The sequence below is a fragment of the Perna viridis genome, chromosome 2 (assembly GCF_037379345.1).
Source record: "Perna viridis isolate PV_CMFRI_1.1 ecotype Kerala chromosome 2, ASM3737934v1, whole genome shotgun sequence".
NCBI lineage: Eukaryota > Metazoa > Mollusca > Bivalvia > Mytilida > Mytilidae > Perna > Perna viridis.
This window is the reverse complement of record NC_142446.1, coordinates 64,794,508-64,866,596: the sequence shown is the minus strand read 5'-3', so window position 1 is coordinate 64,866,596 and position 72,089 is coordinate 64,794,508. Positions and strand designations below refer to the sequence as shown.

At 32.3% G+C, this 72,089-nt stretch overlaps 3 protein-coding genes and 1 long non-coding RNA gene across 5 annotated transcripts; 3 read left to right on the top strand and 1 right to left on the bottom strand.

The window, feature by feature from the left end:
- The first annotated feature begins 7,954 nt into the window (after positions 1-7,954).
- Positions 7,955-9,418, top strand: LOC148626486 (uncharacterized). The gene is made up of 3 exons (XM_088571116.1): positions 7,955-8,320; positions 8,810-8,865; positions 9,299-9,418. The coding sequence occupies exons 1-3, from the start codon at positions 8,014-8,016 to the stop codon at positions 9,416-9,418; spliced, it is 483 nt and encodes a 160-aa protein (XP_088427242.1). The 5' UTR covers positions 7,955-8,013.
- An 11,120-nt stretch (positions 9,419-20,538) lies between these two features.
- LOC148626485 (uncharacterized) lies at positions 20,539-22,646 on the top strand. Its single transcript, XM_088570519.1, has one exon. It carries the CDS (start codon positions 20,719-20,721, stop codon positions 21,922-21,924), a length of 1,206 nt encoding a protein of 401 aa, XP_088426645.1. The 5' UTR covers positions 20,539-20,718; the 3' UTR covers positions 21,925-22,646.
- Positions 22,647-24,810: 2,164 nt separating this feature from the next.
- LOC148626484 (uncharacterized) lies at positions 24,811-45,851 on the top strand. 2 transcript variants are annotated; one of them, XR_015920079.1, is made up of 4 exons: positions 24,811-26,269; positions 28,504-28,578; positions 44,491-44,584; positions 44,974-45,851. It is a non-coding gene; the product is annotated as an uncharacterized LOC148626484 (long non-coding RNA). The 2 variants fall into 2 exon arrangements; XR_015920078.1 differs by lacking the exons at positions 24,811-26,269; positions 28,504-28,578 and adding an exon at positions 38,849-40,642.
- A 15,239-nt stretch (positions 45,852-61,090) lies between these two features.
- LOC148626483 (lectin BRA-3-like) lies at positions 61,091-64,873 on the bottom strand. The gene is made up of 4 exons (XM_088571236.1): positions 64,488-64,873; positions 62,811-62,866; positions 62,309-62,399; positions 61,091-61,873 (listed from the first exon to the last, which is right to left on the bottom strand). Exons 1-4 carry the CDS (start codon positions 64,774-64,776, stop codon positions 61,638-61,640), a joined length of 672 nt encoding a protein of 223 aa, XP_088427362.1. The 5' UTR covers positions 64,777-64,873; the 3' UTR covers positions 61,091-61,637.
- Between the last annotated feature and the right edge of the window lie 7,216 nt (positions 64,874-72,089).

Below are 72,089 nucleotides of genomic sequence, written 5' to 3'. Positions count from 1 at the left end.
AAAGTAACTATCATTCTTTTGTCTTATAAAATGTACTGAACTACTAATCGGTTGATACAATACTTTGCATATGTTAAATTTTTATATCAATGAACTTAAGTGTACTTGCAAAAGAAAATAAGTGTACCATTTCTTTTATGAAAGATAAATGTTGTGGTATAAAATATGAGTGTCTTTTGAAACATGAACGCCTACATACTACCTTCATATAAATATTGCTGATATAGTGATAAGAAAAACGACTACGGTTTCAATTTATTTATAGACTTCCATTCTTCAGACGAAATTAATAGTTTCTTATCTTATCACGTTGTCTACAAAGAGTTCACAAATATATGATCATTTAATACTCGTAACATTTTGCTATTTGACCAACTTTAACGACTTTTATAAGAGATCTGACATTCCAGCTGCTAATACCAGTATTCAAAATCAATCTGCATTTCAAACTGTACTTTACATAACTAATACGTTATGCAAGAGTTTGTCGAAAATATTTATGACTTGTATACTTGTTTAAATAGTTTATGCTATTACAATAAAATCATAATACGTTTGATAAGCACCATAATAAATATTAAATGTTTTAATATAATAGAAAACTGCTGACCAAACTTTACGACAAACGTGATGACTTTTCATTCAGAATTGTCAACTTTTTTTTCATCTGTGGCAACATCCCTACAGCACCTGCGTATGGAGTGTTCATATCACAACAACTCATACGCTAAACTACACAGACTTTTTGTATCGAGCTAGAACAAATAGGCTTCTGGAGCAGGGTTGTGTTGCTACAAGATTGAAGTCATCACTACAAAAGTTTTATGGTCTTCATAATGAATTCGTGGATCGTTATGGTGTATCCATCCGCATCATGAAAACTGATTTCTCCAACGGGTCATAGCTTTCAACTCCTCGTTTGTCTACCCCGGACTTAACTTTTTATGAGCAACTCGGCGGGTGTTTCTAGAAAAGCAGAGGACGTTTACCCTACCGGTGCACCTGGTCCATGCTCCCAGCTATTAGTGGAGTCCGAGAAGCTCATTTGCTTTTGTTACTTTGTATGTATTGATTTTAGTTACTTTATGTTCTTTGTTGTGTATGTCTGTTTTCCATGTCTGGTCTTTGTCCCTGGATTGCATTCTTTTGATTACCGCTATAACTTTGGTTCCCTTGATTACTCTTTCACAGAAATAAAATGTTGCCTCTATAGACATCAATTTTGCATTTCGTTTCATTATTCAATTCACACCATTACTTCGCTTTTTTTGAGAAATATTGCTTTGTTGTAAACACTATTTTTAGAACAAATTAGTGAGTACCTTTTTAAATTGCTTATATACATGGTAATTTTGGTTGATTTGGTTTATAGTGCAATAAAAAAGAATGTTTTGCAGAAACAGCATTGCTCAATTTCTAAAAAGTTTGAATTGGTCCTGGGCTTGTGATGTTTGCTTCTTTTTGTGTACTCTTGATGCTTTATGTTGCATGATTTGTTCTTTTCTTCATTTATACAAAAGAAAGTTACAAGGTGTAACACTCAAATAAGACACATTTGTCTCTCCTTGAGCCAACCAATCAGTCGTCAACGCTATCATCTATATACCGGTGTTTTTCAATAATCGATCTGTGTATGTATATGTCAAAAGTGTAAGATACAAACATGTAGAGATACTATACCCTCTATAATACTTCAATAAATTAAGAATCAATTTTGTAAAAAGTGTGTTGAATTTATTTAGATACCTGATCAACTACTCAAATGTTTTGAATAAATTGATTATAAAATCGATAGAAATACTGTTCGATAATGACAAATACATATAGGAAATATGTTGACATCTAAAAATATAATGATAACAATCGCGAAATTCTAAAATATTTTACAATATGTGTACGCTTGAGTGATTTATTAATTTTATACTTACATGGTCTCCTTGCGTTATTTATTTATTAATTTTTTTATACGTAACGTGACTATTGTCTAAAGGTGTAATAATGTTCGCTAAACGTCGTCCAACCGATTTAGAGTATGCCTGTAAATATCACAATTTGGATATTGAATGTTAATACAAAGCCATCCAACCATATATTTCTTCTTATGTATTATTTATGTATTGTATAAATGTCAATTCATATTCTAGATCATGATATGAAAGAACGTTAAACGTATTCATCAGCACAAGGAGAACCGATTAGTTCACCGTGTCATAGTTTTTTTTGCTTTCTGTCATGGACATGATATTTAATTAGCAACTTGTTTCATGGAAAAAATGAGATCGCTTTCCCTGCCGATGCATTTGGTATATGCTTCCAGTTCTATGTGGAATACATGTTTTTATTTTTTGTCCTTACTATGTACGTGCTATTTTTGTATTGCATGCTCTTTTGTGCGTGGTTTTATTTTTTAGGCTAATCTTAATCGTTTTGCACTATCTTTATAATCGTGATTTCCCTACTGCATACCGACCCAATGACACATTATCATCAGCTGGTAATATGTACTATGTTCACCCAAAGACACATTAGACGTAACACTTCTTATATATGTTGTTCTTTGTTTTTTTTATTTCACACTTGAACAAAGTAAATGAAACCAAAACGTCTGTCTATAACATACATTTAGCATAGCATTTTGTAATACAAATACAATGTCAATAAATGATGATTAAGACAATAAAGGATCAATGATCTCAATCGATCAAACACCAGTCTTTATGTGCCTAATATTTGAAATATAATTTTGCATTTTCATAAGCGTTTAACGTAGAACAGTTCTCGAATGATATTTTGATTTATGCTACTATTTTGGCAAACTGCGTTTTTGTATGAAGAGGAAAAGGACCGAATTTGTATATGGTCAAAAGAAGCCCTAAAAAGCGCAGTTATAATATCACAATTGTTTTATTTGAATGAGAAAGAATGGTTTCTTGACTCAGTTCTGAAAATGTAACTAAGAAAAAAGACAGTAATATGGTCGGGAAATTGTAGGACTTCTTGTGTATATGCTTTCCACAGATAAAATAAGATACTGACATACTTCCTTTCTGCAATATATAGGAATTTATAAGTGTGGGAGTCTTTTAAATGTTTTCAAAAGCTATATAACGTATATACCTAAAAGCTTATTTTTGATGTTAAAATACAGTAGTAACCACTTGACTTATTAGCTCAAACAGAAATACTCAGCTTTATATGTACCTCATACAAATACTCAAAATTTGATTGTAATGTTAGAAAAGCAATTGGTTTTAGTGTCTGTAGATTTCATCTCGTAAATGTAGGTACAATGATCATTTCTGAACATATCCATAGCTATGAGGATCAAAAGTATGATACAAAAAGATTAAACAGTGTCTGTCCTTTGTCACCTAATATTAAAGGTAATTCAAAATGCATCGTTTTTCATTTCGTTTCATGTATTGAGAATAACGGGAAAAACTGGATCCACACAAATTCAGAGTTATGGCGCTTTGACCGCTAGTAGAAGTGATTACATACAAAATTATTTACATAAAAATAAAATTTAAATTTGTAGTGCATTCATAAATTCCTCTGAAACTTAAAAGAAAGGCAATTCTGAATTTACTATTATTTTCTTTTTTCTCTACATAAAAAACGTGACATATCAGTCTATTAATGCACCAGACAATCATTCCGAATCAGTTCAATAGAAACATATTAACATCAATACAGTTTAAGAAACGGCATTAATAGAACAATGCTTTGATCTTTACATATATTTCAAAACCAATGCGTCCTTATAAAGCCAGTTTTCTCTTTTGTTTTTAGTTTAGTTGTACAATGTATAAACATATAGATTAAAAGTAAAATGTAACAATCACAGTTAATATGCGCTCATACGTTTTAATGTAACGAGAATGGATATGGTAAACATGTCATAGAGACACAACAACCCCACTTTGATGTAAAATGTGAGCTCAACGCCACCTATTGGTTTCAATGAATGGCGAAGAAATATTCACACCAAAGGGCAGGCTGCAGCTGGCGTAAGCATTCATGGCACTGGTATCAACCTTAAAATATCTGAAAGAAACACAAATATACCAAAGTGCCTGTGAAAAAAAAAGCGACACAAAAGTCAATACAAAAAACTTTTAGATACACTTAAACTGCAAGGACAAGATCATATCCTGTATTGAAAGTTCTGTTCGATCACCGTATACAAGCTACTGGCTGAACATAGAATAACAAACAGTTTACGGCTTTCTTGGTTAATATGCTTTACATATACTAACTTCAACCAATGTAATATACTTGAACAGGTAATTTACTAGTTCACAATATAACAACATTTAAAACATCTTATCAATAATAACGGACCTGAAACAATGCATAGCTTCTCCTTTTATTGTACCCTCAATTGTACCTTTAAAAATTCACATTACTGTAGAAAAAATAGATATTGTGAAGAGTATATATTGAAACATAAAAACCTCTTATTGGATATTTCGTGTAGTGTCACCTTTAAGTAAATGCAAAAGAAATAAATGTAAAAATGAAATTGCGTTTGTTGTTAAATGTTTTTTGTTTAATAATCATTACTGTCTTTTTGATATTGAATGCATTGACTTCTTCATCTTACCACAAAATCAATGAATACACAGGTCCCAATTCTTTGGGCGTTTAACCTGTATTGTATTAAAACAGAGCAGAGGGGTTCTATGTAATTGCGACTGTCACCCAGTGTTGATGTAATGAAATTTACATAAAATGGTCCGTCACCATTATCGATTTTTAAATTCTGATATTAATTCTGAAATATTTGTTTAGAAAGATATATGATTTAGGCACGAGTCGGAAAGAATGGTTTGACGGACCAATTCATACAACGTTGCTCGGGTTGCAGCGTACTTGTTAAATGGTTTGATCTATCAAAAATACCATGAAAAATAATAATAGCAGTCAATGAATGCAATACAGTTTTTTTAATCCGTCAAATGATCTTCCCCAAAAGGACACTAATTAAATGTCAGCATGGTCTAAGACAGTTACTGTGAACCGAGTATTTTCTCGAGTATATTTATGTTTATAGACTTTTCTTACACAAATGTTATGAATAATAATTCACTGTAAGGCATAAGTCAGTCGAGTGGAATCCACACTTAAAAAAGAAATCATTATTTTAATAACATTGAACAAACTTATAAAAAAGATAAGAATAAAAGTAATATATTTGTACTTCCATTTTACATTTGAGTTAAGTAGCAGTCTTTGTAAGAATCATGCAAATTCTGCAAAATGTGATACACCTAAAAACAGGCTACATATTTTAATTTTGTCATTAAGTTGCTTTATAGATCTATATGATGAAATGTATAATTATTCATTCCAATCTGTGTGCTCTTAGGCGATACGCCGCATTGACAATACAACAGTTTCTATTGTATTTTACTGTTATTTCAAGAGTTATCTCCCTTAGTTATGAATTCCACAGTACATTTTATATAATTTTACGGGTTATATTAAAAACCACATGTCAATTTCTGTTTACTATGAAAGTTAAAACAAAACATCAAAATTAAAAATATGTAGGCTTTCCAACCACGATTCACTTTTTGCATGATTCGTAGGGGAGTACTACTTAAAAGTTTTACTCGATTGCATATAAGGTAGGTATACTAATCATTTAGAAATGTGAATACACTTGATACAATTTTATTTCTAATGGATGACATTCCACATTTTCATAATTGATTCGGTAATCAGAAAGTTATTTTGTTTTGGGATTATTTGTATCCCGAATTGCGTACCAATCGACGTAAAAGACATCAAAGTACCAAACAACTTTACACAAAATAACCTTGTTGACTCAAAAGAACAAACCAATCAGAAGGTTTATCAAAAATCATTGATAAGTAAAAATATCTTGTTTTAAATATTTATTCATGAAATTATTTTCTTGATTTTTTTTTTTATAATTATTGACAAAATATTTTGCATACATTATAAAAATGTTCCTTCTACAAAACTTCTTTAAATAAAAATAAGTGAAAACTACATTATCATCTAGATAACATTTAAGCTACCGATATAGAGAAAAGTTTGTAAAGAACCATAACCATTTTGATCGGACAATTTCTGATTACCTATTTTGATTCGTGCTTCTGTGACGTGAATTGATCTGAGGACTCATTATCAAGATAGTTTTTTTTAAATGGTTGAAAATAGAGGCTTTCGATTTGCATTAAAAATTGAACCAATTCTTATCGACCTGTCTTTTGTGATTATTTCATACTACCAAAATGCTAAAATGATTGGAAACAGTTAGTAGTTTGTCATAAACCACTTTGCATAAACATTGTTTTTGTTGTTTTTGTTTACCTCCGGAAGTTTTTCAGGTTTTTTTAACTTTGTCAATTAATGGTTTGTTCAAAACAATTTCTTTTCAATGTTCTGTAAATGCTACATCATTTAACTTTCACAAGTTCATCAATACATGACCTAGGTTTAAGACAGAACGTGTTAAGGGCAAAAAAGTCCTATTTCTCGTCTTACCGTAAACATGAAGGTATGATGATATGTAAAGGTCATGTATGTATTTCAAATCTAAAGTACTTTTGTAAGGACAACTATCATTTGAGCTTTTTTACTATTTAAATGAAAAAAAATAAAGAAATCAATGTATCGTCATTTTGAGTTCAGTTATTAATCGTCGTTAAAAAGAAAGCATTTAACAAGTTTGGACAATTAACACAGAACCAATAAACATATCAAAAATAATTAAAATATGTTCAAAGTATTAAATAAGATTGAAGATTTACATTACCCACACCTTTCTCATCCAGAAAGGGTTTTAGTGTTGACGTATACATGTATATGCACTACTCATATAATTATCGTCTGTGCAATTTAAAAATGATAGTTTGATACACCAATGTTAGCAGCATATTAAAATTGATACATGTAAACAAATCGTATATCAGGTGTGATCTGAAGGGACAGACGGAACAGAACATTTCCCCTGAAAAATTGTATTATGGAATACATGTCGACTATTGCATGTTTTTATTATATGATGAAAAAGTATACTTCATGATAAACAAAGCGGCCATTTGGGATTGAAACAGCTTCATAAATTAATTGCAATTTTCTCTTCCAAATTAATTTACGTCAGTGCATTTTCGCATATGATTTACCGATAGTGCAAAATCCACATTACTGTTTAACAAAGGATCAAGAATTCAAATTGCATAGATAAGTATAAAGGCGTAACATATTATTTACGTGAAACACACACTCGAGATTACCCAAAACTTTGGCTAGTCGAAATTTAAAAATCATGTATCGAAAATTGTTTTTGTCATGCAAAAGGAGGTAGACCTTGAGTAAAGAACACAACTCTTACAAATCAACGGAACGTTTGTATTCAGCATTTTACGTAAATCTCATATAAGCATCAAAGTGACTGAATTCATTCTCTTTCAAATGAAAGTCTGATAGGCTTTGCAATTGAATATGATACAAACATATCACTGATTTCAAGAGTTATGTCCCTTACCCTAAGTCTACCTCCTTAAGGTGATATTCCTCAAAACCTTGTAATTTTTGTATATATCTTATTCGTGACTTTTTCTAAAATATTTGAACTTTTAGTGGTAATACAAAATATTTTTATGACGGTTTTATGGACTTGCACCGACAAAAATGCTTTTGAGAGTGGAATTGTGAAATGCACACCGCAAAGAAACCATACCATGAAAGCAACTAATGTATTGAATAGTTTTGTATATGACATTATACTCTTCCCCTTTTTTCTGTATTTGATCCACTTCAAAAGGATGTATAAAGGTATTATCGACATGATAAAACAAGTATGTTATTTAAAGAATACTATTGGATTCGTTTTCAATAACAAGTATTTGGTTAATGGATGTTATATTGTTCAAGACTTGTGAACATTTTAGTAGGTAATTTCTAGGTAAATGTTATCAACACTGAAATAATTCACACAATATAGCAGAGAACGCAAATTTTCTTGGACTTGATATCATGGGTATAAGATTTCTGAATTTTGTACTGACTGTTACTGCATTTTTATGTATATTACACGGAAAACTTGCGCAAATGTACATTGTTCAGTCAATCTACGCCAATGAGGGGAACACAAAATTTGCTGTTTTGCCAACAATGAAAGTTGTCACTCGATCTTTTATCGACTGTGCTAGAAAATGCACAAACGTGGATAACTGTGTCGCCGCTAATTACTTAGAATCAAAAAAGGAGTGTTACCTAAGTAACAGAATTTGTGATTCTACAGAACTTTCTCCAGAATGGCAATTTTTAAGATTACGATCACGTAAGTTTAACCATTTTTAGGAATACAAGCTTTTGGAGACAATATCGAAAAGGCAAAAACAGAAAAGAAAGAAATAATAATAATAAAATGAAATCAATAGTAAATCTTAAAAGCAAAGTATGATAATACCTCTTTAATCTATTCAAATATATTAATATTGTAGTGTTGCATTTATTTTCATACTATGATTATTCATTTTCAAGGTTGTCTTTACTTTGTCATTTGACATTATTAACACCATTTAAGGAGGTAGACTTAGGGTAAGGGACACAACTCTTACAAATTATTGGAACGTATGTATTCGGCATTTGACGTCAATCTCATGTAAATATCAAAGTAACTTGGGTTGATTTCATTCTTTTTTCAAATGAAAGCTTGATAATCTTTGGTGAAATTTAATACGATACAAACATTTCACTGATTTCAAGAATTATGTATCTTACCCTAGGTCTACCTCCTTACTGAGCTTTCTATCACTCCTTATTGCAGCAAGGAAACAATTCTATTACGTGTCTAATGAGACTAAGACTTGGAATGAAGCACAGGTGAGAAAGGATCTTATATTCATAGCAATTACTACTTTCATGAAATGTTATGTAGACGTGAACATGAATTTCAAACATCAAATACGAAGTAATGAGATACAGTTTTAAGGTTCTGCATGTAAATATTTTTTTTTTGGAAATACATAAATCGTTTCATAAATGAACCATTTACATTTACAGTTACAAGTTTCCATGATATTATGATAGAAAACAAAACATCATTTTGAACAAATCGTGAATATTTCAATCCATGTTTTGTTTCTAATTTATTAAAACTAAAAAGTTACATGAATTAGAATTTTATAGTTTACATATTTTTCTAATTAGCTTCATAGTACATCGTTAGTCAAATAGAATTTTTGGATCATCTGAATGAGTTCCTCTTTTGAAATAATGCTATAAGTTTCATATTACATGCGCATTTTAATTTTAGCAACATTGTAATTCTATCGGAGGAACACTAGCCAGTAAACTTACACAGTGTGAAAACGAGGAGGCTATAACTGCTATTTCAACATGTAAGTTTCATCTTTACTTGGATTTAAATGAATAAACTTGTATTTGAATTTGTTATGTCTAATTTTAAGTTGTACGGCTTTTTACTTGATAAACTTTTTACACTGGTAAAGATATCACATATGTGCACATGCGTGATACATGTGTTTCACGTTTCATGCCACGTATGTGATGCATTTGTGAAAAACACATGTGATACATGTAGGCACGAATCACATATGTTATAAAGCGTTTCACTTGATTTTTGCATGAGTGAAAGAATAGATATGTGACACATGCGTGATTATTTCATGTGTAAAACATAGTGCATATCCTCTTTATCCAACTAACATGATGGTTGATTATGTATCATTGTTTTCAAGTGAAGCAACACTGTATGGTATCTTTTAATTAAGTTCCATTTTTTATCGTTATTAGCTGTTGTAAGTGCTTTGTGAGGAACATTTTTTTCAACAGGAATATGCTTTGCCGTTTTATAAATTTCTTCTTTTACAATTCCAGGTTTTATAATTAGCACTCTTTAATTTGCTCTATATTTGCTTCCCCGCAGTTCATCATGCCATATCATTGTAAAAGTAAATACATATTATTAAAAATTAACCCAAAGAATTTATCTTCATTAAGTTATGTTGTACAATACTTGTATATATCGTATTTTTTTTAAAAATTTCTCTAAAATCGTGAACACGTAAGTAGCATTCCAGCTAAGAATCATGCAAAATGTGATACATGGTTGGAAAGCCTACATATTTTTATTTTTGATATTTTGTTTAAAATGCTTTATTAAACAGAAATTAACATTTTGTTTTTCATATAACCCGTGCACATAGGAGATAAAAATTGTATAGAATACACTGTAGAATTCAAAATTATTTCATAGCATAGACCCATAAATCAACTTAATTATAAAAATAAAATTATGTAGCCTTTTTTGGAGTGTATCACTGTTTTCAAATTTTGCATGATTCTTACAGAGACAGTTACTTAATGGATTAAATCAAATAACAACAAAGTTACAACCCTGATATGAGTGTTACATATAGTTGCAGGGACCTGAAAATGGAAAGAAATGGAGTTAACGTGTACACCACAATGATCACTGACGGATCTTAAACCAATGACCCATCTGATCTTGGTTTTGTCATGTAAAATGTCAGAAATTTGATCGGAACTAATCATTTTAAATTTACTTTGAGCTTAAAAAAAAAAAAAAAACATTTTGTATTTCTTCAAAAAATACCGTAGTAAATTTAATAGATAAGTAAATCAATAAATGCCTGAATTAATAATATAATTTAGATAATGTGTAAAAATGGATTACCAAACGATCTAAACCATACAATATATAATATTATCTGTCACATCATGTAATAAGGAAGCGATCACTGGTTAAATGGATGATCGATCGCAATTATAGTTGCACGGATCGGCTCAGGTACTGCAACTGAAACACATTGGAAAATATTGTTCTTCTCAATAGTTCTTTTTTTTCAAATTGTCATCAATTAAAAATATTTTAATGATTGAACAGAACGAATGTTTTTATTTTTGAAAGTTAAAGAAAACATCTCTTTAGGTTACATACTATTCATTTAACCAGTAAGTTTTTAGAATGTATGCAAAGATAGTCCTACACAGGTATTAGAGTACTTCTATTGTGTCGCGGTTAAAAAAGTGAACATCAAATCTGCGCAAGTAAGCATGTTTCTGGAGGAGAATAATATTTTTCTCATTTCTACATATAAAGTGGTCTCTGGAATTACTTAATTGAATATTTTAATAAGATTTTCATTAAAACCACCTTTTTGTGAAATGTGAGGAATTCCCATTATATTGTGTTCATGACTATTTCATATGTCAATGGAAAGATAAATCAAAATAAAACTGAAAAGTGGTAAAGTTTTCTTCTGTTTTGTATTAATTAGAGGAGGGGTCAAAGATCAATCGGCCCCAATACACTTTGATAAGTGATTTACGTGAAATCGTTCATCGTAGGCACTGGGAAACAAATAACATGTAAAGAGTACATGTTTAGAATTTCAGTACTTTTCCCCACAAAAGTTGACTATTTAATCACAGAACAAAAATACCCCTAAAACTGAGTGCATTGTAGTGCATTTTCAATGACTAAGAGATAATAAGACACCGTGAAATATTACAATGTATATCAAAGTATTCTTTACTGAATAACAAATAAAATAAACACAACGCTCTCGATTCGATCTGTAACATGGCCTTTGCAAAATGATTTTGAAGTTGCAAATATTCACATATTTAAACTGTTAGTTGTACTAAAATTGTGTAACACGGTATTGTTGCCGGATAATTTGTCTAGACTCCGGACTGCTTTATAAACAGAGACACATGTAAAGTATCGTGTCTACCATACTTTTTGATGAAAAGACTTAAGGTTTTGAGATTTAGTTTTGTACATACAAAAATCATATATATTTTTGTTGCATTTACCTTAATATGCTTTGACTTCAAATAAAATGTTAAAGATTTAATCATAAATCAGGGATTCTCAAACAAAACAATGCGTGTGTTTATGATCAGGCTGGGTTTCGTAATAAAGTTAACTATACATAAACTGTGAACATTGAACTTGGAAGTATGTGCAAACATGTACATGCTTGTTGTCACAATATTTATGTCTTTTGATGTTTAAATGTGCGCCAGGCTGATGCTTGTAATGCAATATTCTCTGCAGTGGCGGATGCAAACTGTGAAAAGGAGGGTGCCAGCCGGGGTTCCTCAGAAAAGGTAGAGTGTGCTATTATTTACCATTTTTTGTCAATTTAACAAATGAAAATGACAAATTTTTCAATGAAAAGGAGGTGTTAATCCCATGCATCCCTTCTGGATTCGACGCTGCTCCAAACGGATTATAATAAACGAGTTGATAAAACAAACCAGATTGCTTGTAAAAATTCGCAAAAAAAACGCAAAAAGAAAAAAATTCAGACGCAACAAAAACTTCTAAGACTTTTTTACCTCTCAAAAAGACTCCTGTTTCAGTAGCCGTATAAACAGGACACAATGGTAAACATACTTGATATAGATTATTTAAAGGAATCATCATTGTCCAAGCCATTAGGGGATCAAGAATATAAAAAAGAGGTGTTCTGATCAAGACGTTTAACAACAGGAGATACAATCTATCGTTTGCCATATAAGTTGTTATAAACTTACATTTTTGCTGCGTAAACATACATGTACATAGCAGTTGTAAAAAGTGGTTTGTGCATTGAATTGTTCGTTACTTCTGTTGTCATATTATGACAAGGTCGAAAAGTTATTTTGAACATTTACAATGACATAGTTGTAAATGTTTGGCAGCTATTCATGTCTGTGTACCGGTAGGATAAGCGTCTTCTTCTTTTTTAGAAACACCTAACAAATCTTTGTAATGTTCACCTTTTCACCGTCACATAATAGATGACTTTTAAGCATGCCAGTGTTTCCCTCCTTCGTTTAAAGCGGAATGACATCATTTATATTAGAAACGGATCGAACCTGAACCTGGTCCAAAACCCCAGTTTTTTTTTTAAATCAAGCCCGGCCTGCTAATTAATTCTTTAAATTTATATATGTTATTCTTATGACTATTTGTGTATTTTTGGTGCTTTGTATCCTATTTTTTGTTCATTCCAATATCCTCAAAACGAACATTGTTGAGCGCTCGATTATTAAATAAGAAAAAAATATGTCAAATTTTATCTATTTGTTTAAAAATCATATGAAAAAAAAAGTTATTTTGGATAATATTCATGCTTTTCTATTGTATCAGCAGTTCGGAAACAGAAGAGGTTGTCCGGAAAATGATTTTGTATTTTACAATTTTAATTAATAAGTAGTTAGAATATGTGAAAATTTTACTTCAAACACATTTTGTAAAGCTCATGTTGCAGATCGAATCGAGAACGTTGTGTTTATTTTCTTTGTTATGCAGTAGAGAATATTAAGATACACATTGTAATATTCTACGGTGTCTTGTTTTTGCTTAATCACTGAAAATGCATTAAAAATCAACCATCTTTAGGAGCAATTTTCTTTTATGATTAAATAGTCAACTTTTGTTGTAAAAAAGTTCTTTTGTTTACATTGTTGATATTCTATGTGACCTTTTTATGTTACTTGTTTCCTAATACCTACAATGAATGACTTCACTTAAATTACTTATCAAAGTGTATAGTGGTCGATTGATCTTTGACCCCTCCTCTAATTAATGCAAAATAGCAGAAAACTTTATCGTTTTTCACTTTGGTAAGTGTTCAAAAACTACATTGATTTACTTTTCCATTGACATATTATATAGCCGTGTACCCTCTGAGCCAATTAAACTCAATAACTAAAGCACTTTTTGATACCTGTCCGCTGAACTATAAACTAAACCCCACAAGGCACATGACTTTTAGGTTATAAATACAGTCAAACCTCGGTAGCTCGAACTCCAAGGGACCATTGAAATGTGTTCGCGTTATCGGGAGTTCGAGAAATTGAACTTCGTATATTTCCAGAATTTTTTCGTTGCCGGTCCGAGTTTATCGTAATCAAGGGAACCAAGGTTAAAGCGGTAATCAAAAGAATGTAATCCAGGATAAGACCAGACATGGAAAACATACATACACAACAAAGAACATAAAGTAACTAAAATCATACATACAAAGTAACAAAGTAAATGAACAACTAAGTTGCGTTAGTTCGTGAATCTTTTTCATTCACTTTTGGAAGATTATGTTTTTTTTAAAAAGTTCTGAGTTCGAGTTCCTTGGTCAATAATTTGTTTTCATCCGATTTTCATTCGTGCTTGCATCATACCGACTTCGGAACATTCTCGAGCTACCTACTTAGTGATGACTTAAATATTACCTGTAATTTACTAAAATGACACTGATAAATGATAGGGTTTCAGTTTTTCACATCTTAAAATGATGAAAGTGAAACCATTTAACGCTCCCGAAATAAAATTGATTACAAAACAAAAAACAAAAAAACTTTGATAATTTCGTCAGCTCTAATTTGATATATCATACTTATAACCTTCAAATATGGTCAGTATTGTAATGATATATGCCTTAAAGCATTATCCTCATTGTCATAGTCTGATATGTCAATTGGCCGAAATGTCTGTCATTCATAAGGAATTAATGGTTACCATGGTCCGAAATGTCTTTGGGACGAATTGTCCGGCACCGGTAAAAATGATGGTCTTATAATTTGCGAAACGTCTTAAAAGATTTCTTTTATTCAATTTAGTTTCGCTTCACTTTGTTACGATTTTTATTGTTTAATTATGTTCTTATTACGATTTAATTCATTGATTATATAGGAGAAAATTTTGGTACTTTGGTACTTGTGTTGAGAGATCCCGGGTGTTCGAGCCATCCGAGTTCGAGCGAGTGAAGTTCGACTTTAGCCCCATTGTAACTAAGAACGATGTATAGCTTGATGTAAATCCTACATCATGTCATATCCAAAAAGGGGGTGATATGTAAAATATTGACCCTCCCACTTTGTTTGAATAATGTCTTACAACTCACACACTCAACATCAAATTATATAAAGAATACAAGATGTTGCATGCTGTCATGCAAGGAATACTTCCACTAAATTATTTCTGTCCAACCTAGGAAAAGGAGACGCCGCCATGGTACAAATCATCATCTAGTATGAATGGGATAAGTTTTCGTGATAGGTAAACCAAAGTTAAACAGAGCTTGCCTGTTTGGTCTCCTATTTTTCTGTTCAACATCTCATTAGGGTAATTAGTACAATAACCTTTACTCCAGATAAGTTAGGTTCGGCGAAACTAGCCTATTTGAATAGTTGGGTATTTTTATTATTTCTACCCTTGAAAACATGGAATACACTATTCATAGACAGTTTACTATTCAATCCTTTCTCTTGCATGTATCAACTTAGAATGTGCATGTGTACTTACTGAAAAAAAATATTGTCAAAACAAAATAATTACAACAGATTCTGCAACTGTATCAAATATGGAAATATCACTTGCAATCACTCATAAATACTAATCTAACAAAGGAACTGGTACAAATGCAATTCGAAGTTGACTGTCTGGATCACGTTTCCTTCTTTACCTTTACGATAAATATCACAACGCTTTCTTGACGAGATGGTCAAATCGTCCCGATTTTGGTTGTCCTTTCAATGATTGAACAACGCATTTATTGTAACTTGTTCATGCCTTTCTTTCTTTATTTATTTTGTGGATATCAGATTTCTTAAATTGTTATTCTATTAAAAGAATTCGAAATCATCTTGCCAAAATGTTCAACAAAGCCGAGGGTTATTTATGTATATTTTTAGTACAAATTTCGTACGTAGGACATTTTCAATCAGGCACAAAATATGTTCTCTGAAAGAAATATATTGTGTCAACGAGTCAAGAATATTTGTTTAGACAGGCAACGTTCTTTGTCATTCATTGCAAAACCCAACAATGAAGTTATATTTAGTTTTGTTGTCTAACCTTGCTGAATATGTCATACTGGGTATATTAAACTGTAAAACTTAATTTGCAACTTATTAAAGTAGATATTTTATGAATTCACAGTTGTCATTTTGCTCGGAATTACCACAGAACTAGCCGCTTATTCGAAAGCACCAAAGGTTTAAAATTCATAGTGCATATGTACAAGTACATGTATGTTTTATCTGTATTAAGACATGCCAATAACATTGATAATTCACCAAATTTGTGGTCCAAAATGATCAAAATGCATATAGGCATTTATCATGTGACTGAAACAGATTATAGAATTAGTTTAAACGATATTAAAGCATCCGGCTAAAAAAAAATTAATTAAAACAATAACTATCACTCATATTTGCATTAAAACACCTATATAACACATATTTATTTTGCCTGTGTCACATGCGCTTCTAAACACGTGTGTCACATGCGTTTTCAAACACATGCGTAACACATGTACATATCTCATGTGTCACATGCGTTTTCCAAACATATGCGTGATACATGTGTTTTCTGGCACCTGCGTTTCACATAAGTAACACACGCATCTAAATGCATGTTTGCCACGCATGTTTCCCGTGTTTGGCAAGGTAAAAAATCATGACTTTTTAGGCACATGCGTGACAAATGTGGCATTTTTACCCTAGTTCATTAAATCTTTCATTGCAAATTATTACCAACTGTTTCCTATCTAAGAATAAGTGATGTCGGTCGACTAACCCATAAAATTCCATTAGTTCATCGGTATAATGTCACTTATATGCATCTTTGAAGATTATATTTCAATAACTCAAGTTATATTAAGCTTTAATTATGAATAACATCACATATGAAAGATCAATTTTGCTCATTACCTCATAGTTTATCAAATGTAGTCACGTTGGACGATGGATAACATAACATACGCTGGCTAATTAAATGAAAATGAAGATTATCGGCAGATATATCTTCAAAACATGCCTTATTTCTAAACAATATATCTTAACTTGAATAAGTTTCTCATTCAACACATATATTTTTTATACATACATATTCACATAGACAAATGAATCTATATTTTAAGTGACAGACTCAGTGTGGATCGATGGTTCAGATATCATTAATGAAGGGAGTTGGTACTGGTCAGACGGTACGGCCTTCAACAATCTGGAAGAAATTAGTTTTTGGGGACCTAATCAGCCGAACAATTATAACGGTAACCAGAATTGCATGGCGTATTACAGATTTAGTGATGGATTTGCTTGGGATGATGATGATTGTTCATTGCATTATAATTTCATGTGTGAAATGCTGATTTGATAATTGACCAAAGATATATTGAATCGTAGAAGTGTTAAATCGGTTTGATAACGTTATACTTCTAAATATAAATGAATGAGTTTTTCTGTGCATTGTTAACCTTCAACATGTGTATATTGCATAACCCCATCGGTTTTACAAAATAAACGCATGTAGATTTCACCTCTTTAGTCTTGACACAAAAAAATGACCAATTTTTCAAATAAATACACACTGATTGTCGTAGAAACGTTTTTGGATCCAATGCATTTTTTGGCAAATACGACTACTAAGCAAAACACGTGTAAATTAGAAAATTTAAGCAAATAATTGCTAATCTTTATGTAAATAACAGTATTTGTTGAAATTCATCTCACAATTTCATTGTATGCAAGACTTTTGTAAAGTTATTTTATATTCAGACCAACAAAAAAATGAAGGATACAGATTTTATTAAGGCGTAATCGTTTGCATATATTAGAAAAAAATGATTAAATGGTATATACTGTAATTGATGAAATGAATGAAACAAAGCAACAACATTAATGAAACGGAAGTACCGAAGCAAACACAAATGTTCAATCAACAGTACTACACTTAACACATCCGATTAATGCAATGGTCAAAGCGTGATGATTTATATCTGTGCTTTTGATATTCAAACCTTTTAAATTTCCTTTGTCATATTTTATCGGTTATCGGTTAACAGAAGAAAACAAAAAACCACAAAACAAAAACAAACACCAATGACAACCTACATTGATTATTTATGATTCAATTTTTACAGCAGGAAATTGTAATTAAAAATATGTAATCGTGATTTTTAAGGCACATTTTGTGAAACCAACTTGGCATTGTTATTAACGACAGCGATTTCAGACTGGAAAATTAGGTTAGGCAACCGCCTTCCGATTCAGAAATACGACTCCTGTAATTTTCCCATCAAAGAACATGGCGTTATTAATGTAAAACGTAAACAAAGTAGGGCAATGAACAAGAAGAACTCCACTTTATTTAGAGTTTCAGGAAAAGTTTGATTTTTTTTAAATATTGAACAAATATCATGACTAGTTGTAATTTTGAGCTGAATATTATCAATTAAAGCCCCTTAAACAAAGTGGAAAACACTCTTGTCATTTTTGTCATAAACGTTACATTGTACTACATTCGAGCCAAGCTAGCAGGTTTCTGTCCGATTTGCAAAAGAGGACATTTTTACATATTTAACACTTTTGATACATGTATCAATTTGCCTTCTTCAATTACACATATTAATAATTTTACTAAGAATCTTTTACCATTAATATGAAATATTCAACTTTAACTCTTTTTAAACCTACAGTTCTCATAAAAAAAACTCATTAAAAAATACCCATCGACCATAAGAATTTCTATTGCATATTTCTTGATCAAATATTTACAATATCAAATTGAAAAAATATATTTTAATATACATGTATGTTTTTTATATAAAGCAATACTTTAAAACAAATTTCCAGACATCCAATTTGAAAAAAAAAAATCTCCTCTTTCATTTTCTCCTTTTCCCATTTCCCCATAGAATTGGAATATTACCCCATACAGGTACTGTATAAGACAATGCACTTGAATTTAAAAAAAAAAGCAGAAAGTATTTCATTGATCGGAGGAGAATGTTTCAAAAATGATTAAAAACATATGGTTGAATTTACAAGAAACGCAATCACTTCATTTCGTCATTTTAAAAGTTATGGAGAAGTGATTACTTCCATTGAAACAAACATTGAACAAAAAAGGTTTTTTTATCTCAACATTTCTTCCGCCTGGGTAGTTTGGTTTCTATATCCAGTTGCTATTCCAAATCCAGTCCACTAAATTGCAGTGACCAATAGAATTACAGGGAATAGGAACCCTTTTCAGTATGTAGGGTATGTTTATAGTCTTTACATAATGCAAGAATGATCTGCAGTTCATTTTCCTATACTGTACTTAATTGATCAATTAGAGAGGATGATTGCTCGAATTCTATGGTAATAGTGGACAGCCATCTTTGCTAAGTGGTTGTGATGTTTATTTTAAATGTAAGTTTACATTTCTGTTAAATGGAATTTACACAAGATAACAGTGGAACTTAAAGAGCATATGTTTATTATTTTAAATTCAAGCCATTGACACTCTTGATATGTTATATTTTTTCTATACATTAATCAATCATACAATATATATAAATATATATTATGACGTTTTCGATTGATACAAAATAAAAAGGAAATTGAAGAATATTGATTTGTTGTGACTTGTGACTCGGATCATTAATTTGATCCTCTATCCTACATAATAACACCTAGATGAACTGTCCCGTACTACATACATCGAATACTAATCTACAGCCCAAGATTAATCCTACGAGGAGGAATGACCTGGCCATCGAAAGCTATACTTTTCATATAGCCTAGCTGGCCGAATGGTCTAGGCCGCTGAACTTTCTGCAGGCGGTGTTGCGGTAGATGTCACAGCGGCACGAGAAATATAGCTTTCGATGGCCGATTCATGTCATTCCTCCTCGTAGGATTAATCTAATCCATGTATTATTATTCGCGCTAGAACTTTAACAAATAGGCTTCTGGAACAGGGTTATGTTGTCACAAGATTGAAGTCATCACTACAGAAGTTTTATGGTCGTCATCATGGACTCGTGGATTGTTATGGTGTATTGATCTGCACCATGAAAACTGATTTATTCAACGGGTCATAGTTTTCCTTTCCTCGTTTGTCTACCCCGGACTTGACTTTTTATGGGCAACTCGGCGGGTGTTTCTAGAAAAGCAGAGGACGCTTATCCTAACGGTGCACTTGGTCCATGCTCCCAGTTTTTAATGGAGTCCGAGTTGCTCATTTACTTTGGTAACTTTGTATGTATTATTTTAGTTACTTTATGTTCTTTGTTGTGTATGTCTGTTTTTCCATGTCTGGTCTTTGTCCCTGGATTACATTCTTTTGTTTACCGCTACAACCATGGTTCCCTTGATTACTCTTTTAAAATTACTCACATGTTTGCGGAATTAAAGATAATGCCTCTATCGTAACTTCAGAGGTATGTTTGAACGCTATAATATCATTACTCAAAACAGGGTAAGTTATAATGTATACATCAAAATTGTGACAATGTCATGGCCTTGCTTGAGCATTTAAATCTGTTGTCGAACTAATGTGCATACCGTGGTAAAATGCACTTGAATAAGGTACAATTGTAAAGGTTGTCATACAAAAGCAATATTTAAGGAGAGTCTGTTTAAATAATATTTACGACAATATAACTTTATTTTTAACATTCTTTATACTAAATAGGTGAAGCGAAACACAGAAAATATTGTTTGCCATCTTACTTGTAGTTGATTTTAAAAAAGACAATTTTTTATAGATACACCCTTGTAAAAGGAAGTGTTTTTTAATATCTTCTATTGCGTTCAACTTTAAACCGAGCTATGGGCTAGTATAAATATAATGAGTTCTTCTGCATTGCAAAATCGATTACTTAAAGTTTTAAATATTTGCGATACACATGGTGCTACAACTTCAATATGGGAAATAATTCATATTATGAAATGATATTAAATGAAAAATTTAAAGACATTTATACGATTAGTACAATTCTAATTTTGATTGGTGCCGTTGTTGGGTCTCTGGGAAATTCTGCCATCATATATATATACTGGTTTCGAATAAAAGAAAGTGGAGAAAGATATTTTCTTCCATTGGTAGCGTTTGTAGATTTGACAGCATGTTTGACAAGCACTAGTTTTTATGTTATGGATAATACCTATTTCTTTTCATATCCAAACGACACCATATGTCGAATTTTGTCGTTTCTACAAATTTGTATTTCGGGAATATCCGCACATTCTTTGTTAGTTATTTCAGTTCAACGTTATCGGCTTGTTTGTAAACCACACAATCCGCGATTGAGTCTTAAGTGTAAAAGGATTGCATTCTTCGCTGTATGCATAATTACATTAGTTTATTCTTGTCCGATTTTAGGAACTTCTGGAATAGAAGACACAGAACAACTATTCATGAATCACACGGTGCGAACCCGGATTTGTAGATTCTCCATTATCAATTCGTCAATGATTAACATATACTTCGGAATACTTGCATTGATAACAATATGTAATTTAGTTGCAACGATGTCATTATTTATTCCAATTTTGAAAAGAATAAGTATTGTCTTGTCTGGATTTAAAGTGAAGATGACGCAAAAAGCAAATGAACATCATGAAACAAGTTTTGTAACGTCGACGACAGACATTGACACCGAAGACATCAATGTAGAAGAGAAAAAAACTCATAATAATTCAATATTCAACCACACAAATGACAATATCACAAGAGAAACACGGGGTTCGAACAAAGTAGAAATAGAAACCACTGATGTAAAAGCTGATATTGAAGACATAACAAATCAAGCTGAAAAGTGTAAACATACCAAGCAAAAATCGAGACATGGAATTGCAAAGAGAAGGATCACAATAATGTTTTTTGTCATAATATTGGTATACGTTTTATCCTATATTCCATCTATTGTAATTCTAATTCTGACATACACAATAACAGACTTTTCATACATTAAACTGTCGAGATCTGAGGCGGCAGCATGGACATATCTTTCTCGCTTTGTTTTTCTTAATCACCTTGCTAACCCGTTTATATGTGGATATTTTGACGTAAAGTTCAAGAATGAATTAGCAATGTTATTTTATAAGATACTCAAAAAGTGCAAACTTTAAGATGCACATAGATAGTAGTATTTCTAAACACAGAAAGTTACATTTTAATGATTTCTCGGAAAACAGTCGAGTAGTTCCGATTGTTATATCTTGACAAACGTCAACCGTTGGCTAAAAGGAGAAGATATATACATAGTTGAACTATTTTAACATTTTCTCTAATGTAAAAAGCTGTTAGATAAGAGATTGAATTGAGTTAAACAGAACAGAATGTAGACTATAAAGCAAGAACTAATGTAATGTCAACACTTACATACAATTTATTTTAGGCAATTACCTATTCTATTTATTGTCTGGTCCGGACACAGTGAATGAAAGAAATATGTAAATATATTAAGTCAAACAATAAATCTTTTGAATAAAAGGTTACGTATTTACGTAATATTGAAAGGTTAATCCCAACATAGACATTTTTACAAGAATATTTCTGATCAAGAAAATAATTGAAACGTAATAAAAGAAAAATGTATTTATAATGCGCCATTATTATATCATTATTTTGATACAATAATTAGTTTCAACATTGTATTCAGAAATAGTTTGATTACAATAAATTACAAAACATAATAATAATAAGACCAGGATTCAGAAACAAGCATAGCTTATACTAAGTCCGTCTCCTTATAAGAATGACAATCAATGACAATTTTGTTAGCACATATGTTCTACTGTACGCTCATATGTTGAAGAATATAATATGTGGCGAGGAGAAAATAAAGTATTTAGGAAAAAAAGAGGATGAAATGCATTAATAGGTAATTGATTGTAGTTAGGTGTTCACAAACCGTTTACTGTCTACTATATACTTTTGCACATTTGTATATATAACTATAGTTAGAGCATCTGATCCATGAAGCAACATTTTGGGAGTTAACGGGATTGGTAAATCTAACGACAACGACAAGCGAATGGCTGCATACTTGTCACAGTGAAGAAGATAATGTGCTGACGTTTCAGATTGACCGCATGTACAATATGGGTTATCGATAAGATTTCGCGCAAATAAATGAGCATTAAAAGAATTACTGTCCATACGTAATCGTGAATGGAGCACCTGACCGATTCTACTGCCGATTTAGAAATATGTTAGGCATTTTACGTTCTAAACTTTCAAATAGTTCTTGAATGTTTCTACGACGACGCCTTACGAATGTCGAGTGGCAAGTTGTTCCATAATTTGACATTTGAAGGTAAAAAGTAACCAGAATAGATATAGGTTCTCGTACGTATTTCAGCCATGTTGTTGGAATGTCAAGTAAACTGATAATCATGATGATGCAGGTCCGAAACCGTGTTTGGTGTCAAGTTACAAAGATAGTCAAGAGCATTCTAATTCACCATTTTATGAATCATAATAAGTTTATGATTCTTTCTACGATCGGCGAGCTTTTTTCCACCCTGTCTAAACGTATAAGTTTGCAATAGAAGTTAGTTTAGACCCACCCGTTACTATTTGGATGGACTCGATTTGCACACTCTCAATTTTTTCAGACAAATATTCTATGTTGTTGTCCCAAATGACGTCGCCATATTCCATTAGTGGTCTAACGTACGAGAAATACATTTTTTTTCGAGTGTCAATCTATCAAGAACTAATCTCAAACAACGAAGTGCATTTACACAGGTGAACGCTTTTTTGGACAATATTGTCGATGCCACGATCCGTTATCTGAAAATGTTATACCCAAATGCTTATGGCTTGTCATTTCCTGTATGTCGTGATCGTTCATCTTTATTACCGGATGTACATGTACCACTCGTGTAGACTTGCGCAAAATAAGCATCGTCTCGTTTTTCTGCGGATTAAATTTTACAAGCCAAGTAATTGCCAACTGGTGAATTTTTGAGAAGTCATTATTTAAGATATTGGCGGCCATAACAGGCGAATCGACGGTTACGAGAAGGGTAGTATCGTCAGCAAATAACTTAATAGTCGCATCTATGTCTACAACAATGTCGTTTATAAATATGATAAATAACAGAGGTTCTAAAATCAAACCTTGTGGTACGCCGGCATTTATCGGTGTCCATTTGGAGAGGCCCCCATTCAAACAAACGTGTTGAGTTCTACCGCTCAAATAACTCTTATACCAATCCAACAGCTTTCCCGAAATACCGTGGTTCCTTAGTATTAATAAAAGACCAGTGTGCCATACGCGATCGAATGCTTTTTTTATGTTACAAAATACTACTCTGATTTCCTTCCCATTATCCAAATCTTACCAAAAGTATTCGATATATCAACTAACTGGTTTATAGCCGAATCGCCTCGCGTAAATCCAGATCAGTGAGCAGTTATAACATTGTGGCGTAAGAGGAAGTTATGTACATACTTATAGACGCATCTTTCCATACACGTCGAAATAATATTTAACAACGAGATCGGTCTGTAGTTTTTAACCTAGTCAGCATTTCCGTTCTTAAAAACCGTTGGAATGGAATGTTGGAAAAATTGCATTAGTCAACGACATATTTAAGAGTCTACATAACTGCGTTTTTTACAACTGAGGCACCAGCTTTCAATAAATGTGGATTTACAAAGTCAGGCCCGCAAGCCTTACTGGTGTTCAAATTGAGCGTCATCAGCATCAATCACTGAGATATATATATCTTGTACTAAGTTACAGCCCTAGATTAATCCTACGAGGAGGAATGACCCGGCCATCGAAAGCTATATTTTTTATATAGCCTAGCTGGCCGAGTGGTCTAGGGCGCTGGAGTTAGTGCAGGCGGTGTTGCCATAGATGTCACAGCGGTACGAGTTCGAGTCCCGCGGAGGGAACGACCAAACATTTGCATCGCAAATTTGACAGTTCTAACATTGTTGGGAATTTTTCAGACCCTTCTATATATATATATATATATATATATATATATATATATATATATATTATAGAGCGTAATATCCGCTAAGATAGGGTTAGGAAGAACACACGCAGGGTCATCCAGCACGGTTTGCAAAGCCAAAACCAATTGAATTCGTTTGCCTTTTCGTTATCGTGGGAGAGAAGCAGATCGTTTTTTGAACAAAGGGGAGATGCCGAATCTTGATCGCTTCATTCCAGAAATCTGGTTTTCAACCATTTTTTTCCAGATTTTCTACCAGTTTTTGGTCGTTAGTTTGCAGTTTACGCTTTTGCTAACCAAATTTGCAATATAATCATCTTCATAGCGACAAATAAGAGTAGTTAGCTCATTTTGAATATGTCTAAATTTTGTCCAATCTGACTCACTATTTGACCTCGCCGTTTTTACGTGTGACTTACATAATTGTTTTACCTTAGAGTCAACATATCATTGGATATCATCAAAACCACCAGTGATAATAATATGATTGCAGTTTGCATCGTTTACTGTAGACTCGATAGAGCGTTCAACTTTTGACCAAACATCAATGTTACTGTTAGGTGGTACGTAAAAAGTACCTGAAAGGACATTTTTGTGACAAATTTTTAACTGAAACCACAGTGCTTCAACTTCCGGCACTTCTTAGTCAGTACGTCTAATGGCATCAGTATTATCATGAACATAAACGACTCATCCCCCATTTCAAACACCAGCCCTATCTCTTCGAAATGGTTTTTGTTTGGTAGTTGAGGAGCTCGATCGAGCCAGGTGTATTTGTGTTTAACCAAGTTTCAGTAAAGGAAAGTATATCAAACTCGCTAAATTCGGCTGTAGCTAGGTCTAATTTTCGTATTAGACTTTGGACGTTCGAATGTAAAAATGAAACAGAGTTGTAAACTAGATAAATCTGATGAGCAATCTGAATGTTCGCGATGAATATCAAAATTTGAATCGGTATCTGACGGACCAGGGTTAGGATGCAAACCGCTGATCATACAAAAAGCTCAATTATGACAAGAAGTAAGACAATAAATAAGAAACTATCAAGATTCAATAACATAGGCGGCATATAAATATCTGTACAATGTGTTTTACCATTATTTGGATTAACATTCTATATACGGCGCAAAAATAATTAATGTCAGGGATTTTATTTTGTTCCCTTATTAAACAATTAAATATACACGAAAAAAAAACACCAAACACAGACAGTGATCTGTTGTACTTTAGTGCGAAAGCAAAAGGGTCAACTGTCATTCTGTATTGTTCTACTCCGATACCCATTATGTCACACCCGATTGATCATAACAGGAATGAGAGTGACAAAAGGTAAAGTGCCGTAGACAGTAATGTGCATGTACCTGAGATTTGTTAAAACCTTTTGCATTTCAATTATAAGATAAACAGTAATCATATTTACAAAACGAAAAATATTTGCTATTCATGATTGGAGTATTGAAACACTCAGTGATTCAGAAAACAAAAACTAAATTTTCCGGTAAGTAGATTTTAAATCGTAAAAACATACAATTAATATTTATAGTAATCAGACCAAAACATCATTTGCCTTGCAATGAAATAGTGGTTTACGGATTTTACGGATTTAGAAAGCAGATTTAAAACTAATAATTTAAACTACCTTTACTTGAGGCGAGGATTTTTAAGGTAGATTAGACACGTGATATTAAAGTAATTGGGGCAAACTTTAACGCCTGAGTGCATAAAATTACTATAAAGTCGTATGTAGTAACAATAATGGAGTTTAATAACAGAAGTCAAGAATCAAAACTATAGATTTCATTTATTTAAATTAGGACATTACTGCAGCAGCATATGACATGGCTGGCGACGTAACATCTTCAGGTTGGGCAACTGGTGGATAGCCTATGTCGATCGCTCTAGGAAAGTTATCCGTGATAAGTTTCTTTAGAGCAGAGTCAGCCGTTACGATAGTCTTTTAGAAATTTTTTCCCATCTATGATCCAAGTTTGGGATATAAGACCTTTCTTTTTTGACTGACGGGCTCTGTAGGCCAGGATATTGCGTATTTTCGTGAGGTCCTCGTTAATTGTGACATTAGGGGTATCGGAGTCTTTGAGATTTGTCCTACATTTAAGAATGCGTCTTTTGGTTTTCTTGTTACGCAGCCGCACATAGATTTGTCTAGGCATTGGCGGTCGACCAGTTGAGGGTTTTTCGGTTCTAACAAATCGAACAATATTCCAAGCTTTAAAGTTTTCATCTATCGATTTGACAATTTCTGTTACCGTTGCAGTCGTGTTTTCAGTGGGCGTTTCTGGTTTCCCACTAAATCCACCAACTCTCGACGATTATACTGCTCGAGTGCGCCTACTTCGGATTTGAGTTAAGAGTTTTCATACTTCAATTCATCTCCTTGTTGTTGGAAAGACAGAGTTGTTTATTTTACACAGTTTTCAATTTCTTGTTTGAAGCATGAGCATATCGTAGCAATGATATTATCAGCAAGTGCCATCCTTAATTTCAGGACAGTGTTATCTAAATCAGATGTTTTTAAGGCAAAAGTTGCAGGGCCCTGAAGGTCTTGGTTTGCAAATGTTGGCTATGTCATAATGTTCTGTTTTTTTATAGTCAGATTGTTGTCAGGCGAAGGTTTTCTGACTCTACGTAAACGTAAACACATTTACATTAGATAATAAACATTGACGTTTTGGACTTAAAATGAATTGAATTGTGTATTGTGTTTATAAAGGCAGTGGCGAATAGTACTGACTTCTCGACATTAAATTCATGTTCCAAATCTTCCAATAATAGCACAAATGATTATTAAATGTTATAGCATCACAGAATGTCCTTCCATCACTGGTAAACCAGTCTAGATTATGTTTTTGGCCAAAAAATGTCGGAGAGAAAATTTAGGCAGCCATTGCGTGAGCGTGCGCAAATGGAAAATGCAATAATTGTGTACTATTTGAAAAAGGGGGATACGGATATTCTAGGAGGTAATGCTACGTTATTGAAGAATTTACTTTTGTATCGGTTGAATTTGGTAAGCCAACTGTTATAGACCAAACCATATGTTGAAAACAATGAATAAATGCATCTAAAATTAAAAGATGCCAAAAACTACTAGCGTAGAGATATCTGTCAAAGATATTGATGGCTTTATAAACTAAGTATCTGTATTTTTAAGAATCATGGAAGAGTTGTTCGTGATTCAATCGCAAAAACATATGTTTTAATATTTAACAAAGATATCTTGAGGCAATTTTGTTGGATAACGAATGATGCTTTTCCGTATAAATCCGCTTAGTTAAATATATTTGAGATGAAAATTATACAAATGATTTAACAAAATCTTTTCTCTCTATCAAAAAAATGCTAGTTGATTACATTGTCATTTCTTCGCCACTTAACATGCACTTGTTGAATTTTTATACCCATATATAAAACCACATATTACCAAATATCATACTATAAACCGAGAAGTTTTCCTTATTGAGTATTCGTATATGCCTTTAATCTAAGCAACTTCATAACATATATATTTTTTTTAATTCAGAATACAACATTGAACAAATTCTGATTTGTTTCTAACACACAAGTGTGGGTCCATCTTTGTATTTGTACTTTATTCTGTTGTATGACCTGGCAATTTAGATACAAATACGATATTTGATATGGCTTTACTAAATTGATACAATATGTAATACATTGTCTTATGTAAATATTCATTATATTTTATTATTTAAGTACTACTGAGGTGACATGTGTATCAGGGTGCCACATGAAGAAAAAAAAACGTCGAGATTTTATTGCATTATTCAAGTATGTATATCTTATAACCTCCAAAAATAACCATCAATGTGTTTGTAAAGCTTGCTTGCCTTTTAAAGACTTCATAAGTCAAATTAAACTGACACGCACTATGGACAAATGGCAGGAGCATTTTCCGCACTTTTTCCTTCTTTTAAGCTGTCAACAAATATCTGCGTTACAAATGTTTCAGGATAAACTTTAATAACTTTTTTGCTTGTTTTGCTAGACGTTTTGTATATATATTTGAAGAAGAAAAGACTAAATTGTGAAAAATTATGTGCCAACAATTGCCCAATTCTTACACAAGATAGTACTTAAGACTATATGTTATTCTATTTTATGTTATTTTGTGTTTGCGGTTTTAGAAAAGCTTAATTAGTTTTCTCTTTTGTCAAATTAAATTATAATGCATGAAGTAATAAAACAACGTTACTGATGAAATGTTTTACAACTAAATTGCACCTTTTATCTTTTATCATTTAATTTTACTTATTATGAAACATTGAGAACTACTTGAATTTATAGCAATGTCATGAATAATATAATTTTATTTAGTTTAATGGAAAAGGTTATTTCAAAAACAATATAGGACAGATGATTACATTACCTTAAAACAAAAAACATCTTGGAGTAATTATTACTTTCATTGAACAAACGAAATCGGTGAACAAAAACTTTTTATTTTATTCACAAGTTCGGCTTTTGCTGCTTAACCTCTAGACGCACTATGAACACAAATAAATTGCAATATTGAAGCTACAAAAATCCTAATTTTAGTGTGTTTGTTTAAAGTTTAAAGTTTAATTTTGTGAATAAACTTGTATAAAGTTATAAATAAACTGGGGATAAAAGATACTTACCTTTTATATATATTGTCCCACATACATATAGATATCAGGACTGTGTTAACATTCTCATAAAATGTTCTAGGAGATATACAATCTTTCTTTATGAAAAATTTAAAAAAAAGAAGGCCTTGAATATTTTTGTTGGTTTTGATATGAAGGTAAGACAAGAATATAAAACTAAATATTTTTGTGTCATAATTTTCCTTTAATCTTCCGTCTTCACTGTACTTGACTTTTTATGAGCAACTCGATCGGCAGGTATTTCTAGAAAAGCAGCAGACGCTTACCTTACCGGCACACCTGGTCCACACTCCCAGTTTTTAGTGGAGTATGAGTTGCTCGTTTTCTGTTGTTGTTATGTACGTATTATGGTTATTTGTTGTGGTTTGTGTGTGTGTGTGTGTGTTTTTCATGTCTGGTCTTTTTTTTTTTGAATTATATTCGATTACTTTCCGCTAGAATTTAGGTTCCATTTTTTATTCTCTGCAGCTTTCATCATGAAATAGGTTGAGTAAAATATAAAATGAGGATATGTTAGTAGATTAATATGCAAATAATAACGGACATATTTATGACTTTGATTATTATTATATGGATTATTAGAATTTTATTCAGTCACCTATTTGTTATTGTAACCGTCGCAACTTTAAGGTTATATGATAACGAGTATCATATACACGGAAACCTTTCTTTCAATCGATCGTTCAAATTCTAGTTCTGATTGCGAGAAACAGCTATTTTAGCATTGTATACAATTTTCAGTAATGGGCGAAGATCTTAAAACTGTTCTACGCTGTTCTCCTTAAATCAATAGACAGATACTCAGAAGTCTTTTCAATAAATATGTTAATTCTGGTATATAGCATCATTTGCAATCAATGTTAAAAACAAAAGGATACTACAGACACTGTGAAGTCACCCTTATATCTTGACCTACACTTATTAATCTGTGGTAAAGGAAAACTGTTGACCAAACTTTACGACAAACGTGATGACTTTTTATTCAAAGTTGTCAACTTTTCTTTCATCTGTGGCAACATCCCTTCAATCACAACTCATACGTTATGCCAGAGCTTGTCGAAACAACGCAGACTTTTTGTATCGCGCTAGAACTCTAACAAATAGGCTTATGGCATAGAGTTGTGTTGCTACAAGATTGAAGTCAACACTACAGAAGTTTTATGGTCGTCATCATGGACTCGTGGATTGTTATGGTGTATCCATCTGCACCATCAAAACAGATTTATTTAACGGGTCATAGTTTTTCCTTTCCTCGTTTGTCTACCCCGTACTTGACTTTTTATGTGCAACTCGGCGGGTGTTTCTAGAAAAACAGAGGACGCTTACCTTACCGGTGCACCTGGTCCATGTTCCCAGTTTTTAGTGGAGTCCGAGTTGTTTATTTGCTTTTGTTACTTTGGATGTATGATTTTAGTTACTTCTTTACTTTGTTGTGTGTGTCTGTTTTCCATGTCTGGTCTGTCCCTGGATTACGTTCTTTTGATAACCACCATACCCTTGGTTCCCTTGATTACTTTTTCATACACAATCCATATAGGTTTTTTTTTAACACAGTCTGATGACAAACTAAGACTGTGTATGTGTACTATAACTGTTTCTTATTTAAAAATTAAAAAAAAAGTAGACCTCCTTCATGAATTAGAAAAAAAAGCAAACTGCTGCTTTGATATTCACAAACCTAACGCAAATTCCTAACGCATAATAGTTGATACACTGTGGAGAGCGGTTCTCTTTGGAATGCATTTTGTCGTACCTTGTTTTCATTTTTTGAAAATGATGAAACGATGTCATAAAGTAACGTTCAGCTTTAAGGAAATGGTCATGATTTTTTATACACAAAGGGAAGAAAGGTTATGAGCCATCTATTCAATGGCATGTTCGCACAAGAAATTATCTACATTGTTACAGTTAGAATCATTCCAGGTAAAATTGCCGTCACTATCTTGCCTATACTCCAAGCAAACACACAAATATGATATTTTATCGATTATTCTAGTCCAATTGCAACAAATGTAATAGTTAAATTATAGGACTTTCCTATATCCATCAAAGATACTTTCACAATATGATATTTTCTCCTTAAATTCTAGTAGATTTTGAACGGTATTAATGAAAAGTATGAGTGTAAATATACTGTGACTTAATGCACAGTATGTTCCAAAATTGATTTTAAAACGTCTTACAAATTTGTGGAATTTTCGTAATAGCTTCTTGATGTTCACAAGGTGTGAGTATGTAGGCTAATCGTCCTCCAATTGACGCACAATATTTCTAAAAAAAGAAGCAGTTAGCAAAATATTGTTGTTAGATCGTTTGAGATCTTCGTGCTTAAATAGTGTGTTCGTGATAAATTTGTCGGGAAAAGGATTTGTCTTAATTTTTAAAGGTTTTCTCGTAATAGGTTTCATAGGTTATTAAACCAAAATGAAATTACAATGACTTCATAAAAATCTCCCAAATAACATTTTGAGATGTTTTAAATGAAATCATGGCAAGAAAAAAAGTGAATGTTACTGTGCAAACATATCAATGCTATGTAATGGATACAGACAGAGGAATCCAATAATCTAATAAAATGGCTAGTACCTGAACACGAGCAGCGAACATCATCAAGATCTGAATACGGAAAAAGAGGCGGACGTCATTATAACGATAGTAAAAACGAATTCAAAATATACGAAAAGAAGCCTGAACTCAGTCTGACTGGAAGTAACAAGTTGAACTTTCCTGGTTCAATGTGCAGGCAAACTGATGATAAGTTTCAAATAAGAAGGCCAAAGTTTCTGTACAGAATGATGGTTTCGTATCTGAACACAGGAACAGCTTGGTCTCAGGTCTACTACATTTTGAGTTGGCAATCGTATATCTTATCTCTAATACAAGGAAGGCATTTGCTTTAAGTGCGAGCGAATTCGAACCATTAGGTAGGTTTTCTTTTCAATAGAATGGATTTCATGTAATTTACCTTTTTTGCTAAATTTTAATTAGGATAATTACCTCTGTGGAAGCAAGTTTCAGATATTCCAGATATCTATCACTTTATTGGTAAACAATTTTGAAGTCGCCGAAGAATATCTTGTTTTACCACAACCGGAAATATTTTTTCTTACATCCACGGAGTTTTTATCAAATAACATGTGGGTCTTTGAAACATTTGGTCGAGCAAGTGTTTTGACTACATTTCACAATTCCATAGATAGAAATATAGCGTTTTGCGTTGACGAAAGTGTCTCAGGAGGTTACGTTGATATATTTTTTTTAAATGTCTATATATTTAAGAGAGAGCATCACTGGATTATAATAGCTGATGAGTACTGGAGCATTCTTCCTCACTTAGATTGCAAGTAAGTTCTTATTTCCAGCCATTTACCTTTATCTTGTCAACTGGTGGAAAAAAAAAACATGCAACGTTTGTTACATAATAATATAATTTGTGTGTTGCCTTTGAAAGCAAAAACAGAAAAAAAGGCAAAAGGGAAAGTTTGGATTGGTGCACTTGGCGAAATCTAAAATAAATCAAATGAATCAAATATCACGAGAAATGCAAGACTAATACATCTCAGGCATGCTCTGCGGAGCCTTATAAGATGATAATAGGATAATTAATTGGAAAGAGTGAATACCCAAAATATAATCATGAAGAAGAACGCCTAGATTTAACGCGTGTGTGGAATTTGTTCCGCATGTTCATGCGTTCATGTCACGAATGATCAAATTTTGTGTATTCACGACTACCAGTTGATTATCTTATTTATTATATAGATTTCTTCCATTATTCATTGGTATTTTCAACATATTTGTTGAAGTTTTGTGAACAGCGGGTAGATATTCATGTAGTGACTTTTTTGCAGGACACAATCCGAGTGTAAAATTACCGAATTTATTTCACTGCGCAAATAATCGATTTTTTCTTACACTCAGAACATTCGATAAATTACTGCTAATTATATGATAACTTTAAAGCATAACTTCTGATGTCTGAGTTACTCTCTCAGTGGTGTTTGATTCTAAATTTCAAAGATAATATGTGTTTATATCTTCAATATCTGGTTCTCTTTAACAGTATGCCTCCTAAAACTGCTGGAGAAACAAACGTGTTCGCAAACATAGTTTTTTTTTACGAATGATTGCCTTTATGATGCTGATGCAAAGAAAACATCCCAAAAATACTGTAAATCTATCCATTATGGCGTGAATATGTAATTAGTAATTACCAAACCAAAGTAACAAATGGGTTGTGATGTCGGGATGGCTGAGAACTAACATATAAAAACATTTATTTTTTTGCAAAAAGCAAACACTTTATTTAAAAAAAAAACTTTACCTGCTCTGCCGACCACGTTTTTTTTGTTAATTTACGTAACACATTTCTTCGTATATAAAACAATATCGTACCGTTTATTATTCAGGTAAATGAAAAGACGAGTATAAAATCAATGATATCAGATCAAATAATAAGGACGTAGTCTTGTACTTGTAATCAATATTAACGTCCTGTAAATTTATATGTGAGACAATTACTAAATTATTGTACGATAAGTGCTATAAGAGTAATTAGAAGATTGGAATGTACATGTATACACAATTTTATATCGAGGTAACCAAGCTAATACATGTACCAGCCATTCTAAGTTGCAGGTAGCCATATTCAGAATGCGCTACTCTATGTGTACTTTATTAGTATTATTATTATTTTTTTTTTGTCTTTTTTATTATTTTCATTATCAGTTGATGTATTTTCAACGTTCCCTGTGGATTATTCCCTTGATATTGGCTCATTTGCAATTCATAGGTTTTGTTTTTCATTTTAATATGTAAATTATTTTTTTGCCCGAAAATCAAAATTTATATTTAAACAAGCATTGAATTAACGGTCCTTTATTTTATTTTCTGTTGTTTATTTAATTTATTTTTTTCTTATAATTTTGTCTTTTGTATTTTTCGAGTTTTTTCTCTGTTAGTATGATTTTTTTACATCCTCAACAATATCATTGTATCATGTCCGATTCTGATATTTTGTAACATACAAAACAATTTCCCTAAATAGTTTGAGCTTGCAATTGATCTAGACAATGCTGCACAACTGAATTCAGGTTAATTACTTGAAACATGTATCTCCATCAATATCTGATCCAAACTACGGTTAAGAAAAATAATTAAATAATAAGCATATGGAGTAGGCATTGCCTATAAAAGCGATCACTGGCGTTTCATCATACTTGAATTTTCATATTACCCAACGAGCTGCCCAATTCTTTTTTTAGTCTAAGAATTTGTACCCTCAATGCAATATTATTATAAGAATATAATATGATTTAAACCTATAATTTTTCAACGCTGTATACTTATATTCCCCATACTCAGTTAAAATCCCGACATAAATACATTATACATCGTTGTTTTTTTTCCAAAAAGATGGTACACCTAAATACAAATATATAGTTTTAGGTACAGATTCCTCATAATTTATTAAAAAAAAATTCCAAATCATCTTCCAAGTATACAGAAGATGTTTTCAAAATGCTGGGATTTTTACTCGTTTAGCTAGATCCGTTAATCTCATTTTCCGCTATATAGACGACGTATTATCTTCAAACAATCCTAGTTTCGGGGATTTGATACATCACATGTAGCCTAAATTACTAGTGGTAAGGAATACTATAGACACTGTGAAGTCAGTCTCATATCTAGACTTAGAGATCAACGGTAAAGGAAATCATTTGACCAAACTTTACGACAAATGTCATCACTATTCATTCATAATTGTTAACTTTCCTTTCATCTCTGGCAATATCTCGTCAGGACTTGCGTATGGATTTTTCATAACACAACTCATACGTTATGCCAGAGCTTGCAGTAACTATGCAGATTTTTACTTGTATATATTGTGTAACATACTTATTACAATAAGGCTTCCGGAACAGGGTTAAGTTCTTATAAGCTTGAAGTTATCAAAACAGAGGTTCTATTGTTGTCATCATGAACTCGTGGATAGTTACGGTGTATCCACTTCCACCGTGGAAACTGATTTGTTGAACGTATCATAACTTTTCTTTCTTTTTACATCTACCCCGGACTTTTTATGAGCAACTCGGTTGGTGTTTCTAGAAAAAAAAAACAGAGGACGCTTACACCAAACCAGTGCACCTGGTCCATGCTCCCAGTTTTTAGTGGAGTCCGAGTTGCTCATTTACTTTTGTCACTATTTATGTATTATTTTAGTTACTTTATGTTCTTTGTTGTGTTTATCTATTTTTCGGGTCGGTCTTTGTTCCTGGATTGCATTCTTTTGTGTTTTGCTAGAATTTAGGTTCCCTTGATTACCCTTGCTATGTCCGGAATGATATCATTTTCTCATGCGAAATTGAATTTAAAATACTTTTAAGTCGGATTCCATCAAAATGTTGTTTTAAAATACCTTAATATTGCCATTATACGTTTTTTGTGAGGTTTGCTTGATTTAACAGGCTTTTTTTAAAATACTATTTTCTACTTTCAGTTGCATTCCCTTATAAAGTTATTTTAAAATGTCTGCCATCATATGTTTTCTTTGCGGTTTGTTCGGTTTCACAGGTTTAAATAAAATACGATGTTTCTACTTTCGATATACTGGGATTTTCCCTTCTGAATCACGTGACCGTTTCATGAAATCTATCAACTCAACTATAAAATGCTTTTTCCTGGCTTGTATATCGTAACAATTTGTTAAAATTTGGCTAGAATATTTTTATTAATGTATTCCTCCTGCATTTTACTGAAAAAAAGAATACCTGCCATGTTAGAATTTTGTTAATCTGTCAAATTTGGCGTAAGATTGTTTTATTCCACTATGCCCCATGATTTTTTTCCAAATATTTTTTATCTTATTTCGATTCAATTGTTGTATGAAACAAAAAAAAATCGGTTGAGTGGAACAGGTCGGGTGTGGTGAAAAATCGATATAGTACGTGCCCAACTTTCTTTTGTCTACTTTCAACTGATCTATTGTTAAATTCAAGATTAAATATCGTAGTGGGTAAAACGATTGAAGTATCGAATTTTTCTGTCACTTGTTTACGATATTATAAGGGTACACAATCGTAACTTATCCATTTTGTCGCAGTGAAATCTCTAAGTTTGTAATACAAGTGTGCATGATGTTGCACATTTCGTTGACTTATAAAAAACTGCATTAGATATAGAATGCTTTAATTTGAATTTTACTGTCTTTGCAGAATTAACAGTTTACAAGGATGATAGCCATATTTAATGATAATTTGGCACTATGAAGTGTATATGTGTGTTTGTATACGAGCGGGATGCTAGGGAAGGGCATGTCTAAATTACTGTCAAAAATTTTCTGAAGCATTTTTAGATCGACTACATAAACAGAGCGTGGTCCTTTCTGGACAGTTGTGGGTTAATTATTTATCAGTTCAATTATCAATGTTGATGCTACATGTTTTTCATAAAATGAATGCTCATAGAGTCCAAGTACATGTACCATACTACATTTGTAAACACCAAAAGCTATATTCTAAGTTCTCTTGTTCCATTTAGAACTATCTTTATAACTGTACGCATGAAAAATTGAAACTACTAAATACATGTGAAATGCGATGTCGACATTGATGAATATGAATATTCTTTTAGATACCATAGAAAAAGAGGGATAAGCAAGTTTTGTTCAGAAGAAACAAAATATACATCTGAAACACAAACTGTCAACTTTTCTGCAAATTGTATTATAAATTTCTACAATATTCAATAACATATGTCTTTTTCCCCAAAATTTCAAAGACATGTAGTGTCGTCCGCTATCGTAACTTTACCGGACATTCACACATATCCCCAACATGCCCCTGTACCTGAGGTCACCAGTGTGCATGATTTAATTATATGGTTAAATAAATACAAAAGTGAAGTGGAGTGTGCTACACTGATTTACTTTATTGACACTTCATTTTAATGATCATATTTCATTTTACCTCAAAAATGCCACGGAAAGTTAATTATCCGGAGATTTTTCGTTTTAATTTCGTTAAAATACAAAAAAACGAAAATTGGCACCTATTAAGCTAGTTTCGAGCCGTTTAATACCTTCCATGCAGACTTCTCGCAGCATTTTCAAAAAAAAAAAAATATATGCATTTATTGGCTTACCATTGAAATTTTAATTTGCGTCGTTACTAAATGATCTTATAGACTTGAAATAGAAATCCTGACCAAATTTAAGGTATTTAAATGAGTTTTCGTTTCTCTTTGACAAATCTGCGTAGGAAGTTAAAGAATCAAGTGTATCATTGATTAATGGTTACAAGCCACGAAATGTATGTGCAATCAATTCATACTATTAATGGCATACAAATTTTTTTTTTCAAGATGATTTGTCCAAAAGTCTAAAATTAAAATACGAAACATGACATACGTAATATCTTATATTGTCCTTTTTGGTGTCTCCAATTGTTAGCATGGATATGCCCTCCTATTAACCTGCGATTTTGTTACATTTGCTTCAACAATGTTATAATGAATTATGTTAGATTTTGTATGGTTTATTTGTCGAAGTAAAACGATATTTATTACCGTGTTAGATAGAAAAGCTTTCAATATAGTGCAATGTTTCTTCAAGATTGATAAAATCGCAGTTATCGCAGCATATGGTTGGACTATCATTGTGAAGTTGTTGAATATTTCAATTACCGTTTGTCGAAATCACGTAAAACTTATTAGATTTTTTTTATCATATTGTTGTATATTCTTAATGCTTATTCCTGATTCCTGATTGTAGAATTGTTAATGTGCATTCTTTTGTACACGACGTAAATTAAGGTGTTGTATTTTGCTAAAGTAAAAATTTGCAAATACACCATAGCATCAGAAGTGGGATATATCAAATCCGTCACACTCATAAAACATTGCCTGAACTATCACACTCTCCAAAGAAGAGATTGTGAAAAACTAACAATCTGTGCTATCCTATTTTGGTCTCTCTACCAATGACGATGGTTGTGATTTACCGTCTATGTACTGGATTACTAAACTCCACAAGAATCCATACAAACAACGTTACATAGCTAGACCTGCAAAATGTACAACCAAATCTCTTTCCAAACCTTTAACCTCTATACTCACAGCTGTCAAAGAAGGTCTGCAGACCTACCACAACACTTGTTACTCGCGTAGTGGTATTAATTCAATGTGAATCCTAAATAATTCGAAAGAGTAATCAAGGGAACCAAGGTTATAGCGGTAATCAAAAGAATGTAATCCAGGGACAAAGATCAGACATGGAAAACAGACATACACAAAAAAGAACATAAAGTAACTAAAATCATACATACAAAGTAACAAAAGTAAATGAGCAACTCGGACTCCACTAAAAACTGGAAGCATGGACCAGGTGCACCGGTAGGATAAGCGTCTTCTGCTTTTCTAGAAACACCCGCCGAGTTGCTCGATTAAAAAATAAAAAGATTTTTTGGAGACAATCAGTTCAAGACTATTATCAGAATATAATAGCCTTAAAACATATGCTTTTTCAATACTGTATACTTGTATTCCCCATACTCAGTTATAATCCCGACTTAAAAACATTCTACGTCGTTGTTTTTCAACAAAGTTGGTACACCTAGATACAAATATATAGTTCTTGGTAGAGACTTCTTATACTTTGTGAGAAATAATTCCAAATCATCTTCCAAATATACAGAAGTAGATGTTTACGAAATGCTGGAATTTTTAATCGACAACAAATTTGTCTAGTGTGGTGGACGCGTTTTCCAACAAACAGTAGGCATTCCAATGGGAACAAATTGTGTTCCTCTACTTGCTGACATACTCCTCCACTCTTATGGGGCTGACTTTATGGCTTATCTGATCCGGAAGAAGAATATCATTTGGGTAGATCCTTTAATCTCCGTATAAGTTATATAGATGACGTATTATCTTTGGACAATCCTAATTTTGGGGATTTGATACATGGCATCTACCCCAGACACTGTGAAGTAAGCCTCGTATCTTGACCTACACTTAGAAATCGATGGTTAAGGAAAACTATTGACCAAAATTTACGACAAACGTGATGACTTTTCATTCAAAATTGTCAACTTTCCTTTCAACTGTGGCAAAATCCCTTCAGCACCTGCGTATGGTGTCTTTATATCACAACGTATACGTCATGCAAGAGCTTGCCGAAACTACGCAGACGTTTAGTATCGCGGTAGAACTCTAAATAATATGCCTCTGGAATAGGGTTATGTTGCTACAAGATTGAAGTCATCACTACAGAAGTTTTATGGTCGTCATCATAATATCATGGATCGTTACGCTGTATACGTGTCATAGTTTTCCTTTCCTATTTCGTCTACCACAGACTTGAATTTTGATAAGCAAATTGGCGGGTGTTTCTAGAAAAGCAGAGGACGCTTACCCTAACAGAGCACCTGGTCCATGCTCCCGGTTTTTAGTGGAGTCCGAGTTGCTCATTTGCTTTTGTTACTTTGTATGTATGATGTATGATGTATTTTATTTTATGGGTTTTTTGTGTTTGTCTGTTTTCTATGTCTGGTCTTGGTCACTGTATTACATTCTTCCGGTATAACCGTGGTTCCCTTAATTACTGCTGAACATAGTCGATCTACACGCACAATTTTGCAAACCGAATAAAACAAATTTCACATAAAAACTGAAGATAGTTATGAAGAAAATCAAGACGTCACACAAATAAAACAAAAGCACTAGCACTAGCACTATCAAATTCCAATAAAGAAGAAAATGCTGTGAATCTCACGAAATTGTTCGACCGACATGAAAACGTCGTGTCATTTTCTGTCATTATGTTCTCTGATTGGACTAAAATTGTGATTGAATTCCGTTATTACTTTGTGTTGATAACTTGTTTATTACCATGCTTCAAGGAAAGTTTCTAGCATTCTGTTACAATTAAAATTAAAGAAAACATTTTCTCGATCCTCTAAATTTCAAGTGCTAAAAAGATGGATTTCTCACACTCGAGAAACACAAACCAATATAACTGATAAGCCTTTGTAATAACATATCTATTATTTACATTTTGCCTACAACTGAACACCAAGTGATACCGTAACAATTAACATCTTTAGTACTGTGACATGATACCTACGCGTTTACTTGTCTGTAATGTACAACATTTGAAGTAATCATGATAACGGATGTTTAGCTTCAAGACTAAAGTTCCAATAAAGGTAAGCTATAACGTAAACATTAACAAAAGTGTGGCAATTTAATCACCTTACTTGGAGTACAATTTAATATTTAATCGAACTAAATGCATACAGTGGTTATATGAATAAGAATATGATACATATGTCAAAGTTGTAGTATATATAGAAATAACATTTAAATACAGAGTCTATATTAACACAAATAAATTCAATATTTTGGTCGTTTTATCTTATTTTCTCCATAGAAAATAGATGAACCGAAACACGGAAGATTCTAGTTTGTTATGAATTATTTTGTTTTTCTTCATTATACATGCAGCTGAATTTTCAATAGAAGATGTTTATATAGATATACCCTCGAAAGAGGAAGTTGTGTATGCTTACATGTATATCTACCGATATATTTAAATTCTTCTATTCAATTGAGCCCTTAACATTTTTTATAATTTTTTTTAGTTTATAGTATATAATTTGAATACGATTGTATTAGTTCATACATATATATTTTGAGTAGTTGCCATATTCAGTCCGCTATATTGGTGTTTTCACTGTTACATAAAGAAAATGTCATATTGATAGAGAAAACTGGACAACGGTCATAACTTAACATTACTCGACATTACTCGATATAACCATTGTTTTCTTATGTCCAAAATTATTTTCAATAAAATTATTTATCTGGCTATATCAATAAACTAAACCTTAATAATTTTAGCATGCTCGATGGGTTAAAATCATTGTTTAGAACTTCTGGCATGTAAGACATTGCGCAACTTTTTTTTATGAATCACACGGTGCGAAAGGATGATCATAATTTCCTCAATGATTAACATTTATATTTTGAATACTTGCAGTGATCACAATATATAATATAATTGTGATGACTTCATTATTTGTTCCAATTATGCAAATAGCAAATGTTGTCTTGTCTGGATTGAATCTGAAGATGACACAAAAGGCGTATGAACAATCAGATGCAAGGTTTGTCGACGACAGACATTGAACCAAAAGAAAACACAGTCCCTTGCGAAAGAAATAAAATATGGAAAATGTTTTAAGTCAAACGATAAACTGTTAGTTTTTACGTTACTGTCTAATTCAATGAACAAATTAAACATGTTAATGTGAAAAGTATGAGACATATCAATATTTTTCTCATATACATGTAAGACTGAACGAAAACGAAAATGAGTTCATCGAATGCTACAAAGGCGATCAGATCAAAAACAACCACTGCTCTTTCTGTTGAAATTTTCATATCTGGCTTCATGTTTATTTCGTACTAATATCAACCAAATTTAATTGTCATTGTCTAGTTGAATTCTTGTCAATGTTGTTAATAAAAAAGGTTTAATTCTGCATCAAATCGACACCATATTGTTACATATATACTCCGATTTCCACAATAGGATTATATAGTGATATGATATCCCTTTTTTTATATCTCTTCCTTCATCCATTCATTCCGTCCGCATTTCTTTCTTTCCTTCAATTTCACAGAGCGTTGACCAATTTTTATCCGTTACTCTTCCCGTACCACTGAATGGAACTTAATGAAATTTCTAGACATTTTTTATTAACTATTCTAATTGTACATTATTAAAACAATAGGAAGGTTTCACAACAAAGGGTGAATATTGCCATTAATGAATACGGGGACACTGAGATACCAACTTTATATTTTTCTCCTTCTGCATTGACTATCATTTGTACATTACACAGAATCATTTTTACTTATTTCGATTTTGTACCTCATTTTTATAGTTTTATCTTTTTATCTGCCACAATTTTCCCGATAAACAAACAAGTTCAAAAAATGATGAATATTGTATAAGAATGTATTCAATTACACACATATGCCCAAAACATATCATTTGACCATGCATACATTCATAACGAAACATTTATTGACAACGCTGTATAGATCAGTTAGCTTGCAAATCACTTGTTATGAATCTGTCGACGTCTATAATAGGATAAGTTTTATCACTATTAATGGGAATGGTTAAAACTGTGTTCGTTTTATGTATAACATTCATTCGTATTATATGCAAACGAAAACTTTCGTTTTTCAGTATCGAGAAAAATAAAACATACATCTCTTTGACTGTTGCAGTCGAAACTGATACACTTCTCTGTTGTGCAGTTGTTTGTCAGCAATCTAATACATGTGTAACAGCAACTTATCACCCGAAGTATAAACAATGTTTTCTAGGTAACAGAGAATTTGACACGATAGATGTTTCCTACGACTGCGTACGATTTACAGCATCACATCTAATTTTAATTGTTTTGTATACAAGTTTATAAACCTCAGCTCTTCAATATTTAAAATAATTAGTTTTTTTTATAGAAATATTTGTTCTGTGGTAACGACTGTTTTAAATTTCATAGCATGAATTTCATAAAAAGCATGTTTTTTTCTGAACATACCTTCTTGTCATGTGATGTAAAGGTATATATAACATAATAAAGAATATTTTCATTTGTCACAGGGGTTCACACGTATTTGAAAGAATTAAATCTATGAACCAATTAAGCGACACGACAGTGCATATGCGTACTCCTATAATTCTTATTGATTTATGATGTCGTTGTAACTCTATAGCCTTACAACGAATCCTGTCTAAACAGGCCTCCTTTTAACTTGGCATGTGTCAGTTGTTTTATTTAATATCTAATTTCATGTTAATTTAGAAAAAAATGTTTTATTTCATTGGTTAGATAATTTGATATAAATAACTTTTGGTCATTAGACGGTAACTAAAGCACAAACATAGTCGTTTCTACCAATAATTGAAAACAAATCCTTATGTTTTGAATTAAAAGATAAAAATAATGAAAGGAACAATTATTGTCTAAACACTTATAATATGAAGTACAATTTTGTGTTAGAGTCAGGTAATAGATGGCACATAATTTTTCTTAATTTAATCTTTATTGCCGCAAATATATTCAATATATCAAGAAAACAAACAAAGAGCTGTCTAAATATAGCATGAAGGCTATGGGACGAAGATGATATTTGGCTGCTTAAATAGGGAAAAGTGCTGTTAACGTCTGTGAAGTAATTCATATGATTTGAATATAATAGTAACATTAAATTGGTAGTGTCCACAATTACACAGCATTCAGGTTTGATATTCAAAATAATTTGAACCAAAATTAAAATTACAAATATAAAATAAAAAAAACATCAACAACAAAACAAAAGATATCATTGAGCACATCTCGGACGTTTAAAAATTACATTATTATTTCCAAAATGGTGGCTAAAGTAATGCACAGTCAAAATACAGCTAAAGAAAACAAATGATGTCTAGTTGAACGTTTTTGTTTTGTTTTACTAAGTCATATTTTCACTATTTCAATAGTTAAGATGTTCTTTAAAAACACAATTTTTCTAAGTCAACACAAAAACTCATTGAAATAGACTATTTTAGAACATTAAAGCAAATCTAGTGTAGAGTAGGACACAAAAAGCTTTACACAACGTTTTTGTGCATATACATGGACATGGTTTGACTATCTAAATGAAAAAAGTGTAGATGTCAACCTTTCTGTCCAACCTACTGAAATAGACTTTTTGTGACTAATTTAATCAAAAAAGTGTTTACATGGCCTAAATATTGTCTGCATTTAATTTTTATTGAGATTGACAAAAAATGACAATTGTATCAGTCAAACGAAAACGCTTAAACAAAACAAAAACAAAAAAAAACAAAAACCAAAAATTAAACCAAAAAAAAAAAAACGACTGTGAATGTTCATATCAGTCATTATTTTGTCTAGTAGTAAGCTCATTAGGAAAACCGATAGACACAAATAGTTCCATTATCAAAACATGTTTATTATTATCATTGTTTTAGACGACGTATTGTCAGTCGATTGGAGGTCAACTTGCAAGAATATTTTCATCCTGTGAGAATGAACAAGCTATAAAGTGGTTAACTACAACTTCATGTATGTATAAGATATAGACTGCGTTTATTAACTTGTAAATAAATATAACCTAGGCATTGTGGTACTCAAATTCCCAGGTTACAGCAAACATCTTACAGATATACATCACGAACAAAAAATAAAAAATTAAAAAACAAAACAAAAAATGTTGAAAAAAAGCAATTAACTTGCTATATTCTAGCCGTGCATATTGTATGTCTATTAGTACTCCACTAATAAGTATGATGGTAGGATTCCAACATTCCTTTAGACTTTTCGCATACATGTATATGTATATAAAATATGCGCATTTTAGAGTTTTAATTCTGCTTACCTTACTTTCTTTTAAAAACAGGTAATATTTATTTGTATTTCGTTGCTTATAGCACTCTTCCTTTTTTTCTTTTCAGATTTGTGTCTTATTCATCTATAACGTTTCACATAAAGAACATAAATTCGCATGTAACGTGATTATCATCGCAAATAAAAAATAATTCACAATGAAAATTTTGTGTAGACTCAGAATTGTATGTTTATTTCGAATTCTTACATTACGTTATTAAAACTTTGTCCGTTAAGAATTCTAATTTATATACCATTGCAAAGAGAAGTCAAAGATGTTTCAATTAAAAGGAGATGATTCAATTGAAATGCAGAGGACAAAGATTTTATTTATATTACTTTGTCTTGTTTCGTAGATCTAGGAGTTTGGTTAGGAGAATTGAGGTCTTCCAAAAATGAACATGGTTCTTCGACAATAAACAAACAAATTGCCTTCCTTAATTGGGGGCCAGGTGAGCCAAATAATTATGTAGGTTCAAACGAAAACTGTATGAGATTTTTTTTATTTTCCAGAAGAAACAAAAATGTTATGGGATGACTGTTATTGTGATTTTGAGCAGCCGTTTCTGTGTGAAATATTCAGGGATTAGTTGCCTTAAATATACTTTCATCTATTATATGAGTTATATTTGTGGAAAATGTCTATCCCGTCAGTAACACATGAAGATGAATCATTGGATTTCAAATTAAATGTACCTTTTTTTTCTTTTTCTTTTTCTCTATTGAAACAGCTTTTTTCTGTTTATTTCCTCCATAAAAAGGTTAAATAAAAAAGCACTCACACATGCCGTGGTAAAATATCAATTGACATTTAAAAACAATCGATTCTTTAATCGGACATACATATCATTATCCTGCAAAGGATGCATTGTTGCCAATATTGCATATCCAATATTATAACTTGATAAAATTATTAAAACTAACGATAAAAAATACTCAAAATTATACTTTGTAAAATAAATGTAAAACAATGGATAGATGTAAAGTATGGCATATAATTTTTTTCATTCTTATATATGAATATATATTGAATAAGCCAAATGAAATCAATTAAGATTAAGTTAATACAATGTAATACTCCAATATATAATTACAATGTTTGAAACGCATAAAAATACCATAATTATAATAATACTTTGCCAATATAAAGAAAGTATTCATAACATATAAATACATTTGTCAGTAACTAATGGGATTGAAGACAACATTTTATGAGTCATTATGATACTATGTGATCTAAGAGAAATTGAAGGAATGAATGTGCGTTTCACAACTTCGTTTACTGCGAAACCTGTTTTGTTTATCACATAGTAGATCGTTGTTTGCTAGCCATGAGGTGGGACGTTTATTCAATATAAAACAGTATATGGTACGGATATGAGAGTGATACCTCTATAATTGAATGGAATACGATCGTCGTTATATCCAGGGCTCAGAATAGGATGTATAAAAGAGTAATCAAGGGAACCAAGGTTATAGCGGTAATGAAAGACCAGACATGGAAATCAGACATACACAACAAAGAAGAAAAAGTAAATAAAACCATACATACAAAGTAATAAAAGCAAATGAGCAACTCGGACTCCACTAAAAACTGTGAGCATGGACCAGTTGCACCGGTAGGATAAGCGTCCTCTGCTTTTCTAGAAACACCCGCAGAGTTGCTCATAAAAAGCTAAGTCCGGAATAGACGAAAGAGGAAAGGAAAACTATGATACGTTGAACAAATCAGTTTTCACATTGAATTAGACCTATGCATTGTAAGAGCATCATTTATGTGTATTCTGATTAAAAGTAGCCACAATAAAGCTGAGAAGATGTACTTAAAAATCATATTTGTAATTTATTACAAAAGTATATGAATATTGTTTGAGTTTTTTGCCTCCATGCTGTCAGTTAGCAGAGAAGGTAGATATGTGGGTTTTCAGTGTTATTTACTCAAGTAAATTTTGTGAAGAATTTCTACAATCATCGAACCATTAGCATAATGATGTTGAAAGCCTTATTTTCCAAGCTTCGCAATGGTATGCAACTTTAATATGTGGTGTCATTTGTCCTGGGAATTCACCTTGAAACTTTGAAAATTACTTTTTTAACATGTAAAGTGAGACCTCTAGTACTTCATCTCTCATAATCGGAGCATTTAGTGTATGAATAATAATTTTGTTGTTGAAAGTTCGATAATCCAAGTCTCATTTCTATCATCATTTCGTTTGAATAAAGTTTTTAAGTCATATTTCCATTTTTCGAGTACATCGGGTTTATTGTTATTTACGTTACAGAAGTCGTCTACAACGGCTAGCGGTATTTCTTTTTGAAGCTATCCCTATTTTTCCAATCGATTTCCAAAAGTCTCTCTGTTTAATACTATTAATTTTATCTTCTGGTTTTTGTTGTTCACTTAGTTGAAACTGGCGTTTGTACTTTCGGCTTAATTTGTCAAACGTTTTTTTTTTTTTTCGTTCGTAGCAATATATTTCTTTTAGCCTACGCTTGTTGCTGTGTGAACCATTAAATCTCAAGCAAGACTTTTCCAAATTATGAACATTTTTGCACTGTTTGTTTAGAATATCATTCCAATGAGGCTTTCGCTTCCTGTGTCCATTGTTTGAAGAGTTTTTTACTGTTGACAATTTGTCTTTCATTTCCCGTTTAATCAACGTTTCAAATTCATCATAAGCGCTGAATATTATTCTCCGTGTTGATGTAATTTTCTATCCGTGCTATAGTGCTCGTGATCCAGTATACTACCTGGTGCATAGTCTATTTCATTAATTATGTTCATTATTGTTTTCACCTTAAAGTTAGAAATGGAGTCCAATTCAATATATAAGGCACATATGCAGTCAACGACGGATTTGCCTTTTATAGATATGCTGGTGAAATCATTGTCTTCAAATCTACCGTTAAGCATAATGAAATTTGTATCACACAAATGGTTTATAAAAGAGTCGCCGTGACCAATTTCTGTGTAGTCAATTATCGAACGTTGTTTAACTTGATCATCATCTTCAACGTAGTCCAAGTTAGCACCAAAGCGAGCATTCATATCAATACATATGAAGATTTTCCCCTTATGCTGATAGCAATATAATTGGCGTAATAAAGTCTGAAAAAATATCTCGGCGTCAATTTGTTTACTTGCATCGGCCGATGGAAGGGAGCAAACTGCTAAAGAAACAACAAAATCTCTCGCTTTTGAAGAAAATTCGGTCAATATTTTTTCTTCAGTCTCACCATCTAGTATTCTGACATTGAATACGTCATTAAATTCATTTCACCCAGAGCCTCTTGTGGCCCGGTCCTCCTAGCATGTAAGTTGTGTTTATGGTTACCATAAAAACTAAAACCATCAATGTTTATTGTTTTATTTTTCTCGTACAAATATCACAACAATTTGACGAAATGTTGAATTGTTATTTGTTCTGAGTGACCAGTCCCGACAATTCCATATTCCGAGACCGTCTTTAAATAGACCGGGTGCTTTATGTTTTGTGGCTATAGCATCATCTCTTTCTTGTTCAATTTGTTCAAGATTTTTAATGATAAATTGACGCTTCATAATTTGTTTTAGAGTTAATTTGTTCCCTCACGTGTGTTTTTAGATCTTGTATTTGCGTTTTCATTTCATCGATATCACTTTTCATTTCAATTTTTACCTAATTTTTCTTTGTTTTGTTATTTATCATTGTTGACAGTTTTTCACAGATTTAGTCAGAGATTTGTTTTTCGAAGTTTTTTCTCTAGATCGTCAATTCCTTTATTCATTGTTTCGTTCAACCTCGTAAATTGAGAAGATAGTTGGAATAACATTGCTTCTCTTCTTGACCACGGTGTATTTGTGTATGATTTTGTTTAAGTTTCTTGAATTTTTTATTTTCAGAATAATTAAATGCATGATCAGAAAGTTACCGTTTTCTTTTTTATGTGTTTTGAATGATAGCTGTATCGGAAACGACACCGCTCATTGCACCTTGCATGTTTTCATTACAGTTCATCACGGTTTTTTACGTTTTCTGCATGTTATATTTCTCCTCATTTGAAATAAATAGTTTAAATATTGAAATCGTGAACTGTTTTTTATGGGATGTATAAATAAAAGGTGTCTGAGTATTTCTTGTGTTTTTTTTAAAATTTATGATGGTCTATCCTTCTCGTTCCCCATTCCACTGTAGACGACCGGTAGTCGTCCACAAATTCTTCCAACAGTAACACGGTGCCTGTACGGCATTTTAACTAGGGCGCCTCTACATGATCTCCATCTCCAGGACTCGGAGCAGCACACTAGTACGCAGATTCAGCTGAATATGCTTCTATCCCAGCCAAAACCTACGTCACCCATCATAGACACTCTCATACCTATCCAAGAATGGCAAAATCAAGCACCTGCCGAAGCAGAAAATCACCATAATAAGACAACAAACTCAGACATTAACATTCAAAATAAAGACAATCAAGACTTTGATCCTCAAACAATGAAAACGAACCTATCCCCTCAGAATTCAAAAATTAATTTCTAAATATGACCGAGGCAGATATGAAAGATTACATAAATGGCCGGCAAAATAAAAACACTCTGCAAAAACGGGATATTGCTATTGTCACTAAATTCCTGAAAGTAAAAAATGATCATCGTGCGCTGCACACCATCAGGCCTGCTAAACCTGATCCGCTTTTAGCAAATTTTGTATTCACGGTTCGAAAAAAAAAGATTGGGGTGAACATGAATCTAATTCGCTGAGATCAATAATCAGCAGTGTTTTTTTTCAAATTAAACAGAGTAAAACAAAAAAATCATGTGCAAAAAATAATTTTAAAGTTATTTACATTTATAAAAACGTATTTAGGTTACAAATACAGAAGGCATTTTCTTCCAAATGTATTTTTTTTTAAAATGAATGGGCAGACACGGATTTGCATACACAAACGGTCGCTAAAAATTTACTCCGCGCTGCGTCATTAGAGGTATTTTTTGTTAACCACGTAAACCACGATTTTGCATAGAAAAGAATAAAACAAATATTTTATTATTTGCAGGATAAACACAATACAAAAGCAGTGTCCTAGCATATCGTAAATATGGGTTACTCGGTGAAAAACGGGGTAAATCGCTCGGCGAAGCCTTGCGAAAACCCCGTTTCTTAGCATCATACCCATATTTCCGATATGCTAGGACACTGAATATGTGTTGTATATTTATTTGAAAAGCAAATGATTTGTAAAGAATAAAATCAAAACATGCACTGTATTTGCTGATAATGATAATATGAAACTTGTTTATATTAAGTACCAGTCCGTATAAAGTTCAGACACTTTATATGGTAAAGATTATTCATGAAAAAACCCATTGAACAGATGATGCTGTTTCCGTCTTCAACTACTACTGTTTTACGTTAGGATAATCAAATCATCATTTTCAAGGACACCTAACAAAATCCTACTAAAGTTGACCATATCAAACCAAATTAAGAGCAATAACTCATGCACAAAGCCAATTCCATACACAATCTTCATTATTTTTATCTTAAATGTGCAAAAACCAAATATAAACTATTACAGCCTATGTGATTTTTAACTGTTCGCAAATAAGAAATAAGAAATAACGGTAAATTTTATGATTGTTTTACATGCATGAATCACCTCCTGTCTGCTACTTAAGGAGGTATACCTTAGGTAATATTCTCAAATCTTACAATTCATTGGAACACTTGTATTAAACAATTTACACCAATATCATGTGAGTATCAAATGGAATTGGATTGGCCTTGATGAAACTGAACACGATAATATATATCACTGATTTCAAGAGTTATATCCTTTACCCTATTCCAATATCTACAATGGGATCAGCGCCTGAGAAAGTGACGGACATCAATTATCTCCATTATTATAAATTGATCATAATTCTTCTTCAATTATTCTACGATCGCTTCTACGACGTGTTTTATCGATATGGTGGGTCTGTTTTCTTTATATTTAATGATGCTCAAAAATAGCACTTGAATTGTAAAAACTTATAACTTTAACAAGTATTTACATTATCAAATTGAATTTTATATTTTTAAAAATTATTCAACATTTAATTGTTTTTGCATATTAGATTTCATATATTTTTCATGTAAATTAGTATTTAAAAAAAAAAAAAATAAAACTTCCCATCCCACCCTTCCAAATATCTATACTCCATACAGTATCCCCATTCTATATCCTCATTTTCCATCACCTTCTATTCCCCATCCCCCATTTACATAGAATGGGAAGTTTACCCCATAGAAGTAAGATACGAGTAAAGCTGTTTAATTCTTTAAGACGAATCAATACTTACGGAAGTAATATTATTGTTCCGCAGTATTTTTTTCTTGATCTTAAGTCTTGATCTAAAAAAGTATGAATAGCACAACTCAAAGTACATTTTATGACAAATTTTAAGATGAATTACTAATTTTTTTACTGATGGTCTGCACGACATCGAACACGTTGAGATTTATATCGCTTGATGGGATAAATGAGGAAAAGCATAATTAAAAATCATCTCAGTCTAGTTTTAAAGTTATTCTTGCTATTTTGATGTTTTCCCTTGGGACATTGTATGTATTTTTTATGCAATATGTTCTTTCATAGGTTGTCCATGTCAACTCAGGCAGATACTATGTTATGGGTTGTACATAGTAACTTTTATCCTACTGATTTTTTGTTCCCATGTAATGTATACATATGTATGTTAAAAGTAATAAATGTTTTTTTTAATCAACAATGGATGGGTCAGAAATAAGTTTAAAGTTTCCCAACAAAGCAACCAAATTTTATTCAAATTAAAGAGTTGATTCTATATTTTCAATCAATTTTAATGCTTTCGATGCAATTTATTTCTCGTTCATCGTTGAAGCAAATAAAAAATACAACTTTCAACTTCTAGAAATGATGCATTTGTAACATGAAGTAGTTGAAATTTTTTTGAAAACAAAATTTGTCGTGTGCAACACACTGCCTGGTTTTCGGATGGAGTTACTCTTAAAACTACTGAATTGATTATATAACTCTTGTCAATAGGCAAATGAAATAGTACAAAGATGGAAGCCCATATAAAAAATATAAAAAGAACACAAAAACGAAAATGAAGATGGAAACAACTGCAATTGACATGAGCTGGTATAGCATTTTTGATGAAAAAGGTGGGTGTCGACATAAATCTCCAGCTTACATCATACGTTTTATATTGCGGAGTCAAATCGTTTTCCTAAACTATAAGGAAGTTCTTTTCTTGCTGCTAGATAACCTATTGCAAAATTTTGTGTCTACCAATAAGATGTTGCACTTTTAATATTAATGGTTTTGTGTAAAATCCGCTCTATTAGATTCTATTGATATGAATTAAAGTATCTAGAAATAATCCACTCATTATTGTTATCTTCTCTTTAATGCAAAAGCACAATAGAAAACTAATATAAGCATTCGCAGACGCACGAATGTATTCAGATAAAACGATATGTATTTGTAATGATTCAATTGATTGAGGCATTCATAACTTTTAAAGGAAAAACCTTTATCCCAAACTTTTTTTTCCAAAAATTTCTTTTTACAATGTATTTGTTTTTATTTTTCAATTTTTATTTTGTTTGTATATATGAATTTTTGTTTTGTCATTCTGCCTGCTGTCTACCTTGTTTACACTGACAAAAAAGTATACAAAATGAGTTTATATTCTTAACAAAACTGAATGATTGTGGATTTTCTGTCTTAAATAAAACACATTGTCTTAACAATTTTTTGTATATATTGTACATATATACTGGCTTCCCAATTTTCGCATTGTTTTGGTCAATGTTTCCAATCAGGAGTTTTCAGACCAGGACACGTATTACAAAACTAGGCGACTGTGGCAACAACTAAATTCACAAGAGCTATGGTTGCAGTCAAAATTGCGTCTTTTCACACAAATAATACAGTAAAGTGCCATGATTTAGGTCGTTAAAATGTGTATGAATCTGACATTTACGCATTATTCTCTAAGTTGACAAGACAGGGACTGCACTGTAGGAATAATCAAGAGCGGTGGAATGCACGGAGAATATATGACTTTTATCGATGAATATTTATCATTGTATATGAAGGGTAATAACTAAATTATTTAATAGACAAAAGTGATATCCATATAACGAAGGACAATGTAAAATTGTCAACAGTAAAAGAAAAACAGTAAAATCAGCAATCATCACAGTACAAGAGATATGACAAATAAGTTAAAACTAAAGACTAACACAATATTTAAATCCAAGCCACGATTTCAAAATAAGTCTTGAAATTTGTGAGGAAGGTGTGTCAAGTTCAAGATAAAATGAAAATAAGAATATACATGTAAGAACTTCATAAATTATGATAATCCACAATTTTTAATATATTTTTTTTTCAGATACAGAATATAATAGAATTGTTACATGTAGTTTCCGTCATTTTGAAAATACCAATAACTTGTTTTCTCTATTTGAAACAATTATGCATATTTTCGGACATTTTTAAAAGGTTGAGTAGAAAAATCAAATTTACAGGTCTACATTGTGTATGACCATCTTTTACATTTATTACTGCCTGACACCTTCGTCGTATTGAATTAAGTTGAACGTCCAATCATTGTTCCATTCGCCGAAGTGCTGTTTGGAGTTAGACGATTTTTTTGTGTAGATGTTTGCAATTGTTCGCGCGTCTTCCTAAATATATTGATGGGAGATTAATTTGGAGACATTGCTGGCCATGACAACATACAGATATGATTATAAAGCGTAAGAAATTCCTTAAAATGCGTTCCACATAACATCGAATGTGTCCTATTGAAATACATGACTTCGGTGAAACGAGGGAACAACTGCCGCCAGAATGTTTTCCCTTTACCTTCATCCATTTAGGTTACTGTTAATAATTTCGAGCTTGGTGCATTTCAAAGTAGGTTACATTGCCCGTATCCATGGTTCCATCGCCATCAAACTAGTCTGTTTTTAAGCAAACATATAGAATTGCTCATTGTGCCTCCTGTTAGCACTGTCTCTTAAATTTCAAGTTTGTTTTTTATTCTTCAGGAAAACGATCCTATCTCCATGTCACCGTATCTGAGTCCATGAGTATCTGAGGCCACAATGTGGCGCTGCTTTAGGATAGTTCCTTTCAAACACATTTAACGCAAATGGTTAAGAACTGCTGAGGTATTCGTCGAGCTATTTGTGATGCATTTGATTCTTGGCATGAATTAACTGGGTGTGTGTGTCTTGACTTCACGTCGTCCCACTTGTCCTACCACTTCGAGGACGATCATTTCGAGGGCCGTGACGCTGAGATGAATCTTCAGCCATGAAATAGTCATTCTTTTGATTTTAAAATGATTTTCGACCTGCATTTGTGTCATTCCTGTCGCAAACATAATAATGGCTTCTTCTCTCTCATTTTGTGCTTAGACTAGGCATTTAATTACGTGTATTTCTTCTCAATTTTTAAATGTGACCTTTTGTTGAAAGCAGTGTCCGCCACAATTAAAGACCCCAAGAAAGTTCGATCCCAACTCTTTACACACATTCTTTTTTCAAAAAGCTTATTTGTTTGAAATTAGTAAAATGGCGTTACGACGTTTCCGATTTGTTTTATAAATACATTTTAGGAACATTTGTTAGAAAATCAAAGAAGAAGCGCCAATAGAGCCAAAAGAAGTGAGCAAAAAATATCATAGTAGTGGAAAATGATTTTATTTTTTTTCTGCAGGTTTATTTCTGTCTCATAAAATAACTCAATCAACACACTTTTGAAGTCGTTTATGCTATTAATCTATCACACATGAATGAGAACGTGTCCGAACATTTACGGTCATCCCATAACATTAAACCAGTATTTCTATAGTTTCTCAATCTTAGACAATCTTCGTCATCACGGAAGTTATTAGGTTCACCAGGTGCCCAGGAGGTAAAATCAACTTGATCATTGAAAACCGACCCATCAGACCAATACCAGTGTCGTTCATCATTCTTAGGCTGGAATCCTCCTAACCATAGTGCTGTTACAGCTGCAGGTTAAAAAACAAATACATAATGCAGAAACTGAACAAGTATCAAACAATGGCAAATCATCTAAAACTGGGGCAATGCAAAAAGATCAATGAAAAAACTTTATTTTACTTATTTTATAAGAGTAATCAAGGGAAGCAAGGTTCTACGAAAATCAAAAGAATTCAATCCAGGGACAAAGACCAAACATGGAAAACAGACACATACAACAATTAAGTAACTAAACAATATATACAAAACAACAAAAGCAAATGAGCAACTCGGACTCCAATAAAAACTGGGAGCATGGAACAGATGCACCGGTATTGTAAGCGACCCCTGCTTTTCTAAAACCCCTGCCGAATCGCTCATAAAAAGTCAAGTCCGGAGTAGACGAAAGAGAAAAGGAAAACTATTACACGATGAACAAATCAGTTTTCATGGTGTATATCGTAACATCCACGAGTTCATGATGACTACCAATAAAACTTCTGTAGCGATGACTTCAATCTTGTAGCAACATAGCCCTGTTCCAGAAGCCTAACTATAAGAAGTCTAGCGCGATACAAAAGGGCTGCGAAGTTACGGCAAGCTCTGGCATAACGTATGAGTTATGATATGAAAACTCCATACGCAGGTGCTGAAGGGATGTTGTCACAGATGAAAGGAAAGTTGACATATCTGAATAAAAAATCATCACGTTTATGGAAAGTTTGCATTTTGTGAAAAGTTTTCCCTTACCATAGATCCCAAGGTGTAGGTCAAGATATGAGCCTAACTTCACAGTGTTTGTAGTATCCTTTATCTCAAGTTCTTTGTATCAAGCCCCCAAAACTAGGATTGTTTAACGATAGTACGTCATCTATATAACGGAAACTGTGATTAAAGGACCTAGCTAAACGATGTTTCTTTCTTCCGGATCAAACACCAATTAATTAAAACTAAAGCAATCTCGGTTTTCGTTTTTGTACATCAAAGAATAAGCCGTTAAAATTCCTTGGGGTAGCATTATGTTAAGGTAGAATAATGAGTTCAGGTCAGTTTGTGATAGAACGTAGAGACCTAGTGACTTAAAAGCATACAAAAAGAAGAACATGTTAAGCTAATACCCCAAAACGGTTCATTTTCAATGATGTTTCCCTTACACAAAGCCTTCTGGGTGGATTTCTTTTTATTATTTCATTACTTTTTGCTTTCCTTTCCTCTCTCGTCGACCCCGGACTTGACTTTTTATGAGCTATTGGGCGGATGTTTCAAGAATAGCAGAGGACGTTTATCCTACCGATGTACCTTGTCCATGCTTCCAGTTTTTAGTTGCGTTATGTTCTTTGTTGTGTATGTCTGCTTTTCATGTCTGGTCTTTGATTACTCTTTGATATTTAATGAAACACAAGCATCTATTTTGAGAATGAAGTTTTTCAATTTATCTTTTTGCTTGGTCTTCGGCTGCCATATTTTTGTTCATACTTGTCCCCGAAACTTTCCAGACTTAAAAACGTTTTGCTAAATTTGTTTTGCGATATTAAGTTAGCATCTTAAATGAATGTGATTTGCGTTTTTAAATGTTTTACATGTAGATAGTATTCATACCAAAAGCGATGCCTTTTCAAAATCATAATATCTTATCTGAAACTTGCATAAGCAATCTCATGAGACTGAATCTATCGGAACGGAGTTTTATCAGTTTACATTAGAATTTATTTTATTTGGATGTTGGTGTATCTAAATTGTCTTAGTAATAATGTTTTGCTTTCTTTGTCCATGTGCAGCAAATGTAAACGTACATGTCGGTAGAATCATCAAGGCACGTTCGTTCTCACATGGCGTAAAAATTCTTGCCAGTTGTCCTCCAAGAGACACACAATATGCCTGAAAAAGTACATTCAATGCATGATACCTAATTATACCAAACACAGATATTTTGACTGGAAAAGTTTATATCCTTTGAGACAGGATTTAAAGGAATATATTAGGATTGACCATGTGATTAGCAAATAGCTTTTAAATACACTATCGAAGTACAGAAATAAATATATTTGTCGAAAGGCAAATAACACACATGTACTACAAAGATAAAAATGATGAGTTCACGCATGTCTTTACTGACTAGACAACCCACTTGTTCATTGTATTTTTCATTAGTTACGCGTTTTATTTTCATTATTCCATAGAAATTATGATAGGACAGTGCTTAGACATTATTGATTAAATTGTTAATTTTTAGAAAGGGAGGAATATGTAATGACTAAGAATTAGTATTGTTCATGTTAACTATAAATTGAATTATATGCCTGTACAGGTATAAAACAACCAAAAAGGCTTACGAGTATAAAACAACCAAAAATGGGGAATTAAAAGAACATATTATGAAAAACAACAAGTAACAAGCAAGTCAAAATGTATTGATACCTGGAGGACAGAAATACTTGTACACAAATATACTTAGAGGACAAAAATACTTGTACACAAATAATAAATGGGCGGGTAAACTAGACACAGAGAATTTGTATGTCCAGATTCACATTGATTGATGGATGTGTCTTATATAATTGAATAGTATATATATTTGAACATGTTGTATATTCAGAGAGCTCGCTTTTACTCTGGTAATAAACGTTACAGTCATTTTTTTACACGTCTTGGAATTATTAATTCGTACCAGACTCTACCACAAAATCACCAACTTGTTTTTTTTTTTATATAAGACATTGTTCATAGGGAAAATTAGTTTTTTTTTAACATAACAAGATTTTGCAGTCGATTTATCGGATGACACCATGAAGGTAGCGATCGATCCCAGACGACGACACCGTATAGGTAGCGATCGATCCAAGACGACTCAAGAAGGCAGTCATGGGTTTCATTATACAGATTTATCGGATGGCACCGTGTAGGTAGAGATCGATCCCAGACGACTCAAGAAGGCAGTCATGGGTTTCATTATACAGATTTATCGGATGGCACCGTGTAGGTAGAGATCGATCCCAGACGACTCAAGAAGGCAGTCATGGGTTTCATTATACAGATTTATCGGATGGCACCGTGAAGGTAGCGATCGATCCCAGACGACTCAAGAAGGCAGTCATGGGTTTCATTATACAGATTTGTATCACGTTCGTAGGACTGAATATACATGAATACATGATATAATTTGCAAAACAATAAAACAATCGACGATTACAGTATTTCAGATGATATATATATATTGTTTTACTAATTTATACCCACCTGTGCATCTTGCCAGTTTAACAATGTTGACATGAACATGAATTCTCTTTTCGCTTCAAAATATGATGGAAAAGCAACGTGTCAAATTAAACAATGTCAAAACAACAAAAGTAATTATTTATTTACCACTACTTTATAGCGGATTTTTCGTGATTTGTTTAATGTGTTTATTTTTTCGTCTATTTATACGGTCTGTCGTAGGAAGATGATTAGTCGCCTGAATAAATCAATTAAAACTTTAACCTTCAACTTACGATCGAAAGAAAATAAATGCCAAATTAATATTCAAAGGCAGCCTATTTTTTATGTCTCACAGACTATATTTTGAAACATCTGTTTTGTTTTGTTTATTTTATTATTTTAAAATTCTTGTTGTTTTTTTTTCTTTCCGCGTACACCACTTTCTCTTAATTCAACTTGGGTAAATATATAATCGTCATATTGCTCAAGATCAATTACTATTGTGCTTCGTTTTTCATATTGTGTCTTAAACTAGATATCGAAGTATACCAATACAAAATATTTGAAAATATCACGCCAATGTAGAATTAAAAGACTCCATCCGGTTGAATTCTTCACTTTGTCACATTCCCTGTAACTGAAATAGCACCTCCCATCCTTTCGGAAATAATTAGCTGCTACACATCTACTGTGCGTTCGACAAGCCATAGCACAATCGGTAATGGTTTCAGAATACACATTTTTTTCTGGTATGTATGTAAACTGAACATTTTCAGTAACGTCATACAATGACCACACATTCCTTCTACCTAAGGTTACAAACTTCAAGATGCATACGAACAAAAATGTTGCTACTCTAATAAAGTTCATTTTGTTTAAATTGCTACAAAAATTCTTTACTTTTCATAAAAAAAATGAACGCTAACGTTTGAAAAATTTTGCCTATGCGTTATAGATTCAGGTCATGTCCCTATAGATTGCTTTATCAAGAACGGATCATTTTATCTTTGAGGAAATATCAATTTCAATATTACACCGTAAATACATATGAAAAATGCATTAAAGGACCTGCAATGATGCATCAATTTAACCTTTGAAGATACACAATTATCGAAATGAATCCAATTCGAATTTCCCAAGTTCCTGATTGTATAAATACAGTAATTTATATGTAAATGTTTACAAGCGTTTTAGAACAGATACACGTTTTATGCCTATTTGAGATTAAAAAATAATTTCCATAAATCTGTTATTCATTTCATTCCTTGTTTTTATCTCTTTCCTTTCCTTTCCTTCCTTTAATTGAATCACTGTCCTTGAATTGTAAAACGATTATTCACAGGGTATTGATCCGTTGAAGGTTGTTTAATTCACTTTTGAATTACAGTTGTTGTATATAAAGAATTGTAAAACAAATGTACAAATTATTCCAATGTTGTATATCTAGACATAAAAATATCTGCTAGTATGGAATTGAGCTCAGTATATTAATATGCTAATTTTTCTTAAGCACGGCCTTATTTTCACAAATTTATATACTGACATACGTAGTTACTTTTTCACTTTTTTTTCTTCAAGAGAAAGAGTCCCCTTTGTAATGCAGTTTGGAGTTAACTTTTGATTTTAAACACATCTGTAAAAGACGGTTCATTAGTGAAACCATGGCTTTTCGTCCCGCTTTGTTTTTTGTTTTGTTTTAGTTTGTTTTTTGCCTTTTGTTTTTGATATGTCTCACGATATAATATCAAGGCAGCAGTATATCAGCACCCTGTGTCAAGGTGACGATTTGTTTATATTACCATTGTATAAGGAATCGGCTAACAGGAAATAGATGTCATGCGAGTAAAAAAACGCATTCTACAACTACGTGTATCCATACGAAACGTCAAACGTGTATACAGAATTTTGTTACGACAAAAATGTGGTGCAGATGACAGATGCAGGTAAAACAGTATATCCCCGTCCCTACGGTACAGGATGATGATTCACTTAAATTAACGTTATATGATTTGTGGGTATGAATACAGATTATATTTACTCTTACTAAACTCACAATCATTAATCGGTTGGAAATATAATATGATACAATAATTGGCAACGCCAAGAATAAAACAGAAACAAGCATTCAGCTACTTGGTATATGCCAAGCTCCTCGCAGTGGCAGTCGCTCATTTCCTCTCTTTTAACCGCTGCAGAAAGGCCTCTCAAAACGTTCTAGCGTTATTTGAATCATACGTCGTTTGACAATTTGAAAACGGCGCGTAAATATTTTCTGAGGGGCTAACTGTAGCGTCTACAGTGAATTTTGAACGTCAGACGCTAAAGCTTGATATGGTACATTCAAGCATTTCAAAGTAAAATGATGGGTAGTGTAGAAATGGTACAGTTTGAGGGTTTTTGGTAGACTTTTTTAAATGGGGCTGAGGGCGTCCACCAATGGGTCTGTCAATGTGGCAGAAACAGTATAACTTTATACATTTAAATAATTCAAGGTTTTTTCAAGCTGTCTTAATTTAAAAATTCCCATGATCAACGTAAAAGTGTTGTTTAAAGTATGAACAATATTTATGATATGTTTCTCTAGAATATGAATAACGGAGTAGTATTTCCAAAAGAAGACATATTACTTGCTTGTAGTGCTTCCCCTCTTTTGATAAATGCAATTCTTGAAAACTCAATGAGAACCAATTTGTTCGATGTGTCATAGTTTTCCACTCCGTTTACGCCTTCCCCGGATTTGACTTTATGAACAGCTCGGCGGGTGGAAAAAACAAAGTCAACGTTATCACATTTCACATTTGATGTGGTTTGAACTAACACTAGCATTTATAACCGAGGGTAAGGGTTCAAATTATCTCAAAGTTTTTGCGAACATTTTATAAAGGAATGGAAGAGTACACATTATTTCAGTTAAAAGTTTTTGGAGAACAATAGAATAAAAAATCTCAAATTTCAAGCGGCCAAATGTAGAGGATTTGTGAAAAACCTATGATCCAGCGAGCCGAGTAATGACACAATTTTCACTCGGCTTAGAACAAAAACGATCGATTTATGTATTTAATGTTCTTTAATGTAGTAGAAATGAAATAGGACTTTCAAATCTTGATTTATATCCAAAGTCAGATTTTATTTTTCTTTATATTAATTGGTTTTATAGTCGTTCAAATCGAATTACGTGTTTGCCTAAAAACTGTTAAAGAACTACTACGAATAAATGCGAACATGCCCATAATGCAGGATTTAAATTACGCCAGTTATGACGACGATTTTCTTTCTTTGACATGGAAACTAGTACGTGAGAAAGGTACGTTTATTATACACTCATACCGTTTCAGATGAAAAGGCGACTGAGCCAATATTTAACCGGAATTGGATAGGATTAACATTCATTGGGGAAAGGTGAATGCAGTGTTTATCAAATAGATGAACCGAATGAAAAGAAATCATGCCATTGTTTTTTTAACGTGGACGTTCAATGTCCAATTGTTGAATTGCTCTACTCCTTGCGTAACCATAAGTCTCTATTTGATAAGCATTTCGCACATAAATGTATATTTCAGTGCACAGGCATCATCATCCCAAGCAAATTCGTCAGCAAATTTATGAATTGCAAGGCAATGTTGGTTGTCATTGAAATTGTTGGGCTGGTTTGGTCCCCAAAAATTAAAATCGTAATAAGTCAATAGACAGCCATTCAACCAATACCATTCACCTTCATTTCCCACATCTGATCCACCAATCCATACTGAGGGTGGTTCTATAAATTAAAGATATTTAATATTTTTATAGAAAATTGTCAATTTAAAGCACATTAAGACTGAAGTCGAAGTTTTGGTCACAGTAAGATTTGAATTAATAAAACAATGCATTGTACTTATACAAGCGCATATGATGTCTAAAATATCCAGTTTAAAAGGGGTCGTTGAATTGTTTTTTTCCTGTGGGTTTAAAGTATTCCTGGCGCAATATGATGATGCACTAGCAAGCTCGTCCAGTGTTTACAAATGTACCTGCTATGGACAATACCTACCAATATAAATGCAATAACCAAATAAAACAGCATAGAAAAAACAACAACTGTAACATGATCAAATAAAATAAGCAGTTAACAAAATAAGCAATATTCCATTTTACACAGTCTAGTGCAGGATCAAAACAAGATTGTTGTGCATTAACCTGTTTCAATACTTACGTGGTATTGGTATTACATTATCAATAACTCGACTATTATCGGAGAAGCTCCATGCATTAGCCAATCCTCCACCAATTGACTCACAATAAGCCTTAAAAAAGTTATATGTAAAATGAAAATTATTGCGTTTGAACTTATTTTTCTCCTTAGGTATACGGTTGAATATGAGCCTAAATATAATTAAAACTGCCTTTACAATAAAAAAAAATTACAAAAGTGGGCAAACACGTGATGTAGTCGTCCAATACGGCTTTTCCATTTTTCAACGAAGTTCAATGTTTCACATGTATTTTTTTCAAGTCGTTGCAGCTTAACAAAAACCAATATACAACTTTCATAAATGATGCATTTGTGATATGGAATGGAAGAAACTGATGAAAAACATAACTTTGTCATGTGCAACCTTTTGCCTGGATTTTGCATGAACACTCTCTTAATAGAGCAAGGCTATCAAAAACAAATAGTAATATTTCTGTTAATTAGCTAAGCGTAAACAAATTACCTTTGCGCCATTCCAAGTCTCAGTCCGATTCGATATGTACAGAAATTCCTTTTCGTCTAAGCAAAATGCAATTGAATTAAGTACAAAAATATTATAGGTTGAAATTATTAATCTTATTACAAATATCAATACAAGTTGACAAAACAATACGCGTACGTTTATACAATGTTTTGTTTCAAAATATACATATCTTTTAAAGTCATGAAGGAATTTGCATTAGTTATTTGCTTTATATGATATTTATTGAACGGTTAAAACTTCTCATTCACCACACAATATCATTTTTTCCAATGCCAATCTCCTCATAAAAAAGTTTCAATTTCAAATGTATCTCATTACACTCGTCTATATCATATTATTACACTTTGAACTTTTTTGGCATTTGCTTTTTTATCTTTTTTACAAACGATCGACATCTCAATGGGAACAAGTTGTGCTCCTTTACTTGTTTTGTTGTTAATTTTTCGCTATTTAGATGACGTTTTGAATCGTAGAATCGTGGATTAAATACATTTTATCCACACAAATGAATTTGAGATTTGTGAAGCCATTCTCATACCAAATACTGCAATTATTTACCAAATAGTCAATTGAAAAACTGACTCCTTTTCATTTTTAATGTTTGGACTATTTCTAATAGCGCTTTATATATGCCGTAATAAACTTGGAATAGAACCGTTTTACACTATTTAAAGTATAGTTGAATAAGTAAAACAACTGGTCCCTGCATCACAAAACTTGAAAAATTTCAACTATTGCTGCTCGGGCGTTAAATCCCAACAATCAATCAATCAATTTAAGTTTTGAGGCACCGGGGCCCAGAGTTCTGCTACTGTTAGTTGTGCTCAAGGATTTCTGATTGTTGATTATTCTTCGAAAATCTTTTAATTTGCAAAGATTAAGACTTGTAGATTTCCATACAACTTCTGAAATTTAGATAGAATTTTGTACATGTAATATTATTGTTAATAAGGGGTTTTACGAGTCAAAAAAGCACGCAAATCATTGTTCGTTTATGATTGTATTTGAAAATTCTACAATGTTTCATTTAATCTTATGATCTTTGCGTGAATTTCAAAAATGGCAAGCAGTCAATATGACAAAAATTGATGTGTAGCTATGGCGGGCGTAATTTTCAACGACTAATTGTCTTACAAGTTGGGATAACATTGCTTTAAATATATCCCTGTTTAAACATGGGTTTGTGTTCATATGACTACATATATAATAGTGCATCTTTACTTTTTTTATTTCATATTCCCATACAAAGACAATTCCAAAATGCAGTTGACTGTCATCGTAATATGCACTCATGCTAGATTGTGAATCAAATGTAAATTTTTCTTAAGTCAAGGTGATAACAAGATTTCTCCATTAGAAATAGTTAATTTTTTATTTCAATGAGTGTTTTGAAATAAAAAAAAACTATTTGCATTGTGAGAGGCTTGTAAACCCCGAGAGTATAAGGGGGTATGTTTTCCCCATGAAATTTGTAGAAAAATCCTAAATGTAGAACGCCGGGTAAACACTCGCAGAAATTAATCTTCGGCCGGTAGTTAAACATTTACGTGCATTTTTTTTTATCACCGGCTTTGATTTGGAAAAAGTTTAGTTTATACCACATGTATCGATATACGAATATTGGGGAAGTTAATAATCAACGACATTGCTACTTACTTGGTTGTACGGACATAAGTTTCCAATCGATTGAAAATTCAACAGAATGACATATTGTGTTGAACAACAAACATTTTTTCTCTGTAGCTAGGTAGTTTGCCGCCATGCAACTGTCGGTGAATAAACATTTAGCCGTGCATTCGATACAGGTCTTTGAATATAGTGTCATACTCGGTGTGGAACTTACTCTGGTATTATGTTCTGTATGAAAGACGGTTTGAACAAATTTTCCCTTTGTTAAATAAAACAACATTGCAAAATATGCACATATAATCATAATTTTACACATTGTTACTAATCGTGAAATTGTTATGTCTTAATATAGATACTGATATTTTCCAGTAGATTCACTTACAACAAAATGAAAAGAAAACAGATTCAATGATTTCATATTTCATTTCGATCACACTACTGAAATCCTGTGTTATTACAAATGTAAAAATACGTATTTGCAACGATATATATCATTTACATGATTTCAACAGAAATTGATCATTAAATATTCAAATAAATATTTGTTCGTTAAATAATTAATTGAACACATTACAACCTGTGATGTGCGAATGACGCATTTTTTATAATTTGTTCAAAAACAGCTTTAGAATTTAAATGTTGTACAGCTGCCATTTTCCCCCTATATTTTATTATTGACAAATACAATCACTTTACAAATGATACATGAAATATAGATTTCCCTTCTATCTTCAATGAATTACAAGATTTTCTCATTCGAGGTAGTTAAGTATTATATTTTTTAACCATGAGCTTCAGAAATTCAATCACCGACCGAGGGACAGGGATGTTCATGAGAATCTAACAAAAACAACTTTAAAAAAAGAAGGCCGAACATAAAAATGTTAATTTTGGAGACATGGTCTACTTCAGCCCCGTTTTATTGGAAACATTTGGAACATAACGGTGCAGAACTGGAATCAGAGCATAATTGACTTGAATCCCTGAATTTTTTTTTACAAAATGTTTTGCTGGCCACAGCTGGATACGACTGCAAACGCCGAACCCTAAACAATTTGGGGCAAGTATGGACACACTATTTAGATTGATACAATATTTAATTTTGAATGCAAATTTAAATATCTAACGCAGAAATGTTTTTTTAACAATATCGATGTGGCCCTTGTTAAGCCCTACAATCAATCTCAGTTATCCCCAGGGAAAGATAATGGCATTTTGTAGTACAATTTCAGAATCCATTCACTTTTACTCAAGTTGTTATATTTACATCATGTTTATACCATGTCCACTTTTGACCCGTCACTCCTAACCATTTAATTTAAAAAAAACCTCAAAATAAATCTCCGTGTTCCTTTTGTAGTATGACACCTAGAGCATGTAGTGCAACTGCAAAGATATCAATGCACTTGTACTTTAATATTTGTCAAGATATACTTGTTTCTAGTCCCTTTTTGTCCCTCATTTATGACCATCGGGCCATGAAAACTGATTTGTTTAACGTGTCATAGATTTCCTTTCTTATTCCGTCTACTCCGAATTTGCCTTTTTTCAGCAACTCGTCTGGTGTTTCTAGAAAAGCAGAGGACACTTGCCCTACCCTAATGGTCCATGCTCCCATTTTTAGTGGAGTCCGAGTTGCTCATTTGCTTTTGTTACTTTGTATGTATGATTTTAGTTGCTTTATGTTCTTATGTTGTGTATGTCTGTTTTCCATTACTGGTCATTGTTCCTGGATTAAATTCTTTTGATTTCCGCTATAACCTTGGTTCCCTTGATTATTCTTATTAACGATCCAAATATTAACCTAAAAATCAATCACATCATACTTTTTGTGGTATGACACCTTGAATTCAACGTCAAAGAGATCACATCCACATTTAAATCAAGTTATTGACCAGCCATTATTAAATTCCTTATTTCTAGTTTTTATTTTGCTCCCAATTCTCTTCATGTCAGTTCATGTCATAACATAAAACATCAATCGGGGCTTTTCATGAATGGTATGGCACCTTATAGTACAACGTATAAGATATTCACTCTCTTATAGTCAAGTTATATGTCCAAATTATAAGAACATACCTAATTTTTAAATGGTTCAAGCAAAACCCCCGAAATCAATCACAGCTTTCATTGTGTGGTAATACACTAGACCATGCACAGTCAAAATATAACTAAGGAAAACAAATCATTTTTACTTAAAGGCTCGTTTATTTTACTCATTTTACTATTTTGATTATATCAACACTTAATACGTTCTTTAAAACTCAATACAAAAGTAGGTTGTCTTAAATCATCAAAGTAAATCTACTGTTGAGTAGGGCACACAAGTTTTTTGTGCGTCATGGTGAACCCATTTTATTTTGTCTACCTCGATGAAAAAAAGTGTTAACATCAACATTGTTTTACTAACTCAACCTTTAAGTGTTGACATAACCACAAAAGGTATATACAAACATTTAATTTTGTTAATATTAAAAAAAAATACAGATGCAATTTGTTTTACCGTTGTGGTAGACAAAATATATTTCTTCTATACAGAAAATGCCATTTTGTGTTCGTATCAGTCGACAAACGACAGTGGATTGTCATGCAATTCATTATTTTGTCTAGGAAAGAAAAATCAACACTTTCTCAAATTATGGTCTAAGGAGCCTTTTCGTCCCTAATTCCTAAAAGGTTTGAACCTCCAATATCAATCCCGGGCTGTCTTTCGTCAATATGTGTAAACATACTCGTAATTTCGGTATAACATGAGCAAAACAATATTTATTTGATGGGTTTTTCTTTTTGAGTATTTTTTTACTAAGATTGCCCTTTGACTTTAATTCAGAATCCATGACGGGGTGCCGGGCGTAGGAAAAATCATTTCAGCAGGAAAACTCGATTTTTTCCACCAAAAATTATCTTGCCTCGCGCCGCTTGCCATAAATTCAATTTGCCCCTCCCTCATCCTGACATTCTGGATCCGCCCTGTTATCAGCTCCGCAATTTTGTTATCATTTACACATAATGAGCAAAGAAAATGAAATGTTGGAAAATTGTAAAAGTTATATGTACATAGGTAATAGTTTAGGAAGTTATGAAACATTCAAATATGGTTTAAAACATCAGGAATTATATCATGCTTCTACATTCTCTGTCTCCGTAATGTTATGTTTTATTTTCTTATATATGCCCAGTAAAATATGTTGTATGGCTTTATAACTTTCCTCAGGCGATACTTTACTAGAATTTATTTGGTTGAACTGGGAAAAGTAATTCGTAGGATGAGAACAAAAGTTAATAAAATCCAGATGGAAATAACAAAACAAAAATGAAAAATGAAAGTTAAATATCTTTATCCTGATACCCTTAATCGTAATAGAGTAATAAGGTGGTCATACCCTCCCCTAAAAAAATAATAAAAATAAAAATAAAATAAATAAATAAATAAATAAATAAAAAATAAAAATAACAGTGTTTGGTTCGATTTCTTTATTAAAAAAAACGTGTCTACTGTATGTTTTTAAATAATCTACTGAGATTGAACATATTTCTATATTAATATTGGATAGAAGTGTTCTGTGTCAAATGTCATCATGTATGTAACACGAAGTGCACATTACTTCACCAGGCCGCTGAACTACTTCAAAATTGCAACGGATAAAAAGGTAGATAACTCTTATTACAGGACATTTTCGGATCATTTCCAGAAAACGAGTGTGTGTGATATAATTATTCGTTTGCTTTGTATGTAAATATTTCTAACAAATGTCAGACAGTAGTCCAAAGAAACCTTCCGATCATTTATTTAATCATGTTTATCTTACTCAGGGAACAAGACAGATTTATGTTGTTGTTTTCCTACTATCCAAAATCGAACCCGTCGTCCACGAAAACATGACCATTCGCACTGTGAGCGTAGTATTTTACTGCTGAAAACTAATTTGATGTAATAACATTTTACAGTTTAAAAGGGACAGTGATTCCGATAAAGAAAGTGATTCCACGCTATAATTTGCTCTTTTCGGCTATATTCTACACAGACTTATAAGCAAAGGGGTGACTCCGAAACCATTCTGATATATCCGTCACAAGTGCGTGCATTTAAACACAGTAATTTGACATTTAATGATGAAGGAAATTAAAATAGTTTAGAGAAATCGTAATTATATACTTACGATTTTTTTATCATGTTTCACCATATGTATATACCTACAATTGTTCACCTTTTCACCACCAAAACGTCAAAATACAGCAACAGTTTTAGAAATGTAGTCTTTTGCATTAGTCACTTGCGTCTAAATAATATCTATCATTTATAACAGAACGTATCCATTCGGTTTAATGGTCTAGAACTTACTTAAAAAACGAATCAATTTTAAACGGACTATACTAGATTGAAAACAAATTGTGTTCTGATTTTCATCATAGGATATTTTAGTACAGTTATTGCCTTTTAAAATCGGAGGAAGAAGGCAAAACAAAACGTGGCTTAGACGATGTCATAGTAATTTTTCATAATGCATGTTTCCGAGGAATAATGCAGAAATATTTTAGCTGTAATAATATAATGAACATGAAATATTGATGAAGTATAAAAAATGGGATGGGACACAAGGAAAATTTGGTCAACAAATTTGATTGCCAACGGAAATAGGGGAGGGATAGGTGGGAAGGGAAGGAAACATATTGTAGCAAAGCCGAGGCTCCTACTCCTGTCGAATACCACAACAGGTTTCTTCAACGTGCAAGGAATGAGGCATCTTAACCAACACGGTGCATCATAGGTTTCCCTATGTTGACCTGAAGACGCTATGTGGGCAGACGCCCTGATCCCCGACCAGTGTTCTGAGCTCTATTTATTCGCCTTTTGCGAAAAAAAATATATTAATGCAACAATTTCTTTTTTCTAATTTATGACACAAAAGAGTGTTTTGTAAACACGCTTACACAATATCAAGTGTCAATGTTGAATGGCGATGAGCGTTGCTGGATTACTAATTCCAGGTTTATGTTTGTATTCCCTTTTTGGGAGACACCAGGGATGTATGTATTCAATAATTGTTCTTCTTTCTCTATTTGGGTATGCCAAAGGGACTGTCATTTGCACAATCCACGGTAAATAACCATTTACTTTCTCCTCAAGGACAGTAATCCATGACAAGCGATGACAAAGGTGTGTTCGTAGTTATAATAATATTATGTACTGCATGTTTGATAGTAGAAACAAACTTCTTCGGAAATTCAAATGATTCTGAGTATCCTTCGACGAGTATACATGCAAACTATCGCTTTTGTTTAGTATATATTTTCAGAGACTTTGACTCAATTTCTATACACTTCCATCCATCCGTCGAAATGTTCATCTGTACATTTTAAACGTACTTTTTCAGCTGGATGGTTCGTGCAGCGGAATAACTGGAATAGCTTTCTAGGGGTGAATTGTACCATGTATGCACGTTTCTGTTTGATCAGCCTCCTGCATTTTGTTTCATGAGACCTTTTATATTTGATTAATTATTATCGAACTTACTCATAAGGCCGCAATTGTCCCGTCAAAGTTTTGACTTGTGTTGTATATAATAGTTGGTTTAATTACTTATAACGATACCATGGCTTTCAACGGCGATCATTTACAATTACACATTACACCAAATGATTCTAGTGTTTTTCATTTTTTATGCCAATCAAATATCACACGATTTGTTATAAATTCCATAAGCAATAATGCCAATGTTACAAAAACATATCTTGTTGTATTATTGCTTTGTTATAGTGTCAATAACGTTAAAGCGAACACAGCGCTAGTTCAACTGCAACATGCAATGCAATGGCAAGTTAGCGGGGTGCAAAATGATGAGAACAAAGCATTATTCGTTGGTAAGTGATATGTTGCGCAGAGAATGCAAAATAACAATACATTGTAAATCTCCCAAATAAGTATTTAAAAACCTTAATAATGACTTGGACGTCTAAAAATAAAATTTAAGAAGCAAAAGAGAATTGGAAGTACGTACAATATTAACATTATGAGAACGGCACATTGCAATTAATGTGGCCTCTTTTACCTGCATCCCAAACTCAGTTCGACAATACTTGTATAAAAAGTAATGCCCATACATATTCTGTTCTGCATGTACCATAAACTGTTAATAAATACTCGTCAAAACGATATGATGGGCCCGCGTTTAGGCAATGCCTTCTGCATATTAAATAGGTGTAATACCACTATTTCTAGGACCAATAGCTTTCTATAGTAAATCAGACAAATTTCAGGCGGTATTACTTTTTTTTTCCTTTCATACTAGCTATCGACAGCAGTCGAACTAAGAAGGATAACCATTTCTGTGCATTTGGCGAAAACAATGAGATCATACCTTATGTGCTTTCAAAAGAAACAGAAAGTAAAAGAAAGGAGCCAAACCGTCACTTCAAGAGATTATTTTTTTTTTAAATTAAGGAGCTTCTAATTCATGCCAAATTAAAGTTTTTTTTATGTTATATCATTAAATTGTAGCTTATAGTATCATCAGATTTTGGATGATACAAAATGATTTACTGTAGACGAAGGCAGATAAGCTATACACTCAAAAGGGTGACTAAGTTGTGTCTTACAGTAATACTTTCTTATATGTGTAGGCGACTGGTTCCCAAAATAATGATAACGCTTATCCGATCTTTTTGAAATTTCAAAACATTTTCCTTTGGACATTACAGGTGGTTAATGTAGATTTTGCAACACTCCTTGGAAATGGAGAAATGGATGTTATCATTAGAATTTATAGGAAAATTTACTTTAGATTTAATTTAGATCAGAATGTCAATTTGTTCCTTTTGAAATTCTATTTTATTTTGTTTAGAGTGGAGACATATCTTCGCTGTTTTTGAGTAACATGTAAATAATGATTGTGCCACGCTCAAACAAAATCAACTTGGGTCATCATCGTCGTCAACACTTTTTTTTAAAACTCTTCTCCTCTGTCATCACATGACCAATAAGAACTAAACTTAGAATGAATAATCCTTAGGGTATTCCGCTTAGAGGCGATGTAAGGATGTTTGATCTGTCGAAAAACATGGCCGCCATTCCTAAAAAAAGACAAGGGGGTCAGACAGTTGATATTATACGCCTGCAAATATTGGGAACGTAAAATGATATGGCGCTGTCGTCGTCGTCCGTAAACACTTGGCTTTCGTTCGATAAATTTGAAAATAATTGGTTCATCTTTATCAACGGAAAGTTGGTATTGACTTTGGGGGGTATGGTCAAAAACCAAAAAGGGGTCATGCACAAGCATGTCATAGAACTTAACTCCAGTAAAAGCATTCGAATGTCGGATATTGTTTCACAACATTCTATAGCAGAGTGGGTAGACTGGCATTGATTTTTGGGGTTAAGACTAGGATATTTCAGAAATTATTGACCAAGGTGCAGTGTCATAAACTAGTATTTTTCTTGAATCAAAATGCGTGGATCTCTTCAAAAATGTACCACAAGGTACCATGTCTTCGAAGGAAGGCTGGGATTAATTTTGGGGTTAAGATTTGAATCGTTTCGGAATTAAACAAACATATTATGTCGGGACAATACCCTAAGTAAAAGTAAATGGATCTTTAGAATGATTGTCACTTGAGGCAAGTAAGAAT

Excerpts from the sequence above, each read along its gene's own strand:
- LOC148626483 (XM_088571236.1), bottom strand. The coding sequence starts at position 64,776 with ATGTGTAAAATTATGATTATATGTGCATATTTTGCAATGTTGTTTTAT. Across the intron at positions 62,867-64,487 it reads ACTTATGTCCGTACAACCAA|ACGAAAAGGAATTTCTGTAC; the intron begins GTAAGTAGCAAT and ends CATTTTGCTTAG. Across the intron at positions 61,874-62,308 it reads TAATGTAATACCAATACCAC|AACCACCCTCAGTATGGATT; the intron begins GTAAGTATTGAA and ends TTTAATTTATAG.
- LOC148626485 (XM_088570519.1), top strand. The coding sequence starts at position 20,719 with ATGGGAAATAATTCATATTATGAAATGATATTAAATGAAAAATTTAAA.
- LOC148626486 (XM_088571116.1), top strand. The coding sequence starts at position 8,014 with ATGGGTATAAGATTTCTGAATTTTGTACTGACTGTTACTGCATTTTTA. Across the intron at positions 8,321-8,809 it reads ATTTTTAAGATTACGATCAC|CAAGGAAACAATTCTATTAC; the intron begins GTAAGTTTAACC and ends TCCTTATTGCAG. Across the intron at positions 8,866-9,298 it reads AGACTTGGAATGAAGCACAG|CAACATTGTAATTCTATCGG; the intron begins GTGAGAAAGGAT and ends TTTTAATTTTAG.